A 70,277-nucleotide genomic window follows, 5' to 3' on the forward strand; every position below is an offset into this window, starting at 1 on the left:
TTCTTACATTGTGTCAAGGAAGTGAATATTTTCCCTAATTTTGGCTGTATCAACAATTGTTTGTATTGTTTTTGAATATGTACTTCTTGTAGGCAGGTTATATCAAATTTTAATTTCTCTAATTTATGAAAGATTTTCCTTCTTTTAACGACTGAGTTAAGTCCATTTATATTAATTGTAATCAATTTTTTCTCTTCCATGGTTATATTTTGTAATTAGGTTTAACAGCTCTCGTGGATCTTGGTTCACGTTGTTCTTTGGCTTCCTCCTTTCCACCTACTGCACCTTCTTCCTTTTCAGTCGTCATTTGGGAGTCCACCATGAGGATAGTTTTTGAACCGCCCCCCTGTACCCTGTTTCGTCTCCACCTGTAATGAGACCCAACATGGTGGTTGTTGAGGTAATTCCCCGTTAGGAGAATGCACACATACAGGGAGACGTATTTGAGAGAAGTGTTTTAATAATACACACACAGTACACAGAAACACTGTACAGTAAATGTAGGATTTTACTTCCAGAAAGGTTTAAGCAAAGTCCAAAATAAGCAATCCAAAGTCATTCACAAGTAAATCAGTCAGTTTTTCAATCCAGGGATAATCCAAATATCAAAGTCCAGTGTCAAAAACAGTTCAGTAACAGTCTTACATTAAATCCAGTAATATCAGTCAATTAGAAGAAATGGAGCAATGGCAATACTTTCCAACAGAAGGAAACAGAGATACTCACTCAGACACACTCTCTTCTGAGACTAACACTAAACAACCCAGGTTTCTGGCTCCATCTTATGGCTATTTGAGAAACCACACCTAATTGTAGTTTTTAGCATGCTCTTAAAGAGACAGTATTAAAATGTTTATCCTGGTTTATATATTTCTAACCCAAATACCTGTTAGGTGACTTATATTCCTAACATTCTCCCCTTTTGGGTAAGATAATATATACAACCTTACACTCTAAGTCCATAATCTTCACAGCTAGCCTTATGCTTTATAGAGCCTTGGGCCTTTGTAAAATGATCTGCTAAAGTGTTTTCTGACATACAGTATTCTGGCTTAATCATCTTACTTTGCACACATTGTCTCACATTTAAATAACTTAAATCTGTGTGTTTCGTTCTTGTTTTAACAGCAATATTTGAAGCCATCTGTATTGCTGATTGGTTATCTTCATAAATAACAATAGGATCTGTTACATTAATTCCCATATCAATTAATAATTGTTTATACAAAACTAAATCTGTACATAATAAAGACAAACATGAGAATTCAGCCTCCATTGTTGACAAACTTAGATGTTTCTGTCTAATAGATCTCCATCCAATCAATGCTTTCCCCAATAATACAGCCGTACCCGATGTAGATTTTCGTGTATTTATGTCTGTAGCGAAACTTGCATCAGCATATGCAGTCAAATTCAGTTCATCTTTTGGCTCCAGATACAATGCATAATGCATTGTTTGTTTCAGATATCTTAACACATGTTTAGCAGCTTGCCAGTGCTTTTCAGTTGGCTCAGTGTTAAAATCTCGCTAATTGATTAACACTGTATGCAATATCTGGCCTTGACCAATTACTAATATAAGATAAACTACCAATCAAGGACTGATAAATGCTCTTATCAAAAACAGGACTTTGAACGTCATTATGGCTAAACTCCTGGCTCATTGGTGTTTTAGCCAGTTTACAAAGTTCCATTTTATAACTTTTTAGTAATTGGTTAATTTTATCTGCCTGTGAGATTTTGTATCCTCCCCTAGTTCTGTCTATCTTTAAACCAAGATATTGTTTGATTTCTCCTAATTGTTTTATCTTAAATTTCTTTTCCAATAGTGAAATTATCTCAATAGCTTCTTGTTCAGTTTTGGTGATTAATGCTATATCATCAGTAAATAATAGCAACAATGAAATTACACCATTACTTTCTCTTTTAAACAAACATGGATCAGCCATGCCAGCTACAAAGCCTATCTTAGTTAATTCTTTAACTATACATTGGTTCCACTCATATCCTGATTGTTTCAAACCATAAAGACTCTTTTTCAATTTCCAGCAATCATTATTATCATCTTTGATACCTAAAGGTTTCTTTAAATATATAGTATGTTGCAATGGTGCATGCAGATATGCTGTGTCTACATCCAAATGATTTACAATGTATTTCTCTTTAGCTGCCCACACTAATGCCGCCCTTAATGTAGTAGCCTTCGGACTAGGTGTAAACATAAACACCTCCTCATAGTCATTTGCTGTCTGATTGAACCCTTGTGCTATTAACCTGGCTTTATGGGTAACAGTCCCATCTACACCTGTCTTCAGTTTATATATCCATTTACATCCTATGGCATGTTTACCTGGTGGTAACTTAACATTTCCGTATACCTCCAGTCTTTTTAATGATTCCAGTTCCTTATCCATTGCTTTCTGCCAAGCAGCCTGATCGTTAGCAGGATACAGTGTTAGTTCACTATAATTACTTGGAACTGTATTCACTTGGCATACAACACTAGCCTGATATCTATCAGGTGGTCGTGTTACATGGGTTGAACATCTTGGTATTACAGGGCTAACTGGTGGACTTTCCTGTGCCACCTGCTCCTGTTCTTCTACCTCTTCCTGTGCCTGTTCTTCTACTTCCTCCTGTTTTTCCTCTTTAATGGATATTTGTTGTTTACTGATATCATCTTTAGGGACTATTTGGGTGTCAATAATAATATCATTGCTGGATTCCTGTTCCAGTTTATCCCACCCAACATGCTCAAGAAATTTTGCATTAGCACTGCAATAAACATGAGCTGTGCCTTGATCCCAGAATCTAAATGATTGGTTGGCCTCATAACCCACAAAAAATAACTTCTTAGCTCTATGTTGCCATTTCAGTCTTACTTGTGAGGGAATATGCACCCATGCTGGAGCTCCAAATGTGTGTAGATAACTTAAATTTGGCCTGTCTGCCATGGCAACGAGTGAATGGCAATTCTCCAGTTGTTGTATTAACTACATTGTTTAAAACATGGTTACTACACATTATGGCTTCACTCCACAGTGTTTCAGGTAAACCTGAATTAGATAAGATGTGTTTCAGGTAAACCTGAATCAGATAGTGCAAGCCATGGCTTGTAATGTTTGCCCTCTTCGTTCTATAAACGAGTTATGTTGTGGTCTGTAAGGTGCAGAACGTTTATGCTCAACACCAGCCAATTTCAACATAGTTTGGAATCTTTTGTTAACAAACTCAGTCCCATTATCAGTTACTAAAGTAATTACTTTACTTTTCATTTTTCTCTCAGCAAACCTTAGCCAGTTAAAGAAATGTTGGAATGTTTCTGTTTTGTTTTTCATAAGATAGCAGAAACCATATCGTGAGTAATGATCCATAATACTCAAAATATAGCAGGCACCTCCTTAACTTGGTTTCTTAGGACCAATTATGTCAGCAAACACAACCTCTAAAGGTTCTTTGGTCTTAAACCCATTTAGTCTGTTTGCTGGAGTAACCTTACCCTTTTCTTGACTACAAGCATTACAGTGTAAATACTTGCTACAGGGTTTCAATTTTACTCCCTCTGACAATTCAACAGTTGGTTTGAGCATTTTGAAATTAATGTGCCCTAGACGTCTATGCAGTAAATGTATACATTCATCATGTGGCTTAACATTGTTATAAACTGAGTTAGCCATCTTCAACTGGTCATCATGTATCACATATAAATCATTTTTTAAAGTAGCAGTAACACTTTTACCCTCTTGCTCTATTATACAGTTATCTCCCCTAAAGGTTACTACATAACCAAGATTAACTAAAGCTCTTACTGATAATAAATTAAATTTCAGTTTAGGTACATATAACATAGTTAAATGTTCGTTTATACAAGAACAATATGCAGTATCTTCACCTGATGTGCTAATCTTCCATCCATTTGCCAATGATACATGTTGTTTACTCGTGAACATCTTTACAAACCTTTTTCTATCTTTAGTAATGCATTGCTATGCTCCACTATCAACAACCCACAAATCATGGTTTACAGTTGAATTGCTAGACATAGCTAAACTAACATTCTTCTTGGCCTTCTGGTGTTTGCCAGTATTCTGTTGTTTTCCCTTCTTACAGAATTTAGCTATATGTCCCCTAGCCCCACAAGAAAAACATCTCCTAACAGTATAGGCAGTTGAAGATAAATCCTCTTCTTGTGGTTGTTCCTTCCTCAGTTGGTTCATATCCAACCATCTTCTTGCTTCCTCTAGCAATCTTCCACTTATGTCAGTCAATGTCAGTTTATCTCTGGGCAGTACTTCCAGTGAAGATACATAATCACCATAACTTTCATCCAATGAGGAAAGAATGATGTAAACTTGATGCAGTTCTGAAAATATCAGTTCCTTTTCATGTAGCTCTTTAAAAGTTTTTTTCATGAAGTTTAAATGAGCTAACATATCTCCACCTTTCAGAAGACATGCTCTAAACAGTTTACATGTAAGATGTATGTGTGCACCTACACTGTCACGAATATAAATCCTCTTCAAATTCTCCCAACACCTAGCAGCAGACTCTTCTCCATGAATATGGACTAGCTGCTGGTTACTCAGTGTTAGTCCAATTATACAAAGAGCTTGTTCGTTGTTCTGGTTAAAGTCAGCAAGCTTCTTGGCATCATCCTCATTTTCTGGATCCCAAGCATGTACATCTGGTGGGTCTTGAACCACATTCCATAAACCTTCTCTACGCAGAAGTAGACTGCACTTCATAGACCAGGAAACATAGTTTGTTCCATCCAACTGGGTTATCAGTGATAGACTTGTTGAAGTGTCTTGTACCATCTTTACCAGGATAGTAAACCACAATTAAACAGTAAACAGCTGTCTGTATACAGTACTGTGTATTCACACTAACTCAGTTATCTGAGCCTGGTATGGTCTGGGCCCATAACCAGTGTTGAGGTAATTCCCTGTTAGGAGAATGAGCATATACAGGGAGACGTATTTGAGAGAAGTGTTTTAATAATACACACACAGTACACAGAAACACTGTACAGTAAATATAGGTTTTTACTTCTAGAAAGGTTTAAGCAAAGTCCAAAATAAGCAATCCAAAGTCATTCACAAGTAAATCAGTCAGTTTTTCAATCCAGGGATAATCCAAATATCAAAGTCCAGTGTCAAAAACAGTTCAATAACAGTCTTACATTAAATCCAGTAATATCAGTCAATTAGAAGAAATGGGGCAATGGCAATACTTTCCAACAGAAGGAAACAGAGATACTCACTCAGACACACTCTCTTCTGAGACTAAGACTAAGACAAACCAGGTTTCTGGGTCCATCTTATGGCCATTTGAGAAACCACACCTAATTGCAGTTTTTAGCATGCTCTTAAAGAGACAGTACTAAAATGTTTATCCTGGTTTATATATTTCTAACCCAAATACCTGTTAGGTGACTTATATTCCTAACAGTGGTATCATCTGTGAACTTAATGATCACAGTGGATGGGTCAGACGATACACAATCATGTGTGTGCAGTGAGTACAGGAAGGGACTGAGCACACAGCCCTGTGGGGAGCCAGTGCTAAGCTTCAGGGAGGTGGCTGTGACAGACTCAGCCCTCACTGTGGTCAGTCCCTCAGAAAGTATTTGATCCAGTCGCAGATGGAAGAGGGAAAATCCAAGTCAGTTACTGTAGCTTTTCAATAAGGATGCTCGGCAGGATAGTATTGAAGGATAGTATTCGAGAGATACAGCTGCCTCACTGCGCTGAGCAACAAGCTGGTTTCCCTTGCTCTAGTATTTAGTATGACAAAGGGTTTCCAGATCAGGACACCTGCAGGCTTTCCTTCCCTTTTAAATTCTTCAACTGTAAAAATATACTCATTACTGATTGACTGAGAAAAAGCCATTTTCAGGATGTTGAAAGATGGTGACAAGAGTTCATGTGAAAAGTTATTACTTCTGAAATCTTCCAGGGTTCATGCTTGTTGTGTCTAGTTGCCTGACCTCCTGCTGTTATCAGTATCACTTCTGGCAATGATCAGTTGAACTGGCGGAGCTCTTCTTCACAGGTGGGAAAATGCAAATAAATGAGATGAGCCTGGGATGTGATGAGGAAAAACTGGAACTGACAACCTTACTCCTTCCCCTTAGGCCAATATTTAAAAAAGAGAACTTCTTAATTAAAAACACTCCCACTGGAATCAATTAAAATACCCAAAGAAAAGTCACCTTCTACTCCATACTCTGGATGTTAATCTCCTTGGTTCGTTGTCAATTGAAGCAGAGACATAAAAATCACAGCTTTCAATCAGAGCTCATATATTATCTGTGGCATGGAGCTATCTCACTGAGCTCTAACAGCCATAATCCTACGGTTATATGACAGCATCTGGGAATTTGGAGATGGAGAACTTTGGTGAAAGAATATTTATTGCAAGCAGTGAGTAAGCAAAGCTTGTTAAAAGTACATTAAATAATGCTTGGATCTTGTCTAGCCTCCCAGTCTCAGGATGCCAAATAAAAACACAGGGAGCCCCGTGGTCTAACAAACACAGTTGTAGCAAAGCTTTATGAACCTTTTAGCTCACACCTCAAAATGAAATATGTGAATCTTCAAGGACAAACCTCTGGTCTAAGAAGAATATCAATTAATTTCTGTGGTTGTCTACCTGTTGTTTACCCAGCAATGTTGAGCAGGTGTGTGACAAAAGGGGAGGGCAATTCTTCAGCTGGGATTTGGGGAAATCATCCAGAAATTGTGCTGATAATTCAAGACAATGATGAATCTGCATACAGACAGGAGGTTATACAACTTGCCTCATGGTGTAATCAGAACAATCTGAAACTGAACACACTCAAAACCGTAGAAATGGTGGTAGACTTTAGAAAAAACCCTTCCATTCTACCATCTCTTGCAATACTAGACAACACAGTATCAACAGTAGAGACCTTCAAATTTCTAGGTTCTACTATATCACATGACCTAAAATGGACACCTAACATCAAAAACATCATCAAAAAAGCACAACAATGTTCTTTCTGCGCCAACTCAGAAAGCTCAAACTCCTCAAACAAGGAGCTGCTGATCCAGTTCTACAGAGGAATTATTGAGTCTATCGTCTGTACCTCTATAACTGTTTGGTTTGGTTCTGCAACCCAACAGGACAGACACAGACTTCAGAGGACTGCAGAAAAAAACAATTACTACCACCTGCCTTCAGTTGAGGACCTGTATACTGCACAAGTCAAAAAGAGGGCTGTGAAAATATTTACAGACCCCTCACATGCCGGACATAAACTGTTTCAACTCCTTCCCTCAAAACAATGCTATAGAGCACTGCACATCAGAACAACTAGACACAAGAACCGTTTTTTTCCCGAAAGCCATCACTCTGCTAAACAAATAATTCCCTCAACATTGTTCAACTATTTACAAAGTGTACACTACTCTTAATGTTAATCTTCTCACCACTCCTTCTCACCCATCCCCTCCCACTTGACTCTTTCCTAGTATGATTTGATTGTTGATTGTACCCTATGACTATCATTAAGGGTTGTACATTATGATTCTTGATTCTTAATGAATGTTCCTTTTCTTTATGTATACTGAGGGTATTTACACCAAGACAAATTCCTTGTGTGTCCAATCATACTTGGCCAATAAAGTATTCTATTCTATTCTATTCTAATTGGCTTCAGATGGGGAGCTCCCCAGGCAGCAATGAAGATGCCAGATTCAGCTAGTTCACTTTCTTCTGCCTCTCTGTTGAAAACAGTCCAAATGCACTTGAGCTCCTACCAGGTACAGAGAAAAATAACAGGACATGGAGAGGACATCAGATATTCTTCTTGAAATTACCAACTTAATTTGCCTGGCTCATACTTTCTTATAAAATTGGAGGCAAAGCATATGTCAGCAGAAGACATAGGAGCTGGAGACAGGGTTCCAGTAAGACTATGTATTGGATGACTGAGCACTGTCTTAATAATAACCGTAATTCTAAACAGAGACATGAGAACAACTCTGAAAAGTCCACACCCTTCAAAAGAATAAGCTGTGGTATGCACAATGAAAGAGACACTTTCATTGACAACTGCAGATCCTACCTCTAATGCCTTGCTAACCCTTACACAGAGATAGTACTATATGGCTATATTGGTATGTGAGAATGACCTTGGAAGATTGGGTGAAGGGATGCTGCTGAGGGAAGGGTTGTATAAGAGACAGCATAGCCCTGGGCTGTCAAACAGGTGGCCCGCAGGCTGGATACATCACATACTGACTACGTCCACCCCAGCTCCACGAAGGGGAAAAACATCACAGATTGTCATGTGATGGCAATGTGATGCAGCGAGTTTGACACCCATGGCATAGCCCACAGTTAAATTATGGGTGGGACAAGAAGTTCAGAAGAGACCCTCCCTAGTTTTTCAGGTTGTACAGGAGACCTGAGGGGAAGGGGAGAGAATTGCAACTTTCAAACTTGCAAGATTCTGTCAATACAGCTTGCAATAAAATAGAATTACCTCATCTGATTGTGATTCCTATCTGGTTTCTTGCGAGTATGAAAATACCCCCTCTCTGGTCTCCTTTCCAGCACAAGAAGCTAGCATGGGTTTCTTCTGAGCCTTTTGCCCCACCCACAATCTCACTGCAAGCTATGCTGTCTCTCATCTGACTCTTCCCTCAGTAGCATATCTTCACTCAGTCTCCCAAGGTCTTTCTCATGTACCATCACAATGGCAGTGTTGATTTACCAGCTCTGCCATGATGACCCAGTAGCAGCCATAGAAATGACCCATGGGAATCCAACTCTTCCAAATATAGACACCAATATTATCCTTTTTCAGGCTTCATGTGTCTTCAGAAACTGCTTGATGTACAGCTTTACCAGGACATCAATGCCTATTAAAACCATTAAATGCAAATATCAAGCGGCATCTCTTTTTTATGGTATAGATTTTACCACCATTATTGAAATTCAAGGCAATAAGACACCTTTGATAGCCGTATGAGCTGTTTAAAAAATAACTTGGACATAAAAAGATAAAATGTGAAAACAACCCACCCCAATATATTTAATAATATATTTTTAAATTACAAAAATATCTGCACAGCCTTAAGTCAGAGTCATAGCACCCTGATTGCAGCTAGATACCATAAGAGTTTAAACCCATATTCACCTACGCAGCAAGCCCGTTGATTATAATATGGCTCACTAGTGCACCCTAGAGCATGTATCTTCTGTTTTGATTTTGATTTTCTATTATTTCCACTTCTATCCAAAACTCATTCTTTTTGATAAAACAGCTCATCTAATTTGAAGTGGGATATTATTTTGTCATTTCGATTTTCAGTCATTAAGTGTGTTGGTTTATCTTATTATTGGTTGTCTGTTGTTCATGCCATTAGAAATGGAAAGTATTATGCTATTAGATGAAGCAAAGGTCACTGATCTAAGATTCCCATTAAAAACACATTAAAAATTAATTTGGGCTGCATTTACTGCCAAAAATAACAGAAACACATTCTCTAGGATTATGTGGAATAAAAGGAAAGTCAAGGGACCAGTTAGACTGCTATTTGGAGAAGAAGAAGGTAAAGATAGTGGCAACTGACAGGGCGAAAGATGAAGTATAAAAGGCCTGGCTATTCTCCTAGGCGCTGGGGCAGGTTGAGAGTGGAGTCCTTATGTATCTTGCTGCTACTGAGCCACGGAACAGGAAGTGGCCTCCCAGCTGTGCAAAGCTTGTTGGTTTTTTGGGTGGCCAAAGGGCCCGAGATGTGGGGAGAAATAAGGAGTTTGGGGAGATAAAGGGGAGGCAACTCCTTACTTTTGAAGAGCTGAAGCTTGAGCCCAAAGGGGTCAGGAGGCTAAATCATATGATGAACAGCGAAGGGAACTAGGTATGTCTATCCTAACAAAGAAAAGGATTGGGAGCGACATGATAGTTGTCTTCCAGTACTTGAAGGACAGTCATAGAGATGAGGTTCAGAGCTGGTATTCAGCAGGTTCTGACCAGTTCTGGAGAACCGGTACTGGAAATTTTGAGTAGTTCAGAGAACCTGGAAAATATCACTTCTGACTGGAGATTTTACAGCATCCTTCCTCTGCCACGCCCACCAAGCCACGCCCACAGAACCAGTAGTAAAAAAAATTGAATCCCACCACTGATGAGGTTGACTTATTCGCAAAAGCACCTGAGGGCAGGACAAGAAGTAATAGGTGGAAGCTCATCAGAGAAAGATCTAGCCTAGAAACAAAGAATTCCCTGACAGTGAGAACAGTTAATCAATGGAACAGCTTGCTTCTTGAAGTTTTTGGGTGCTCCATCACTGGAGACTTTCAAGAAAAGATTGAACAACTATTTGTCCTGGGTGGTATAAGGACTCATGCCTTGGGCAGAGGGTTAGACTAGAAGCCCTACAAAGAAGCCTCCATTTTAAAAATTCTGCAATCCCTTAATTTGGGGCAACTGGATGGAGCTGAGTGTTTACTTGCTGACACCACACAAAGTTCCCAGTAGATATTTTTTTCTTTGCACCCTAGGAGAGAAACATCTGCTGTTACCTAAAACTGAAGTCTCAACTTTCCAAGTGGGAGATGAGCATCTTTTTTAAGTATGCATATATCTTTTAAAAGTATTTGTGTATATGTGTGTATACACACACAGACACACACACACACACACAAGGAATCTTAAAGAAGGTTAGACATCATCATCGCCTGCCCCTGTGACTGTACCAATGGTGGAATTCAAAATTTTTTACTACCGGTTCTGTGGCCATGGCTTGGTGGGTGTGGTCTGGCTTGGTGGGTGTGGCTTGGTGGGCATGGCAGGGGAAGGTTATTGTAAAAACCCTATCCTCTCCCCACCCCACTAACCTGCTTTCCAGCTCTGTTCTCCTGTGCAGGGCAACAACTCGGGAGGCAGAGAATAGTTGGGGGCGGGGCCAGTCAGAGGTGGTATTTGCCATTCTCTGAACTACTCAAAATTTCCGCTACCAGTTCTCCAGAACTGGTCAGAACCTGCTGAATACCAGCTCTGGACTGTACACTCAGGAAAAATAAGATGACCTTCTTAAGTTAGAGCTAAATTGCAGAAAGAATGTAATTTCCTTTTCAGAAAAGTAACAAATGTGCATTTTCATATTTTAATTATATATCATTTTGATGAGAGTTGGGCTTAAGTGGACCCATAAGAGTCCATAAAGACCTTCTCAGCCTCCATAGTGTCATAGGTGAATAAAAACTGTGAAATATACTGCAACTTCTTTGGAGGCCTCTAGATGTCAGTTACATGCAAAGAAAGAAAGAAATAATACACCAATTATCGCTTTCCCATCTTGGTGTTCTTGAGAAATGGAGCATCCCATTCTCCACAGTGGTACACTGACCAGGAATTATGGGAATTGTAATCCACAGTTGACGATGGGGATGGGACGAATGCAACAACTTTGATCAAATTATGCAACAGTTGTTATGTAAATTCTAACATTACATAACTTCTTGTTGAATTGTCCAGAAACAGACATGTGCGATTTCTCAAGTGGTTTATTCATTCAGAGTGAACTTTAGTTGAAGCTCTGCTGCAGAATAAATTCAGACAACTGTTTCTTCCTTGAACTAATAACAGGGCCTCAGAAATCCTGAGTATCTGAATTGTCTGAAGGAATGTTTTGTTATATACTGACTATGCAGAGATACAGATTCCAAGGAAAAAAACATTTTCAAAATGCAGCAGGTATGCATGTCAGAAGCACCTGCTGGGGACACCTTAGAGCAGACATAGATAGTCCTTGATGGACAACCATTCCAGAGGTGGTATTCAGCAGGTTCTGACCAGTTCTGGAGAACCAATAGCAGAAATTTTGAGTAATTCGGACAACCGGCAAATACCACCTCTGACTGGAGAATTTATAGTACCCTTCCCCTGCCATGTCCACCAAGCCATGCCCACAGAACCGGTAGTAAAAAAAAATTGAATCCCACCACTGATTACCTTTCATTCATGACCATTTGAATTGGATCATTTGCTTACAATGGCACTGAAAAAGTGACTTAGCACTGGTCCTGGCATTTGCAATGGTCACAGCATCCCCCACAATCACATGATCAAAATTCATATGCTTGGCAATCAGCAGTTGGCAATTGGTATTTTCCACAGCTGTAGTAGCATCCCTGGATCATGCGATTGCCATTCCCATAATCGTCCCAGACAGCTTCTATCGAGCAGTCAATCAGGGAACCTGGATTCATTTAATCATTTCGTAATTCACTTAACAACTGCAGTGATTCACTAAGTAACAGTAGCAAAACAAAGTTATAAAATGGTGTGATTGACTTAATAGCCTTGTTTAGCAATGGAAATTCTGGTTCCAATTGTGATTGTAAGTCTATACTTTTTTCCTAGGTTTGTGCCAGTAGCCTCTGTGGGATAATTTATTTCCCAGACAACAGTGTATTTGAGTGATAGCATTCCCCAAAGGCAACACACCACATACACAGGTATGCTTTGAATCACATTTGCCTCTCAGATGCATATCTCCACACAGTCCTAATATAAATATAGTTGTTTTATGGCCCCATGCATTTGCTAATTGCGTATTTTATGATTGCACCAATAAAATTTCTTTTGTTAAAGTTACATCCCACTCCATTTTCTCCAGATAAAGGTAAAGTTTTCCCCTGTCCTGTCATGTCCAACTCTAGCAGATGGTGCTCGACTCAATTTCTTTGCCGAGGGAGTCAGTGTTGTCCGAAGACACTTCCATGGTCATGTGACCAGCATGACTCTAAGCCAAGGTGTACAGAGCGGTCTTACATTCCCACTGAAGTGGTACCTATTTATCTACTTACATTTACGTGCTATTGAACTACTAGGTGAGCAGGAGCTGGGGCAAGTAATGGGAACTCACCCCCCTCACACATTTGCCTGGGTCTTGAACCTGGGCTTTCAGTTTTCCAGCTGACAAGCTCAGTGTCTATAGCCAATGAGCCATTGCACCCCCTCTTCCTCTGGGAATTTGAGGCAATTGTCATCTGAAAAGCCTTGATGGGCTTTCTCCATATGAGCCATGGTGGTGCAGCTACTTCTGCTGACTGCCTGAAATTTGGCAGATCAAATCCCACCAGGCTCAGGGTTGACTCAGCCTTCCATCCTTCTGAGGTGGGTAAAATGAGGACCCAGATTGTTGGGGGCAATATGCTGACTCTGTAAACTGCTTAGAGAGGGCTGTAAAACACTATAAAGCGGTATATAAGTCTAAGTGCTATTGCTATAATCCTGCTCCACAGATAACTGGATGTGAGATTCTCTGACTGAAGTAAGAGAGAAATCGAAAAACAAGAAAGAATCCAATTAAACATGCGCAAGAGGCCATATTAGGGATTATATTGTGGTAATAAATGTGGTAAAACATTGGGGGTCTTTTTTTCTTACCGTTATCTGCTGATACCTTCCAACAACTTTCTTCAAATGACCCATTCTTTGTTGGGGAAGAGTTGGATCACAGGACCATCTGCAGTTCCTGGCCATCTGGTGAATAACGTCACTCAGATTCTGAGTTGATTTTGGCAAATCCTCTCAAGTGACAGAAGCATGTTCTTGTATGATTAGCTGGAATCAGTTTGAACCTTTAACTCCTAAAGAAGTAGATAGATCTGAGCTATCTGTTTATTAGGTCTATATCTTTCCTGGCTGTAAAGCTTCCAGAGATGTGACATATGGCTGGGTCCATGCAATGTTGTCAGTCTTTCTAAGAGAGAGAGTGATTCTGCCCACTTTGAAGGCATGCTTCAAAGGTATGTTTCCTCCTCAAGAGACCACCACTAGACACAACTGTCCTGGACAATTTTCATCCAATCTCCAAGCTTCTATTCCAGAGAAAGTTGTTGAAAAGGTGATTATTGTTGAGGTAATTCCCCGTTAGGAGAATGAGCGCATACAGGGAGATGTATCTGAGAGTAGTGTTTGAATAATACACATACAGCACACAGATACACTGTACAGTAAATGTAGGTTTTTACTTCCAGACAGTTTAAGCAAAGTTCAAGATAAGCAGTCCAAAAGTCATTCACAGGTAAATCAGTCAGTTTTCAATCCAGGGATAATTCAATAATAACAAAGTCCAGTGTCAAAAAACAGTTCAGTATCAGACTTACATTAAATCCAGAAATAGCAGTCAATTAGGAAAAATGGAGGAATGGCAACACTTTCCAACAGAAGGAAACAGAGATACACTCACACTCTCTTCTGAGACTAAGACAAACCAGGTTTCTGGCTCCATCTTATGGCCGTTTGAGAAACCACACCTAATTGCAGTTTTTAGCATGTTCTTAAAGAGACAGTATTAAAATGTCTATCCTGGTTTATATATTTCTAACCCAAATACCTGTTAGGTGACTTATATTCCTAACATTTATGCTGCAACTTCAGAAGACCCTGGAGGAAATGGATGATCTGGACCTTTTTCAGTTGTTTTTCTTCTTAAGACAGTCCAGTGTTGAGTAAATGCATGCATCTCCAGCAATACATTGCTCTGAGTCAGCTCTAAGTAGGCAAAATAGCATTAAGTCTATTTGAATTAGTGCTGAATCTAAATCTTCTACAGCCCCCCAATTACTGTAACTCCCCTTTTTGGCACTCCATTAGATTCACTGGGAATTACTTTACTGGGCCCTCAACTTGGTAAATAATGTTTGATCAGGCCCAAACCCAAGAATGACACATGACAATTTTTCAAAGCTGAGATTTTTTAAAAGAATTGTTTTGCCAGATTGAGAACTCTACTAACTGTATCTACAATACACTCTGTGAACTATTAGGAAGGAGCTGTATTTACCCTCTTTCTCCCACACATGATATCTGAGCTGAGTTGCCTCTTCCTCTTCTGGAATGCACCCTCTCCCTTCTGGGTATCCATCTCTTCACTACATGCCCTCACGTTTGATCAATATCCTAGGCTTCTCCCTAAATTGGTGGGGACTGAATGTGATATAACTCAAATTTTCCTTTGCTTTCCTTTGGGTTCTTCTCTATTCAGCTGACAAATCTTGAGGACAAGTGGAAAAAGGGGGTTCTGACAGCAAAAAACAAAACAAACCCTTTTACTTCATCCTCGTGCTTTTTAGCTGCTAAAGGCTTTGGTATTCAAAGATTATGCAACCGAAACAAATGTACTTTTTTTAAACTAAAAAAAAAGGTTGTCAGTGGAATGGTCAGAAGTTCTCAGTCAAGTTCCTAAATAGCCTTTTTCTATATCCTGTTGACGCAGCTCCTTGATAAAATACTGTGATAAGTTCTGGGAACAGAAAAGATGGACAATTTTGCACAAAATGTAGGTTAATTTGTGTTTAATATGAATATAACACCTGTATTAATGAGAATGTACATCCCATGTTGCTCTGCATTCTATTCACCATTAATAATAATATCCATATCTCATATAGACAAATTGTACAAGGCTCAAGAGGCCACTTATAGCCATGGTTGTGGAAATGCTGACGAAGCAACTGAGTGTTGAAGTGTGCTAAGCCAAGAGCAAGCTCTCTGCAAGTATTCAAGCAAAGATTCATGCTGTTAATTAAAAATTAATAATTACCCTTGATTCAACAGTCCAGAATAGATAATAAATGCTAGCAGGCTTGTGCTGGAGAATGCCTCATTACACTTAAAAGTTCAAAGCCTTGATCTGATCTCTCACTTTAGAGGTCTGAAAAATGATAGCAATGTTTACATTGGCACCCCAAGTTTGTGTCAGCAAACTGCATATGATTCCTAAGTGATGAGATGTGGGCTACACCATACCTCTAAATTAAAAATTATAGATTGTACAAAATAGCCCAGTGTTAGCAAACCTTTTCGGCACTGAAAAGGAGCACCTTTTTCGCTCCTGCGTTTCACCCTGTGGCCACGACTGCTGTTCTTCTGGGGCAGCGGGGCAGCGCGTGTGCATCGCCACCACCCTCTCTCCCCCAGTGGTGGCAGAAGCAGCACATGGGGCAACGTTAGCTCTCTGGGCAGTCAACTGCCCCATGCCTGAGCTGGCTGGCGCACTGGAACCCAAAGAGCAAGGGGAACAGAGCTGCCGGCCAGAATGGACGGGCTGGGGCTTCCCTTCCTTCCCGCCTGAGTGGCCTTCTTGCATGACCCCAGCCCTCCATCCCGTGGCACTGACGTGCGGACGTGGTCCAGAGTGCCTGGCCGGCAGCTCTACTGGGAAGATAATCTTCTGGTTTCTGGCACACATGCACAACGGCCAGCGCACACATGCTTCAGAAACTGAAAGACAAGGTGGCCGGTGCGCATGCACGCTCTGAGAACCGGAAGATCATCTTCCCAGCATGCACATGCACGCTGGGCAGCTGCTCTTCTGGTTTTTGTTGCGTATGTGCACATGAAGTCCAGCTGGCCAGTGTGCTGGAATCCGGAAGAGCAATGGGTGATGGCTGCATGCCCATAGAGATGGCTCTGTGTGCCATTCTGGCATGTGTGCCATAGGTTCGCCATCACGGAAATAGCCTAAGTCTGGGTTTGGTTGAACTTTGAGCTAAAGTGTGTCAAAACTGTTATCTTTTCTGTTATCATAGAATTTGTATCCTGTGTCATGGATACAGTGAAAGCTGATAGCTAGTCTATTCCTTCTCTTTCTTATTAAAAAAGTATTTCAGTATGCAAAAACCTAAGCCATAATGGGTACAAGAAGCCAGTATCTATCATTTGATGGCTATAGCATAAGCCTATGGTAAGGAATGAGGAAGGAGGGAAGGAAAGAAGGAAGGAAGGAAGGAAGGAAGGAAGGAAGGAAGGAAGGAAGGAAGGAAGGAAGGAAGGAAGGTCAGTTGGTCGTGTGCCTATAAAACTAAGGGGAAGGACATAATAAAACTAAATGAGTCTGATTTTATGAAGTAAAACTGATGTAATATAGAGAGAGGTTGAACTGTGAATAAAAGAGCATCCAGGTGCTGTGGCTGTATATGCAAGTAGAAATTCATAGGTTGGTGATAGTTTCACCTTATTCTCTAGTGAAAAGATGTAAGAGGGGAACTATATTTGATCCAACTAAGGGGGAAATTGTTCTGTTAAATAATGTAAAAAGATGGGTGGGCATGAGAAAAGAACAAAGTGATTGAGTCATTTGGAGACCCCAGAATAAATGAGACTGGCTGCTGAGGATCTGAGAATAGTTTGAGCATCTGCTTAGAAAAAGTTCTTTGTTTCAGTTATGAGGTTTAAGTAAAAATATAGTATTAATTCAACACATAATGAAGTACTATATAGTAATTTAAGAGCATTATTGATTTGATTATGATGAAAGATTCATAGAATGAAGTTATAAATGCTGGGAGAATGTTGGAAGAATGGAAAGCTTCCTTCAGAGATGGTACGTAACTGCAGGAATATCAAAACATGGGTGTAGTTTTCCCCTTCGTTTATTCAGTGTGCCTTGCAAATCTTTGGCAGGATTCTCATTAATCCTGTGTGAAAAGTAAAGGTGGGCTGTATTTGGGAAGGGCAACCTGGCTTTTTACTGGGCAGATGTGCAGCCAAATTTTGGTACTTCAGCAAGTTACTGAGAATATTTCGGTGTGTGTGTGTGTGTGTGTGTGTGTGTGTGTGTGTGTGAATGGCATATACTATCTGCCAATTTAGAGAAAGTACATGTGAAGTGAGTAAGTATGAATAAAGGAATGCTTTGTCCAAATATGGAGTTGGTTCAGTTGTTGAATGCAATAAGAAATGTTTATAATGGAAATACAGCATGTGTCTGAATGAAATGTTTATTAATTGGTTTAGCACTCAGCAGGATGATAAAGGCATATGATACAATGCCTTCCTGGTTGTTTAATGTATCAATGGATATATGTAAATGGGAGATCATGATGTTAGAGGTGTACCTCTTGAAGATGTGAATCTATGCACACTTCTATGATTATGTGTATTTAACTGAAAATCCAAATCTTGGCTTTTCCAAATGCTTCTCTCCTCCTTCCCCATCAGATAACATTTCTACTACCTCTTTTTTTGTACATTGGGCCAATCTTCTGCAAGCATGAGGCTCAGGCTAATAGTGTCTTGTGGTGACTTCATTTTTATTTAAATTACAATTATTCAATGGTCTTCCTTGGGTATTTTATTTCCACTCCCCCCTCTTTCTGCTAACAATTTAAGCAGAACAAATTAAAAATAGATGTGTTTACAATCTTTCTGAAATACAAAATAAATGGAATTCAGTCTTTAAACTGCATATAGAAATCCTATTATTGGCCAAGCTTCACATTTGTAATGCAGGAGAAGTCCTTTCTTTTCCACCTATTCAGAATATTCCCCTTCTATGTTGGAGAAATTTGCTAAAGGGAGAACTGCTCTTGTAGGCTTCAATACTGGGGTTGATCTTTGATATATCTTAATATCTTGATCCTGGAAATGATTTCAGAGTTAGCAATTAATACAGATCTTTCTGGACTGTTTGATATGAATATTAGATACCACCTGCAGTTTAATGGGTGCATTTTGCATCAATTGAAGCTTGTTGAAGCATAGCAATTGACCAGCAGAAAGCACATGTGATGGCTAAAGACAGGGTTGATTATTTAAATTTTAAAGAAAAATGAAAAGTGTGTGTGTGGGGGAATTCAGCTATATTTGAAAACGTTTGAAATCTTTCCAGGAAAAGGTTAACAGTTCACAAGGAATAAATAAAAAGCATAAATATTTTGCATTGATTAAACTTAATATTTATTCAGATGGAGTCTCTAAGTTTGTTTCATGGAATAAGCTAGTCAACCGAATGCTCTTTATAATAATTAATAATTGTAATCTATTTTGTCAAAACTATCTCACAAAAGGTACTTCCTGACAGCTAATTTAATCAAATCCCCTTGTCTTTCTCCTATGGGATCCCCCCACCCCCACAAACTTCCATTTAGCAGTAGTTACTTTTACTTAAAAGTACTATTTATAAGGCATCTTCTCTAAGTGATGCTCTCAGATATACTGAATTTTAACTTCCACCATTCCTAATCATACAGTCATGCTAGTTGGGAATTTCATGAAATGATTCTGGACACCTCTGGAGAGAAAGGAAAGAGAAAAACACATTAAAGTCGAACTCAGCAATTCCAAGCAGCTGCATCCTTGCAGTTTCATTGGCAACTGAGATTTGATGCAGCCTTTAAGGAGCGCTTTTGATATCACGCACTTACACACATACCCCAATGTTCATACTATTTCTGTATTTATTATCTGCAAAGTCATTTTGATTCCCCATGTAAGGAAAATTGTCCTCCTGGAGAAAGGCAAAACGGTAGTTCATTTTCTATCTCCAACCCTGACATATTGGCAACATGTAAGAAGAGTTTCTAGCGCTTGGCAAGTGATCCAGGATTTAGAATGCTTGAATGAAGCATCACAAAAGGGTAACTTTAAAGAACAAATAATACGTACATTGTAATCATTAATAATTTTAAAAGAAAAAAGGATGAGAAATCTAATAGCAAGTAAAATGAAAGACTGACCAATTTTTAATTTAAAAAAGCCAAACATTTAATTAATTACAGAATAGCATTCGCTGATGAGCTTAAGTGATCTGATTCAGTCATGAACACAGGACACTTTTTGCAATTGCATTCTAATAATATGCTCCCTCTTCCAAAAAATCCAAAGCAACAATAAAATCTAAATGTATATCATCTTATAATTAAAATTAGCTAAAATTTCATCCTGTTTTAAGTATGACAAGGTTTGTACAGTAGAATGGATAACACAGTGGATTCTTAAAAGTTTCCCACTCCCTTGGAATGCCTGTTCATAACAAATACTTCAGAAACTTCCCTGAGCTTTGACCGAGTAACTGAATACAGGTCACGCTTACCTGGTTTCACTATTAAATATAGGCTTTCCCCTGAATGCAGCTAACTGGGCTGGGCTGAAAAATCAGTGACCACTAGATGGCAGCGAAGGGCTAGGGTGGTTTTGGAGGCCTCCGCCTTTTTCTAACATCTATAGCAGCAGTCCCCAGCCTTTTTGGCACCAGAGATGGGTTTCATGGAAGACAAGTTTTCCATGGACTAGGGAGAGGAGGGGAGAATTATTTTGGTTTCACTCACACGCCCGCTGCTCACCTCCAGCTGTGTGGCCCAGCTCCTAGCAAGCCATGGCTCGGTAACTGGTTGGGACCCCCTAATCTATTGGTCATCCAGATTTTTTCAACCCAGATCTACTTAAACAGAATACCTGAATTTATTGCCGTAATCAAGAGGTTCATAGAGAGGACATCTTGACGAAAGACAAGACATAACTCTAACAGGTGGGGCAACTCTGTGTGTACAATAAAGTTAACATACTTCATCAAGTCATTTAGTCCCAAAGGTTACGTGTTGTTCTACAGTGCAAGACTGGGATGGGGCACATCTGGATTTTTAAAAACAAAACGGTCCTGTGTGCTCCTACTACAAAGTGTCTGTGGTGAAGGAGCTTCTCTAAACACACAGTGGATGCTACTGTGCTGTGACCAATCACAAGGCATGCATGTTTGTCAAGACAAGCAAAGGTAGATGCTTTCTGCCATGCCACCAGGACCCCTTCTGCGCCCTCAGCTTCCCTTTGCTTTTCTTCTTCTGCATACTTTCATTTCCAAACAGTTTGATGTTGTCAGCTCTCATTTTTAAAGAGGGCCTTGGGGGATAATGGTAGCTATGTCCAAACAGAACCTGCCCAATTTTAAACCAAAGAGTGCCTTTGACAAGAAGACAGGTAATTTTCAAAACTAGCTGTAGTGATGAAGAGGTGTGGAAAAACATCACACCTCTTCATCACTACAGCGAGTTTTGAAAATCGGTTTGAGAATCTAAATAAGACGTGTGCACTTATCAGGGGCTAAATTTAATTGAATATAATAAGACTTACTTCCTAACAGAATGTCTTGGCTGAGCTATTTTTCTGTAGTCCCACCCATTTAGAAATGTGTATCACTGGGTTGTCTGTTCTTATGTGCTTTAAAAGTGGAAGATACCGTACTGTCTTCACCCAACACAATCATATGAAATATCACATTTTATAGGCAGAAAAGGTTATTTTCTTGAAGAACCCCTGCCCTTTTCCCCATTAAAGTGATTTGAGCATGGCTTCTGTCTTGTACAGATGTTGATCACCATGTATGATGCACTCCATGTTTTGAACTTGACTCTACAATTAATTGACACCATTAACTGTTATGAATGCTTGACATAGAAGGCAGAAGGCATCTGGAAATATAAAATTTGGCACTATTGTTCAGAATGACACAAATTGCTGATATTTCTTCTTTGCTACTTTTGTTGATCAGTTGATTTGGGATTGTTCTTGAATACAAGAACATCGTCTCTCTCTCTCTCTCTCTCTCTCTCTCTCTCTTGGGTCGAGAGACTTAAAAGATCATTCTTAGATGGCCATCAAAGCAAAAACATACTTGCTCGAATTAGGCATTTATACAGAAAGGCTCATGCATTGTACGGGTGAATCCCAACCAAGTATGGATGTTCTTGCTTCTACCAGAAATATATATATTAGGCCCACCTATGGCAACAAAAACACATTAGCACATATAGCACAGCAATGAGATGTTTTGCTAGGAGAATTATTGTAATAATTTTTTTTGTATTTTGGAAAATGGGAACTTTGCCAGCTCAGGATATTTGTAATCACAGAACAATAAGTCATCCCTACAGTAATTCCCATCTCAGTAAAGTGTAAACACTTGGATCTTTGATCCTATAATAATGCATGATCTGATTGATTCTGCTGCCCTTTGTCATTCTTGGGAACCTTAAGTCATCATTTAAATGGAATAATAGTGCACATCAGAACAATGATCCACAGGATTAACTACAGATATATTTGCACAGAAAGAAGAGCACCCGACACAACCAATCACCCCATTTTTTGTGTGTGTATCCGTTGTCTTATTTTCACCTCTTCAGCAGCAAGCAAAATACCAATGGTGCATATTGGCTTGTATCACAGTGATCCACGAGGGAAGGTGTAGCGTGCTGAACATCGAGGAATTCATTCTCCCAGACAAACTGCTTCTGGAATCTTCAAGGAGTTTTCCTAAGGTTCTGATTCCTAATTTTTAATACATATATATATATATATAAATATGTATATAAATTATTATAGCCATTTGAAGCTTATAAAAATAATTTAATGTGTACAATGTGAATTAGGGAAACAATACAACATGAAAATAAACAATTAAAAAAGCATAATTATAGCAATGGCTTTGCAAAATCATATTAACTAAATGTAAAAATACTGATCAGGAGAAATTAAAAATGCAATGTAACAGAAACTGCTCCCAACAAATTAAGTACAGCTCACAATTCAGCTTTCTTTTCCGTTTTTGTTACTGTTTTGCTTTTTGTTCTAAATAAAGCAGTTTCCCAGATAAACCAGCCAGGAAACACAACAAGATGTCCTATTTTACTTCATTATAAAGCTACATCAACAGAATCTTGCAAGTCTGAAAGTATATATCTCCTGCTGTCTCTTTTACAGCCTGAGAAATTGAGAAAGGCTTTTTCCACCTACTGTACACCTGTGTGCTATGCCTTCTCTTATCTGACTGTTCCTTAGGCCAGGGGTCTCCAACCTTAGCAACTTTGCTCAGCCAGCTCTGCTGGCTGAGGAATTCTAGGAGTTGAAGTCCACAAGTCTTAAAGTTGCTAAGGTTGGAGACCCCTGCCTTAGGCAGAATTTCCTTACCCTCTCTCAAGATCTTTCTCACACAAGCACACACACTCCACAAAACAATTAATCACAAATTTCTTCTTTAAAAGTCAGCATTGTTGCAATGCTCCCTTAAGAAAATAATCTCTAAAACTGGTCTTAACACACAAGTCTTGTTTCTAATAAATACCTGCTTGAATATTCAACAAAGTGACATACAGAAATTGTCAGATAAATAAAGAAGCAAGTAGCCATTTAGATTTCTCTTCATAAAAATACACTGCTCAAAAAAATAAAGGGAACACAAAAATAAGACATCCTAGATCTGAATGAATGAAATATTCTTATTAAATACTTTGTTCATTACATAGTTGAATGTGCTGACAACAAAACCACACAAAAATTATCAATGGAAATCAAATTTAGCAACCCATGGAGGTCTGGATTTGGAGTTACACTCAAAATTAAAGTGGAAAAAAATACTACAGGCTGATCCAACTTTGAAGTAATCTCCTTAAAACAAGTCAAAATGAGGCTCAGTAGTGTGTGTGTGGCCTCCACATGCCTGTATGACCTCCCTACAACGCCTGGGCATGCTCCTGATGAGGTAGCGGATGGTCTCCTGAGGGATCTCCTCCCACACCTGGGCTAAAGCATCCCTCAACTCCTGGACAGTCTGTGGTGCAACGTGGCATTGGTGGATGGAGACATGATGTCCCAGATGTGCTCAATTGGATTCAGGTCCGGGGAACGGGCGGGCCAGTCCACAGCATTAATGCCTTTGTCTTGCAGGAACTGCTGACACACTCCAGCCACATGAGGTCTAGCATTGTCTTGCATTAGGAGGGACCCAGGGCCAACCGCACCAGCATATGGTCTCACAAGGGGTCTGAGTATCTCATCTCGGTACCTAATGGCAGTCAGGCTACCTCTGGCAAGCATACGGAGGGCTGTGCGGCCCCCTAAAGAAATGCCACCCCACACCATTACTGACCCACTGCCAAAACGGTCATGCTGGAGGATGTTGCAGGCAGCAGAACGTTATCCACAGCGTCTCCAGACTCTGTCACGTGTGTCACGTGTGCTCAGTGGGAACCTGCTTTCATCTGTGAAGAGCACAGGGCACCAGTGGTGAATTTGCCAATCTTGGTGTTCTCTGGCAAATGCCAAACGTCCTGCACAGTTGGGCTGTAAGCACAATCCCCACCTGTGGACGTCAGGCCCTCATACCACCCTCATGGAGTCTGTTTCTGACCGTCTGAGCAGCCACATGCACATTTGTGGCCCGCTGGAGGTCATTTTGCAGAGCTCTGGCAGAGCTCCTCCTGTCCCTCCTTGCACAAAGGTGGAGGTAGCGGTCCTGATGATAGGTTGTTGCCCTCCTACGGCCTCCTCCACCTCTCCTGATGTACTGGCCTGTCTCCTGATAGCGCCTCCATGCTCTGGACACTACACTGACAGACACAGCAAACCTTCTTGCCACAGCTCGCATTGATGTGCCATCCTGGATGAGCTGCACTACCTGAGCCACTTGTGTGGGTTGTAGACTCCGTCTCATGCTACCACTAGAGTGAAAACACCACCAGCATTCAAAAGTGACCAAACCATCAGCCAGAAAGCATAGGAACTAAAAAGTGGTCTGTGGTCACCACCTGCAGAACCACTCCTTTATTGGGGATGTCTTGCTAACTGCCTATGCTTTCCACCTGTTGTCTATTCCATTTGCACAACAGCATGTGAAATTGATTGTCAATCAGTGTTGCTACCTAAGTGGACAGTTTGATTTCACAAAAGTGTGATTGACTTGGAGTTACATTGTGTTGTTTAAGTGTTCCCTTTATTTTTTTGAGCAGTGTATATATGTAAGTTCATTTGCCACTAAATCTCTCTCAAAATTTCACGGATAGCCAACACAACTATTCCGCTCAGGTTCAGAATGGTGATTTTTCTTCTCATGGGGATTCCAGATTAGTTACCTAGACCAGGGGAAAATTCCACTATTTCCCCCCTGAAATCAATAAAGTCATAACAAGTACCAACAAGAAATATGTCTTTTCCATGTGACAAAGGGCCAATTTATTTGAAAATCTATTAGAATTAACCCTCCCCAAAAAAGCCAAATGAAAATCAGCTGAATTACTTAGAGATAATTAAACAGGGCTAATGTGTGTGGATGACTAATATGGTATCAAAAAGATACAGAAAACATTTAATGCTTTGTTCCCCTCTAGTGGCTGTCTGGATTTTTGCAGCCCAGGTAACCTTATAACTGTGAACAGCAGTATCACTACGGAGGTTCCCATTTCAGCTTCAGGTCCCTAAAATTGCTTATGCTGCTTCCCTATTTCACTCTGATTACACAAGAAAGATAAAATACATTGAAACCCCAAATGCAAACACTTTAAACTTTGCTTTATAAATATTCACCTGTGAGGCCTAATTAGACTTCAAGCGAAGAAATGTAAAGACGGTGTTACTTTCCTTGGATTCAAAAAACGAGTCGTAATCCTAAAGATAAAGAAAGGATTTTTTTTAAAAAAGTATACTTTTAAAATGTTCATCCTTCAACACATAAACATGTTTGTGTGTGTATGTGTGCCCTCAGATGTATTTGATTAATTCCCAGAATCCTTTGCCAGCATAAGTTAAGTCAGTGGGTTTTTTTACCCTGGCAACTTTAAGATGTATGGATTTCAACTCCCAGAATTCCCTCAGCCAGCCATACTGACTATGGAACTCTGGGAGTTGAAGTCCATGTCTTCTAGTTGCCAAGGTTCAGAAGCAATGAGCCAAGAATTATAGGAGTTAAGTCTAGTACATCATGAAAGTGGTGCATATAGTCAAAAATTGCAGTGTGATCAAGCAGTTAATAATGTCCCCCTGGAGATAGAACTGGTGCCCATTTTTCTGAAGTTCTAGAAAGCCCTTAAAAATTGGCTCTGAACCCAGGTATTGGGTTCATGTATTAATATATTTGCAGGGGGCCTGCTGTATTTAGACATTTTACTTCTTATGTGTATTTGTTTTTGTTGTCTTCTGGATTTTGTAGGCCACCCGGAATCTAACAGAGTGGTCAATTATAACATATTTAATAAATTAAATTTTGAAGATAATTCTATTTTGTTCATCCATCTAAAGTATCTGGTAGAAATACAATAGAATAAGTTGCAGCATTCCTCACAAGAAACTGTATTGCTTTCCTTGTGATATGAAAACACAGGATAAACAATACATTTAATATTTACTTTCCTTTCTAGTACCACTGCCCCACAGATCAGTACAGATCAAAGGACTATAAATGGCTGCTTAATCTGCTCATCTATTCCACTGCCAGACTGGATATAGAAATGTAAATAATTAACCACTCAAATCCACTTATAACAAGGTAATTATATGTAGATTCATTGCTCATACATTCCTTGTTTTGCCATTTCACTCAAATACTCTGACTTCAGAGACACCCTGAAGCCAGGCCAACACCTTTGAAACAAGTTAGACAACTTCTTCTGGTTTCATGTTTGATGTGGAAAGCAGAGTTCATGATTTCTGGTTGTAAAGTCTAACTCGTCAGGCCAAACATGACAAACCAGCCCTACTGTGAAGCTCTGCTCAGTCACCTGGGGGTCATTTACTCCCATTCAGCCAAGGCTAGGATGGGATCTCCTGATTTGAAATAACAAAACACAAAGCAAAATCTTAAAAGAGGTTTTTAACATGAACGGGGAAGCACCAAAAGCAGGTTTACCAAAGCCTGTGTTATCATGCAGTTTTGATTTATTTTAAAAGGAATCTAATATTGTCCTGCTCATTGCCCTGAAATCATGATCTGTCAATTTTAGAATCTTATATATCTGTTTACTAGCTCTATACCTGTGTTTTGCTACAAAACTATGTGATCAGGCTTAGTTTTTGGGGAGAAAAACAAGGGAGGGGGGGAATTGTGCCTCTGCCTACCAGCATCCATCTGTAACATCCTGTCAGTGTGTGAGAGAATTGAGGGCTGTTTGGAAACTGAAACAGTATTTACTGTGTGAGCAAGGAGCCTGGGTGTGTCTTAGCTCAACTGTTCTATACTAAAGTTGGTTGCTGCTGTGAAAATAAAACTAAAGCTGAAACTCCTCTCCTCTGCTTGTGTTTTGCATTTGGAACAGATTTCTTTTCAGGTGGGGTGGGGGGAGTAGAATTCCTTAGCATCAGAGCGTGTTAATAGTAATATAAGAAATACTAATTCTCTGATGGTCATTTCGAAAAATCCTTTCTTAGTGAGCACCTAGAAGCCAAGAAGAACATATGTGCCAAATTTCAAGTTTGTAGGTTTTACGGTTCTGAAGATTTTGTGATGATGCGTGAGTGGTATTTCACTTACATATATAGATAGATTACTTATTAAACATATTTGTAACCTACCCACTATCCTGAGGATCTCACACTTCAGATTACACATGCACAAACAAAAAGGGATCTATTTCAAGTGGGGGAGGGGGGTAATACATGGGATGTATTTCTGCAATTTTAATTTACCCATAGCAGGATATATAGCTAATTACTTTTTTAAAGCAATGCTTTACTTCTATTATTATGCCACGTCAACTGGAAGAAAAAACTTTCCTTGACATCCCATTCAAATTCATATGACCCTAACCCTAATCCTAACCCTAGCCATATTGGCATTCCACAGGAAAAAATACTCTTCATACCAGATGCAAAGCCAATATTTTGCATATATTTTATCCGATTATAGTTACTGATTTACATTTTTCACTAACTCATATTGATAGCCAATTGCTCTTGGCTAAGTATATGATGTAACTTCCATCTATCATGGTTTATAAAATACAGTTTATGGCTTCGCATATATGAATTCACTATTTATAGGTAATCCAAGGTATCATTTACATAGCCATGGGTTTGTGTGATGTGTGAACCCAGTCAAAATTAGTTCACTACAGCACATTGCTTTTTTCCTCCAAATGAAATAAGTCTAAAATGGCTCTCCCTGCACGAAAACAACAAGCATCCCAATTTGTTTGTCCATAAGCTATTGTCCATAAGCTCTATTGTGAAAACTATCACAGATTTGTTTTCAGACAAGCTTCTGAAAGTGAACCTCAAGTTTCAAAATGAAAGTTATTCTCCTCCAGTAAGGCTCATCAGGATGAGTACAGCCCAGAGGTGGTATTCAGCAGATTCTGACCAGTTCTGGAGAACCGGTAGTGGAAATTTTGAGTAGTTTGGAGAACCAGCAAATACCACCTCTGACTGGAGATTTTACACTATCCTTCCCCTGCCACGGCCAGAGAATCAGTAGTAAAAAAATTTGAATCCCACCACTGGCTACAGCCCACTAAATAGTCAGTTTCTCTCAGCCAACCAAGCTCACGGGGCTGTTCTTGAATGGGGACAATAGGAGAAGGAAAGACTAATATGTATGTTTGCCACTTTGAATTATTTATAATCATACAATGACGGGATAAAAATCTAATAAATAAATAAATTATTCTGCCAGTTTCCCATTCTGTCCCATGTTACAGGAAGTGTATAAATTTAATAAATAAAACAAAAATAAATAATCCAAATTAATTGGAGCGATAAGGTTGAAGAAGCACACTTATGCTAAGTTTCTTCTGAATGTCCAGCTTCGTTCTTTAGCTCTTGTCCTCAGGCTTCCCCTACTATAATTCAAGATGTAATACTGTATTTACTCCTTCTCACATAAATTAAAGCACTGTCTTAATCATTTAACCACACCCCTTAAAATCTGGTATTATTATAAAGAATCTAATGCATTAATAACATATAATTAAAATAGTTTGTGTATGTTGTTGTTTTTAAAAGGCTTCTTCTTGTACTTTAAAAAAAATAATATCCTGAAATGAAGCAGATTAACTTCTCTTATCACTCCATTTTAACAGGAAAAACTTGCACTTAGTGTCTGCTAGAAAAAAAGTTGGATTATAATTCAGTATTATTTGATAGTGATCTCTCCCTCTCCCTATCTCTCTCTCTCTCTCACACACACACACACACATACATACACACACACACACACACACACACAATTCTCTTTCAAGGCCAGAATATTGTACCTAATTCTGACAAAGACTGAGAAAAGTGTTTAATATTAAAGTGAACTAAATATTTAATACAACATTTAATACATGTAATAAAAGTTATTAAATCCAGAAGAAAAGAGATAATTCATTCAGATTCTCAGCCAGCATTATAATTCATACCTGAACCTCTTGCACTTTACTTCTACCATGCAAAAAAATCCCAAAACTGAAATCAAACTTGTTCAAGGCCATGTTCTGAACACATCTAGAGGCTGAATAACAGTGGTAATCTAGTCCTCACATTACATTAAACTAAATGCAAGAAAAATCATTTGATGGCTTAACTGGTATAAACAAAGCCAAGGACTTAAATCCTTTCGCAGGCTTTATGTTTCTTTTCAGTTTTTATATTATGAATAAGTTCCACTTCCCACATTTTATTTCTGCAACATCCACATTCCACATTTACAATGTCATCCTTCAAGCAAGAATAGTGGAGCCTCTTTGAAGTGATTGGCCCTATTTCTCTTAAGTACTCTAACAAAATATAGCACCAAAAATAGCACCATATGAATATCTACTATTGTACATACAAAGGGATCTGATGTGAAGGAGAATACAAAAGGAAGTAAAGAGATGACAGAGGAACAGAGGAAACTCATAGGAGTATATAAAATCAGTTTTTATGTAGGTACCGAAAAATTAAAAAATAAATAAATCCCAGGGTCCCTTTAATTCTATCAACAGCTAAAATGCCAAATAAAATATTTTAAGAGATACACACAGTCCCTACATCAGTGGTCGCTAATCAGTGGACCACAGACCACTCGTGGTCCGCAAGAAATTTTTGGTGGTCCGCAGAAAAATGTCACCCCCAGACCAGCCCCCCAAAGCAATTAATCCAGGCTGCTGGGAACACAAGGCTGTGCCGCCCACATGGCCCGCGGAAACCCTCCCCGCGCACTCACTCCTTACTTGGCAAACTTGCCTGCTAAGTTGCTATTTTTCCTTTTTCCCCCCGACCATCAGCTGTTTGGCTGTGCCGGTAGATATTTCTAGCTAATCTTTAGATCCTTGGCTCTGCTAGCAGAGCCGAACCTCCCTTAGGACTGAAGGTTCTATTAGTCAGTTGCAGACTCAGACAGCCAATGGCAGAAACACAGATCTCTAAGTGAATCTGTGATTCTGTGAGCAACTCAATCTGCCTGTCTGCTTTGCCTGATTTTGGGTAAAGTTGCTCTTTTTTAAATAAAAAATTCAATATTTACATACATGGTGTGTTGTGAATTAATTTTGTGAGTTTGTTTGCTAGAAAATTTTATGAGTTTGCTTGCAAGCAAGTTTTATGTGACAGACTCAGGTAGCCAATGACAGAAAAATCTGAATCTGTGATTCTGTAAGCAACTCAATCTGCCTTCCTGCAGGAATCCGCGATCATGCGCGGTTCCTGCTGCGCTCACCGCCGAAGTGCCTCCGATCCAGCTGGATCTGGAGGATATGGTTGCCCCATAGAGGCAACCAAAGATACAGGAGATCTGGGTAGGGGCTTGGGTGTATCACAAACCCCCTCCTCAGCCGGCTAACCTCCTTTTTCCCAAGGCGGTGGAGCGGCGGTCAGCAATGGATGCCACAAAGTAGCCTGCAGCCAGGTAAGATTGTGCAGGAGGAAGTCAGGGAAAGTGAAAGTTTTTGGCTGAACCGGGACAACAAGGAACCTTTAAACATCCTGGAAATTTAATCGCTTGAATGCTACATTGTTTCCCAAGAAGACTGTAAAAGCGGTGGAAGAAAGTTGAAAGGGAAAGTTATTTTCTCTCACTCTCCCTCCCCACGGAAATTGCAGATGGAAATCTGAAAAACCTGCTTGGGCACAGAAGGTAACTAAACTTGAAATTTAAAGCCAAGGGGATAAAAGATTTCTGAACATTGGAATTAAAAACTAAATTTTTTTTGCTATAAGTGGGGGGGAAGAGGTACTTATTTTAAGAACTTATTTTAAGATTGTACTGAAGGAGACTGCTTGGAGTTTATAAGACCAGAAATAAATGGCAATAAGACTTCTAAAAATTACTTTGGAAATGTGTAATTGAATTCTACCCCAGGAAGAGAAAATATAAAAAGAAGAAAGTGCAAAATGAAACAGTTTGTTCTGATTTGGATTGCTTTGTGACTTTGGGATTTTGGGGAACTATTTCTTGAAAGATTAAAAACATTTGGGTTGTTCTTTTTTTAAAAAAAGGCATTATCTGTTGAAGAATTGCAAATGGAATTTCAAAAGCTAAAAGAAGAGGAACAAGAAGGCAAGGGCTCTTCTGGATCTATTTTTCATTTTTTAGAAATGGCGATTTCTACCTACCAAGAAATACAACAAGAAGGCTGGGATGAAGAAGAAGAAGCCATTTTTAATGGACAAATAATCTTAGTTGAGGAAGAAAAGAGAAAGGGGGGAAAGAAAATGGAGAACTCAGAACTTAAAAAAGCAACCAAGAAAGGGAAAAATAAGATGAAAAATCGATACAATGTCAGAAAGCAACAGAAAAGAGAAATACAACAGAGAGGGAAGATTAAGAGAGTGGAGTTTGAGAGATGGGGGGGCAAAAAGGCTAGAATTGATAAGAAAGGAAGGGAAAAAGGAAAGAGAAGTCATAAAGGTTTAAAACAAGATGTTAAAAAACAGGTTTTTTTCAGAGACAAAGGGTAAAATATAATTTTAAAAAATGATTCTGCGAAAGTACATAAGACTGTATTGTAGATATTAGTATTTGAAATCGAGTTAGAAAACTGAAATATTATATGAGTTAATAATGATTAAAGGGAATGTAAAAAAATGTTTAAGATTTAACAATAGAGTTTGACTTCCTATGGAATATTGTTTTTACTATATTATAAACTTAATTCTCCTTTTTTGTTTTATTATTCTAAAATGTAGTACTTAGAATGTACTAAGCAGAATCAGTATGCAAAGTATGTATTATTTTAAGTGTTAAATTTAGGGGAAAGATAAAAAGTTGTCATATTTCAACCAGTGATTACAGGTGAAATATTGTATTAGAAAGAAAAAATAAATAGATAATTGAAAGAGAACGGACAAAAGATGCAAGTATAATTATTTAAACTGAGATGAAATAAATAAAATAGAATTAAGAGAGTGAACAGAAGAGAAAAAATATATAGAAAATATACAGTGTTAAATAAGATATGAAATAGTATATTAAGTGAGCATGAATTTGATTTATGTCTGTACAAAAAGATGTAACGCGGGGTAAGCTGCTTTCCAAAAGAAGTTTTATGTATTTATGTTTTGTGTTTTGTTTGTCTATGTCTGAATTAATAAAACGCTAGAAGAATGTTGGAAGAGAATAACAAAATTGTAAATAAGACAGATGGATACAATGAATATATACAATCTAAGGCAAAAGAAATATAACTGAATAGAAGGAAAGGGAGAAATAAAGAGAAATTGGGAAAAGATATGAAGTTGAAAAGATAAGATAAATATACATATTAAATTGTGCTTGTATGAAAATGTGATAATTTGGAATTATCCTGTCTTCAAATAAGATGTTTTATTTGTTTTTCAGAAAAGATGTCATGTTATTATATTCTACGTTTTGTTTGTTTGTGTATTGTTTTTAAAAATTAATAAAATTTGTTTAAAAAAAAATCTGCCTGCCTGCTTTACCTGCTTTTGGGTAAAAGTTGCTCCTTTTTTATTAAAAAAAAATCACTATTTACATAAATATTTATAATATTTATATACAAGCCATGCCCACAAATTAGGCCTTGCCCAAGAACCAGTTGTTAAGAAATGTGAATCCCATCCCTGCCTCTGTGTGTTTGTGTGTGTGTGTATGAGAGAGAGAGAGAGGGAGAGGTTAGATCAGATCTCTTCCCCCCCCAACGTTAGCAAGCTACTGTCAGTCAAAATTCATATTAGTGGTCCTCGGGATTTAAAATTATGAGTTTGGTGGTCCATGGGGGTGGTCCCTGCCCTAGATTGCCCTGAGTAATCATTTAAAAAATAGGAATGGCTTAATTAAAAATACAGTTTAAAAAATACAAATTTTAAAAAAATAAGATCTGGGAGAAGAGAAAAAAAGGGAAAAAAGCAAAATCGAGGGTACAGTTAATAAAGACTAAAAAAAAAGAATTGCTTGCAACTTTCTTCGGTACAGCCTCAAATATAAAATAGAATGACTTTATAAATAAATTAAATCATAATGTACAATACTTCTGAAATCAATAAAAGAATGTCGTCCATTTTTTTTCTTTTGGGGACTTGTCCAGGTGAGAATAAAATGGAAGGCCTCTGGAAGGGGGTCAAATTATTTTCCAAAACACCAGAGACCAGGACAAGAAACAATGGTTGGAAACTAATCAAAGAGAGAAGCAACCTGGAATTAAGGAGAAAGTTCCTAACAGTGAGCACAATTAACCAGTGGAACAGCTTGCCTCCAGAAATAGTAGGTGCTCCATCACTGGGGTTTTTTAAGAAGAGTCTAGAGTCTAGACAGTCACTTATCTGAAATGGTATAGGTTCTCCTGTTTGAGCAAGGGGCTGAACGAGAGACCTCCAGGGTCCCTTCCAGCTCATTCTATTCTAAGGAGGTGCTGGAAGTTAAAACCCACCCCTCTCCTAGAAAAATGAAATATTTTAGGATATACTAAAAAGGCAGAATATTTCTCCTAAAAGAAAAGTAGAAACTCAGAGAGGCAGAAACTCACCCCCACCCCAAGCACCTTTGTTAATGGGCCATTAAGGCCTGGGCCAGTCTATTCTACGTAACAAAGATCTACCTCCTCCAGGCAGAGTCATTCAATTGCCCTTAATTGCATCACCCAGCAAACTTATTGCTGATTCAACCAATTTAGCACACAGATAACCTACAAAGCTAGCTCTGACAGCAACCAAACAGGATACTCTTCCTGTGCCCCAGGAAGTTCAAAGCCAGAGAAGGTATAAAACCCAGGGACTCTTAGCATCCCTTCCCTTTTTCTTCTCCCAAGAGCTCCAAGGCATGTAATCCTGTCCACCATTAAACCATCTTTCCGAACAGCCTCCATGTTCCCATTGTCTTTTCCCTCAACTTGGAACTGAACCCAGGGTATTTCTTCCAACAGAGGCAAATAGGAAGCAAAGAAATTGCATGTGGCTAGTTAGCCCACCCATCCATGCCCCAGTGAATGAACTTCTTCTCCATATCAAAACTGATGGCAGCTACTTATCTAAGGAGGTACTTTGGTTGGCTCCTGGCCAGGGAACTGTTGGAATCTAGCAAGAGAACAGGGGTCTCCAAACTTGGCAACTTTAAGACTTGTGGACTTCAACTCCCAGAATTCTCCAGCCAACTATCTATTCCAGACAACCTTTCTTCACAGTCCCTGCATACTACTGTGGAAAGGGAACTTCACCAGGGCAGGGGTGACATCCAAGTAGGAAAAATGCGAGGGGAACATCAGGCTAGCCATAAAAGCAAACTTGCATAGGAAAAGAGATTTGATAAAAGGTATTGAAAGAAGCCCCCTACGCAAAAGCCAGGTAATTAAAGCTAGGACCAAAATCCCTTACAGACAATAGGCCATGCCAAATCAGCAAAACAAATAAGACAAAAGACCGATAGCAGACAGGAGATTGCCACTAAACAAATATGGGAAATGAAACTAATATCCAATCAAACCACCCCGCAGAGTTTACCCTCTGACGGAAATGGAGACAACCCCCCCCTGACAGGACTTAAGCGCTCACACACGAAGGACAGGTATAAAAATCAGGAGTTTATTACACAATGTGGGCTAGCTCCAGGAACGCAGACTTCTTGCTATCTCTTGCCTTCCTGAAAAATTAAAGCAAACTTGCTTTCAAATAGCTGTCTCTGTCTGTGTCCTTACTCTGAAAGCACTCCCAGCAGGAAAAAGAACCCTTGGAAGAAAGGCATTTGCAGCCTTTCAACAATTGGCGACCACGAAGGTTTTCCAGCCAACCCTGCCACCGGACCGGCCCGCAGATCCAAACCCAGCCGGCATGGACCTTCTTTGTCCAGGGAAAACATCCACGGACCCTGCCCGGAAGGCAAAAGGGTAGTAAAAGGGAGTCAGTCATTGAGCTTTTTCTGCTCAACAGCTACTTGAAAGTAGGTGAGTACCACTTCAAATTTATAATCTTACTAGGAGGGAGTGGAAGCGTGAATGTACCAGGTGTGTGATTGTGGGTTTTCTCTGCTGAAACTGTGGGACATCACCTCCTCTGTGATTGCCAGCCGCACCCCAGCCAGCTGCTAGCTCCAACAAGCCGTGAACGGCTGGATTTGGGAACGCAAGGGTAATCACAGAGTGTGAGTTCCCTGAAGGACGTAAGAAAAACCGAGTGGGCTGAGAAAGGAACTGTTGTTGGGAAATAAATAGAAAGCAGAATAAATAGTCCCAGTGCATCCTGCAAGTAAAGCCCTGTGCATTTAGAAGGGGCCCGTACGCTGCTGGCAAACAAAATTGGAAACAGTTTGCCTTACAAAGCAGAGCAGGTCCTTCCGGATCCCCACCTTAAGGGAGATCTGAAAACTGACCGGCAGTGTGTAGGAAGGGGCCCGACACGTGCTGCTAGGGGGCAGACGGTCCTCCAAGATCCCGTTTTTTAGGGGGTCTTAAAACTGGCTGGCAGAGTTTCCCTAAGAGAAAGGGGCCCGCACTCGTGTAGGGAAACCGGAGTCCTTTCCAGACCTTTTTGTCTGAAAACTGACAGGCAGGAGCCCGGCTAAACCAAAGTAATCCCACATCAGGTAGGGAATATGGGAAGTTGTAGCTCGAGGGCAATGGAAGAGACCCCTTGGATAAATTACTTGAATAGAAAGGAAGTGAAAAGAGTTTGTAAAGTGAGCTAGCAAAAAGTGGGCTTTATTGCAAGATGACATGGGTAGACAAATTTGGCCTGATAGTGGTACTTAGATTATAAAACCCTGAAAGCACTTAGAACATGCATTAAGCCCAGCCAAATACCCTATTGGTACTGCTAGGCTGAAATTGTTAGGACCAAAGACCTGACTGAGAAAAATAAAAAAAAGAAAGAAAGAAAAGCCTGAAACCCATTTCAGGGAAGGGAATACTGAGGCACAGATTATGCCCCCCCCACTTTAAGCAAGCCAGTGCCAGGCAGAAATAGGGGACAACTAGAGTATGTTTTTACCCACACTCTTCTCTGCCTCTGACCTAGTCATCTGGAAAAAGGATACCCCAGCTTTCAGGGCTGATCCTCAAACAGTTATTAAAACCCTGAAATCTATCATAGACAGCTATAATCCATCCTGGGGTGACATGACTCAGCTGTTACAAATCTTTCTAATGAAAGACGAACTATTAAAACTGTTTGAAAAAAAAAAAAAAACCAGTCCAAATAGCCAAACCACCAACTATCCCTGGTCAGGCAGCCCCACTCCCACATCGCAGGGCCAATACATCGCCCTGACTGGGATTATAATGATACCAATCAATGGGACAAATACACTAGAAGCTCTAGAGGAAATAAGAAAAAACCTTTTAAACTAGTCTGAATTTCAAAAGAAACAACACAAAGGGAAAAGGAAAACCCTGATGCCTTTTGGGTCCACTTGTCAGAAGCAGCTACTGCATATGCCCACCTAGACCTTAGCTGCCCGAAGGACCAAAGGATTTTAGCTTCAGCCTTGGTGGATCAGTCCACCTTAGATATTAAAGAACATTTCCACCGCTTCATCCCTAACTGCCCAACCCCTTAGACATAGCAAAGTTGCGCAGGATCGCTAACTTTGTCTATGATCAAAGAGACAAGCTGAAAGAGGAAGAGAAAGATAGAAAGAGATGAGTATAAAGACAGGAAGACTTAAAAATGTTTGCTGTAATGAAACATGATGCCAGACAAATGCCAGGTAAAACCCCTATAATTCAAAGAAATGCTAGTATTGTGATAAAGCAGGATGGTCGCAAGGCAAATGTCAGCATTGCTATAGGTGCAGACAGGAAGGTCATTTCAGCAAGCAATGTAGGCAACACCCCCTCCCTGCATCCGGTATCACCCCACCTAGGAACATGAGGCCAGCCAATAATCCAGCCCATTACACTGAGCAACAAACACTGAGCAACAGTCATCAGACACCACCCAGTGCTCCCTTTCCTCCAATCAACAATAATAGACATCAATGGGAGCAAAGGAGAGAACAAGACTTACCCCTTCTTGACTAGAGCATGATAATGAAAGCACTGAATTCATGGCTACCTTTAACAGGCTGGCTATCCCCCCCCCAAAAAAAAAAATGGCCCAGAAGGGGAACCCATTGTAACCATTCTTATAGGAGGAAAGAAATACAATTGCTTAGTTGATACCGGAGCCACCTCTTTTATTAATTACTGAACCACCATATAGAGCTTCAGTGGCTGAAAGGGCCTCAGGATAACATAATGGGAGTGGGGGAGGAAAATAATCCCTGTAGAATTTACCCACAACATACCAGTAGAATTAGGACCTTTCACAGTAGACCATGCATTTACTATTTGCCCCCAGTCCCCACTGTCTCTACTAGGAAGGGATCTCCTATGTAAAATGGGAGCTACCATAACATGTGGAAAACAGGGGCTGCAATTGGAAATCCCAGGAAAAGGCACACACAAGACAATCATGCTGATAACCAGCAACACAGGACTCCATGAAGATTTAAAAAGCCTGCCACCCTCCTTATGTGGCTGGGATACATCAGAAGTGGGACTACTTAAAGGAGACACACCCCTCCTGGCCACAAGTGCTCCCAATTGCCCTCTTTTATTTCAGAACCAGACCAAGACAAGATATAGGTATTTCCCCCCTTTTTTTTGAGATCCTTTTTGCTCACCTCCCCCCCATACCCTACTAGGATCCTCATTCTCAGCCTAGATCCTCATTCCCTTTGCTTAGATAGGGGGATAGGGTTCTCTCTTATCTTACAGCCCTGCAAAAGAGACTACAAACCCTCTGGATCCAGAGTGCACTGACACAGACCTTACCCCTGGAAGAAGCCCTGCATCCATATGAGCCAGGAGATTGGGTGTGGATCAAGTTCTTCACCAGAACCTCCCCTCTACAACCCAGGTGGAAAGGACCCTACCAAGTTTTACTGACTACACACACAGCCATAAATGTTTGCAGAATGAGACTTTTGGCTATGCAAAGCCAGCAGTCATAGACCATAGCCAAACTCCACCACAATCAATCCCACCCATCAAACTCAAGAAAGATCGGGACACAGATCAATGGACGCTTGCAGCACTCTTCAACACTGTTGAACCACACCACTGTGAGGAACCAAATGCAAAGGTTGCATTAAACAAAACTGGACTCTCAGGTGCTGAGTTATAAACTATTTTTTTTATTTTTTTGTTCTCACCTTCTCCATTTTTCCCGCCTCTTTAAAATCTTTTTTCATCGTGTTTTTTTTTTAACAGAAAGGACTTTACTCATAATTTTTGATACTTGACCTTTTACATTTTTTTACATTGCTATTAAAAAAAAAAAAGAGAGGGGGGGAAGAAGGGAAGAAAAGGAATCTAACAATGGGGAAAACGAAATGCAATATATTCTATGTATTATTATTTTCTGTAATAATTGTAACAATTGTAACATTTGTAACACAAGAAACTGCGCTCCTGGAACCAAAGCTTATGCCAGAGAAAGGAAAACATATGGGAATGTTTAGCAAGAGAACTTTTGCTTAGCAGGAGGGAAATCATAATGTCATTGGGTGCAGCACACCTAGGGTCACAGAATACACCAGTTTTAGCAACACAGAACTAAAATGCAACTATACAGAAACCATATCATTTTCATATAGTTATCTGAAGCTCCCACCAGGATGGTTTTTTCTTTGTGGCTTAAAAGCCTACGCATACCTTCCTGCAAATGCCACAAATGGCCCCTGCACCTTGGGAAGGTTAACCATGCTTATGCCATCCATACAGAGACCACACAGGAGAGCCTTCCAAACCCTAAACTCAGACTGTGATTCCAAAGTCTCCCTTCCCACAAAAACAGAATACATCTCATTGGCGATATCCTTGGTAGGGGTACCTGGATTGGCAGTGCAAAATTCTAAAAATTTGAATAGACTAGCATGTACCCTGGCAAAAAAGCTTGAATTCGACCTCCCATGCCCTGGATGCCCTTAACAGAGAACTGAGGGAGGTCAGAGAAGCCACTCTGGAGAATAGGGCAGCAATAGACTTCCTTCTCTTGAAGCGTAACTATGGCTGCGAAACGTTCAAAGGGATGTGTTGCCTCAATCTGGACAAAACCTCAGAACTCGTAGGGAGGGACATCCACCACCTGAAAGAGCTATCTCAGAATATTGGTCAGGAGCAATCATTTCTGGACTTTTCATGGCTCTTCTCATGGATGCCAGATTTCCATTGGCTCAAAATCCTTATAACAACCACAGTCACCATTTGTGTCTTTGGAGCCCTCATGTGTTGCCCCTGTCGATGCATACCACCCTGCCTTAGCTGCCTAAAGGCCTGTAAGAGAAAATTAAAGGGGAGACAGGCAGCTATGATAATGATCCAGATTGATCACAAATAACAAGTATACCCAGACATTCAATTAGAGACCACTCCTTAAAAAAAAAAAAAAAAAAATGAAGGATTGTGGAAAGGGAACTTCACCAGGGCAGGGGTGACATCCAAGTAGGAAAAATGCGAGGGGAACATCAGGCTAGCCATAAAAGCAAACTTGCATAGGAAAAGAGATTTGATAAAAGGTATTGAAAGAAGCCCCCTAGGCAAAAGCCAGGTAATTAAAGCTAGGACCAAAATCCCTTACAGACAATAGGCCATGCCAAATCAGCAAAACAAATAAGACAAAAGACCGATAGCAGACAGGAGATTGCCACTAAACAAATATGGGAAATGAAACTAATAATCCAATCAAACCACCCCGCAGAGTTTACCCTCTGACGGAAATGGAGACAACCCCCTGACAGGACTTAGCGCTCACACACGAAGGACAGGTATAAAAATCAGGAGTTTATTACACAATGTGGGCTAGCTCCAGGAACGCAGACTTCTTGCTATCTCTTCCCTTCCTGAAAAATTAAAGCAAACTTGCTTTCAAATAGCTGTCTCTGTCTGTGTCCTTACTCTGAAAGCACTCCCAGCAGGAAAAAAGAACCCTTGGAAGAAAGGCATTTGCAGCCTTTCAACACTACAATTAACATATTTGAATTCACTTGCCTATAGCAATTAGTAGATGCTAGCTGTATTTATAACTGTACAAATGATCAAATGATCTGTTCCCTTTATAGAAAATAGGAAACGGTGAGACAAATCATTTGGCAAATTGTCAGTGTCAAGCACCCTTAGATAATTAACGTGCAAGGGACAATTAAGGCCTGTGAGTTTTTAAAAAAGGACTCTTCTGAGCACTGCTTGCAAGTGTTGACTTTTTCACTAAAAAAAAAAAAAGCTGTCTAGAATGTCGTAGGTTTTTAAAGGACAATTGCCTGGTTTTTAACCAATTTCCTGTTTCACTCTATCTACCAACAACCTTATGCTCTGAATAGAAGCTTTCCTTGTTGGAAGTGTAAAGAAATCAGAAGGTCTGGCCTTCACTGCTCATATGTAAAATACCTTGAGCTAAATAAAATCTTTTATTCTGTCGCAACTCATGCAGTTAAGCTGTCTTTTATTCAAAACAGTTAGCAATATTTTCCCTCCACAGAAGACATATTTTAAGTTTAACCTTGTAGGAATTTATTTAAGTACACTTTGAATCTTTCTTTGAAAAAATTCCTCATGCATATGATAAGCACCTGCCGTCTTAGGTTTTCCATGTTTATTTCTACAATATATTGTCTACCTTTCTACACAAAGGATGGGCTGTCTTTCTCTGGCAGAAGGCTACACATGGTTTTTTAAAAATTGGGGTAAAAGGTAAAAACACAGTTGGTTAAATATATAAACAAAGGCAGGCCCAGGTGAGAAAAATGAACAGAAAAAATTAAAAATATCCTACAACCAAAAACAGTTAAATATGAATCACTGCAGCAGACTTTTCCCTTTCTTAACAGACACCCTAGTGCTTTTCAGTAATTAGACAAGTCGTTCCAGGGGCATAAGTGGGGGACTCTGCAGACTTTGGGGAGATGGGCTCCAGAAAGCATCCAGCCATCAGAGCAGTGGGATTTGAAACCTTTGACCCAGTTAATCCTTTTCTTCTCTCAAATAATGTCATTACCTCCATATCACTATCCCCACAAAACCCAGAGAATTTTACACAAGCGACTCAGCAGCAGCAGTTTCAAACCGGATCCTCAACTCACAAACAAACAATTTAAAAAATTGATCCATTACCTCCAGGATATGTTCAAATTACCTCAGGCTAAGATCCATTGCCTCAGACCAGAGCTGTCAAACTCCTGGCCTGTGGACTAGATGTGTCACGCACTGGCCACACCGACGCCCGGTTTAGAGAAGGGGGGAAAAGTCCTAATACATCATGTGACGCTGCTGTGAAGACGTGAGTTTGATACCCTTGCCTTAGACCAGTGGCCCCCGGCCTTTCTTGTGCCACGGCCCGGTACCGGCATCACAAAATGATCCGCGGCCTGGTACCAGCATCAGCACACATGACAAGGCAAGGCGAGCGAGAGACCGGCCAGCCAGCCGTCCCCCACTTCTCCCCATCACCTTCAACTGCTCCTTTGTACCTTTGTCGATGGGCTTCGCCGGGACAGCTTCGGGACGGTCGCTCGGCTCGCCTTGCCTTGGGTGCTGAAAGAATCCTCGCACCTTAGTTTCATTCGGCCCTCCCCTTTGATGAAACTAAGGCGAGGATTCCTTCAGGACCCAAACGCCGCTTTCCAACCGGAAAAGCTCACCCGGAAGCACTTCGTCAAACAAGATGGCAGCACCCAGCAAACCGCGGCCCGGCAGGAAATGTTCCATGGACTGCACCGGTCCGCGGCCGGTGGTTGGGGACCCCTGCCTTAGACCATTGCTTGCCACTCCTATTGTACAAAATTCAAGGCAGCTCTTAAGGAGCAAAGCAAGTAAGGCAGAATAAAAGGTGAATCAAGATGCAACTAGCAAAATGCTAAATACAAGGAAACCAATGGGGGGGTGGCACTAATCCACCTGACCACTAGATGGCAGCAAGCAGTTCGCATTTACTGTATCACTTTGGTTTTTAAATCAACTATCTAAATGGACAATTGTAAGAGAAAGAAATGATGGAGGACCCACTTCTACCCTTAAGCTATTGCCTGAGTGGTTAATAGGAGTTTTATTACTACAAACAATTTTCCTCCTAAGGCAAACAAAGATAACTATTGTTTCAGAACAAGTGAAAGAATGGGCAGCTGTTGTTTAATCTTTCCTGCAAATTATCTTTGACTGTTCTTATGTACATCCCACTAACTATCTGAGGCTTCTACCTCTGGGAGCTCTTTCTGCCAACCCCATCTTATTCTGAACAAGGGCATGCATTGTGTATTGTTATGATTGTAAAACACCACCTGCAGCCTATTCAGTTGGCAATCCGCCTCCTATGTAGGATCAGGAGTTTTCCACTGAACTCTGTGTGCAGCTGTAACAAATACACCAAATTAAACTACTCCCACCAAAGCAAATCTTGACAAGTATTTACATGCCCATGTTTTTTTTTCCTTTCCTGAAAGACAATCATTTGTAAATAAATAACTTGGTTTTCTGATACCTCTACTTCCTCCAGGGTCAGTATGCTTCAGAAGTAATGCATTTGCAACTGCATTATTTATTTTATTATTTTATTGGCTGCCCATCTTATCACATTATTGCTACTAGTTTAGTTATTATAAGGGTCCTGTGAGGCCCTGAACCAAATCTGAGGCTGTGGGGTTCTTGTATTAATCCTAAAAAGACTATTGTTTCTATTAGAAAACCAGGCCAATCATTGTCCATTTAAAGAAATAATTCCAGGAATATAAAGAATATAAATATAAAGAATATGTCTTTCTTTAAAAACAAATATTTCAACTTTACGGCACTAAAAATTAAGCAAGAGTTCAAAAACGTATTTTAGTAAAAAAAAATACAATAGTTTTGTCAACATTCACACATGAGGTAATATTGTGTCATTGGTAGCCAGCTGCTGATAGTTATATACAGTATTTATCAGAAAGTAGCATCCTCAGGATTTCTGCTCAAACACTAGGAAAATCTCCAAAGAGAGCTGTTTCATTTTCTCCAGAACGCTTGAGAACATACAGAAAAAGAAACATTAACAGAGAAAAATTTAACATTTTTACAGAAAGCTATTGGGACATTTTTCAAACTAAGTTTCATTATTTATAAAGCACTGTGGTTAAAGGACTGCTTTATTTGGAAAATGTAGCCCTTGGTTTCTGTTCAGAAAGACCAAAAAATACTTTTATATTTCCTCTGACCTATTTGTCACAAAACCAAAGCTGTCATTTTTATTCTTCAATTTTCAAAGCTCAGATTTTTAATGCAGAATAGCCAAGCTCTTGTAAATGGATTAAAGCAGATTATTATGAATTCAGATATGCCAGAATTGTTATGCAAAAACAGGATTGTTATGCATAGTACATAGCTACTGACAGATATATCCAGATGTTGGCTCAGTCCAAATTTCATCTTTTTTATTGCACATCCAACCATGTCTGAATATCCATATCCATACTCATAACATAGATTCACTGAATCAACAGTACTGTTTGGTTAATAATCCAGTGAGGTGTTATTGGCAACTGTTGCACTCACATTAGCAGGCATGATATTCCCCTCTGAAAAAAAAATCTGAAAAGTAGCCGGGGTGCAGGGGTTGCCTAAACACCTGCCGCGGTCCACGCAGCGCCCCGGTGGGAATTAAATTGGCAATGCCCCCTTGAAGCTTTAGCAGAGTAAAGTAATCAAAAGTGATTTTTCAAGGTGAGTCTGCATGATAGTTTTATTGTTTGACAAAAAAATAATAATAAAAAGCACCATGAGAATGCTCTCGGGCAAAGGATTTCACATTTAAAAAATAAAACAAACAAAAACAACAAACAAACCCTGCTTAACAGACAGAAAAACAGCCACAATGCTTCACCTCTAATTGGACTTTCTCTTTGTTCCCCATTCCTTTGATCAGCATTGCTTCTCTATGCTTCTTTCTAGCTAGTTGAGAGCTGATAGCATAACTTTGAGTCTGGCCTGTCTTTTGGCTACAGTTGTCTTCCTCTTCAGTTCCAGATTGGCCCTCTTTGCTTTTAAATCCAAAACAGCTGGAGGGGACCATGTTGCAGAAATGTGGAGTAGTTGCAACCATCATTTTAATGAAGCATTCTTCTATGAAAGGTGCCATAACATTTTGCTGGTTTTTTAAGGTGCCACAAACTTAGGTGCCACACATGTTAAAGTGGGAAGCTCAGGCAGTGCAATATGCCTTATCTTTTATGATGGTGGGTTGGGGGCTGCAACTATTATTTGACCTTTAAAGTCACAGAAGAGGAAGTAATATCAACATTAAGTCTTGTTGGCCAAATCTTCGCTACAGGTATCCCACACAGCTACACAAAGAGCAGTGAAATCCAACTTCCTAAAGAGAAACCGCCTTCCCTCTGCCTTACAAGCCTGATCCTGGAGCCTTTTCCTTCCGACCTCGCCCTCCTCCCCAAATCTAATCATCCCCCCCACACACCACCGACAGGACCCTGGAGGCACCGGATCCTAATTATCAATGGCGGGAAGGGAGTAAAAAAAGAAAGGGAAAAAAATTCAGAATTGTTAATCAAGGGAGCTCCGGTTCCAGTCGCCACTCCAAACTCTCTTTTTCTTTTTTCCCTCCACGTGACTTTCCACAGGGGAATTTTCTGGTAAATGAACATTGTTTTCGCTCTCCAGAGGGAGCTGCAGCCGTCTGGCTCTTTCCATACCTTCGCATCCCCGGTAAACCTCTCCCCCACTCCCCATGCCACCCCTGTCTTCTTCCCTTCTCCAGCCTTCCCCTGCCTCACAAGGTAAGTAGCCAAGCCACTGTTCGGCTCGTCTGCTTGCCAAGCCAGCCAGCCAGCCTGCCTGCCGCAGGGATGATTTGCCACCGTGGAAATCGGCTACCTCTCCAGCTCGACTCCCTCCCAACAATTTGGCCATGCATTTTATTTTTATTTTTTCTTTCTTTCTTTCTTTTTTTGCATGCCTTGAGAAACACAACTTCCTTCTCCCACCCACCCAAAAGAAGATGATGATGATGACAGCGGGAGGCAGGAGTCACTCTCTCCCTTGCAAGCCCCCCAGCGTCCGGGGCTGGTGAAAAAAGCAAGAGCCGTTCTCTCTCTCTCTCTCTCTTACCGGAATACAGTCAAGCCCTTTCTAGTACGCGCGATCTGCTGCCGTCACTTTGCACCTTGCAAATGCAAAAACCACAGAGGGCTCTGGGATTTTTTGTTTGTTTGTTTTTTGTTTTTGCAAAGAGCAGCGCAAGCAAAGAAGAGCAGCCAGCCAGAAACCTGCTACCGGTAGTCCAAACTAGCAGTGCTGCTGTTCAGAAAAGAAAAAAAATCGGAATTCCAATTTTAGTCGGAAGAATATCATGTATGCATTAGTCACAAAAGTGCAACCCCTACACACACATGAATACACACAGTAACACTACTATTAACACTATTTCATTATGCTATGCTTTTAATGATTTTTTTCAGCGCTAAGTAGGCATTCTATTAATGGATAATTTATAATAGTTCTTTTAAATGTTCATGATAGGCCCTTTCATCCTTAAAACCCTTAAACTTATTTATCTACCTTGCCCATAAATATGAAATGGTTTCCTAACAAATTAATGGAGCTTTTTTCCATTATTTGGGTAACTCCTTCACATTGCAATTCAGCCGCCTTTCAGTCTGAAGTGGAAAGAGCATTTATTTATTCCAATATAAACAATAGGACTCAACTGCTAAAAATATTAACAGGTATACATAAGGGCTTTTAAGTGCTAATTCATCAACCTGCAAACAGGTTTTGGGTGAGCCCATGCAAGAGCAATGGCACTTCAAGACCATATCTTTGGAAAAATAATGTTAGGAATTCAACATAAAAGTGAAGGAACAACATATTTTTCTTATCTGCAAAAGATGAAATATTACTGTTTGCAATGTGTTTATTCCCAACCAAAGAATGAATTGATTCAAACCACTAGATTATGCTATTTAATTTAGGTGGTACACTGGGCAAAAGCAATCTCTTCAAATCAACTTACTAGATCTTATTACATAGTCCAACCAGGAGGTAGAAAGAGACAAGAGGGCAAGAAAGACAGAGCCTAAACTTGTATACCTGGTGATTTCAGATCACATAAGGTTCTTAATCATACCTGTGTTCCCCCCAAAATAAAAAGACGCATTAGAGCTTATTTTTCAGTTAGGTCTTATTTTGGGGGGAGATATGGTACTAAATGCGTCCATCTGGCTAACGATCTTAACTGGGGCTTATTTTTGGGGTACAGCTTATATTACAAGCATCCTGAAAAAATTAGATTACGAATTCATGAGATAGCATGTTTCCCCGAAAATAAGACCCAATTGGAAAATAAGCCCTAGAATAATTTTTTCAGGATGCTTGCAACAACATATCCATTCTTCTGGCAGAAGTAATCATTTTCTTCCCTGGCAGTCTACTATTTAACGCAGGGGTGGGCAACTATGGCCCTTTTATGAATTATGGACTTCAACTCCCAGAATTCCTGAGCAAGCCATGCTAGCTCAGGAATTTTGGGAGTTGAAGTCCACAAGTCATAAAGGGGCCATAGTTGCCCACCTCTGATTTAACATAAAAGAGTCAGAAAGAGAAGGAGAGAGAGGGGCGGAAATATGTAAAAAAGAAAAGGCAATTGGCCAAGAAAGCAACTGAGAACCCTATCCCCATATGATTCCCCCTCTTCTAATTTCAGCTTCATGTAGCTTTAGTCTACGGCCTCCCAAAAGTTAAAGAGAAAATTAGGCCCTAACAGAAGAAAAGAGTTTGACCTCCCATGCTTAAGTAATTCTGCCATGAATCCTGTCTTTGTGCTTCTAGTTTCATGGGCTAAAGGGATGCTTGCAGCTTTTACTTTAATAATTAGGAGAAAGCCAAAATCTCAAATAAAATCTTTATTGTGGTCACTGACCAGCATAGACAGAACCAGCAAACTTTCTCCCATCATTACTGGAAAGAAGAGACAAAAACAGACATCCTTTCATAATTCCTTGGGAGATGTTACTTGAGCAGCCTGGCTCATGCGTAATCAATCAGACAGTGGCAACCAACCTATTTCCAACCTATCTGAATCACTGTTCTAACTTATGAAGAGTTAGAACTGGGTAAAATCAAACAGAAAATTCCCTAATAAGATGAAACCTGACCCAGCAAAAATTTTATACTGATCTACTGGTGAACACATTACTTTTCATAATGAATCTGATGAAGACATATGATTGGGAATTGCCCTGTCTTTATTTTATGGAGAGTAGATGTTTGACATATTATGTGAGCAAGAAACAATGGGAATGTATATATTCGGGTACAATCAAAATTTCTTAGAGATGTCTCTTTTAAAGAAACAGACATGCTTCTCTTTCCTGTTGGTTTCCACCAAGCAAGGGCTTTTTAAATTTCATGTAAGACTAGAAATATGTCAGAGACAGAAAATCCATCACTAAATGTTTCATTATTCCATAATTCCTTAGCATAATCCAAATTCCTTCAGAGCACATGGGAGGGGATTTAATCACCACAATGCCATCCATATTCATGTTATCTGGACATTGTCCAATACATTTCTTGTTTTTCTTCTGTAACAAAATGGAGAAACCACAAACTTTTGAAAGTTACTTACTCCACAGTACTCATCATTGCTGAAGATCTGGGGAGGCAATGGGTTGCCTTGTGCAGGCAGTTTGTCTTGAGGAATATTTTTATACATCCACCGCCTTTGCTCCTCTGACATGGTGATATCCACTTGTTCAAAGTCAATCTTGTTGGCTTCCAGAAATCGCACAATGTCTTGTTGCCTCTTCTTTATCTGGAAAAAAGGCAGAACTAAGAGATGGTCACTTGTTGCCCAGGCCAACTGTGCAAGTAAATCATGGCAAAGTTTCTATTGTATACAAACAAATCTATAACAGGTTTTCAGTCAGCAATAATGTAGATATTGTCTTTTCTTGATCAGAAAAATTTTAATTTACCCATCTGAACAAGTTCCATCATCTTCACCAACCATTCCTCCATTGTGCATAGTACAAAATTTTTGTATCTTTTTACATACAATAATCTCATTGAAGTTATTATGCATAGAAATGAAATTTTTTGCAACTGTCCATACATTTAAAAATGAAAATCCTCTGGTCTCAATTGTATATTAATAAACCTAATAGACACTGAAGCCATTTCTCCAGCACATAATTTACTTAGTGGGACTAAATAGATAGTGGGACTATCCAGTGGACTAAACAACAACGCCTATTATGAAAGCTTTACTAAGGACCTCCAAAAGAAGGGGGAGGGGTTCAGCAGCACTTTGCTATAGCAACCGCTTCAATATGAACATCTCAGGAGAGGGTGTTGATTTCCCAGGGCAGATGTTCAAAGGTACTACAGAGGCTAGTTGGGAAGATGTATTACAATATGCTCTACAGTTTGCTTTTAAAAAGCAACTAATGAGACTAATTTGCTCACTGAAGGACAGTGTGTGCAGCTGACACACATAATCCAGAGAAATTGTTCATGTTTGAAACAAGGATCCCACCAAAAAGCTCAATGTCTGGAGCAAGGGTCTCCAATCTTGGCAAATTTAAGACTTGTGGACTTCAACTCCCAGAATTCCTAAGCTAACATGACTGAAGGGGGAATTCTGGGAGTTGAAGTCCACAAGTCTTAAAGCTATCAAGGTTGAAGACCCTGGTCTGGAGGACATAACTCAATTCTAGGTGGTCAAACTGATCACACCATTCCTGCTTCTTCAGGAAGAGGAAGGAGGATCTTCTGTGGCTATTTTAACCCTTCATACTACTTTAGCTTCCTTGCCCTTGGCTTGACAAAAAGCACTTTTCTTTTTACAATTCATAAAGAATATGCTTTCAGATGACCGACAGGAAGGAACAATGCTGTTGAAGTGAACATCAGTTCCAGTCAACAAGAGTTAGGAACAATGAAGTCTAATAACATCTGGAAGGCCACATTTCATTGGCTCTGCTGCCCCATCCACTGAAATGGATAGTAAGACACAAAGTGATGATTAAGAGATTCATAAAAAACAATTTAAAAATATGCCATATAGACTCATGGATAAGCCGAAAATTTTAGGTTTGACTTATCTGTGACTTTATAGGGTACACCTTCAATCCAAAGAGTTTTACATGCAAATTAAGTAAATATGCTAAAGTAGCACATTTTATTAATTTCTGAGTAAACAAAGCAAAAAATAAATAAACATAAGACTCCTTATTTATGTAAAGAAACATATTATTTTTTCATTACTAGCAACTAATTATTGGTAAACATTAGTTTGTAATGCTACAGGTGTTTAGATCCAGCTCAACTGTCTCAAAAATACAGTAAAGAAGAAAATGCCTTTCTCAATTCTCAGTATTTTATCAGACTGTATCCAGACTGTGTTGTTTGCTTATTTCAAATTATTCATTTTATTAAACATTCTACTTTTTCAAGATAACATATTATAGCAAAACAAATGGAATTTTTCCATGACTAACTTTGCGATTCTACCCAATGAACTTTGTGCAATCCAGAAAATTTGCAGAGAGGAAAACTTTTTGTTGTATATGTTTCATTTCATTGTACTAACAAGTGAAAAAAAAAGAGATCATATTATTTTACACATATTCCAAAATTGTCAGAATAATGGGAGGTGGAATCCTGCATATGGTTTCCCCTATACTAAGACAAAACAATCCTTCAAAACAGATGCTTTAGAAAAGATTGGAATGCATACAAAGCACATCATATTGAACCAATCAAACCATCGTATCTTTTCAGTGAGAACAAATAACCAGTGGAACAGCTTGCCTTCAGATGTTGTGGGTGCTTCATCACTGGACAGCCACCTGTCTGAAATGGTATAGGGCTGTGACGGCAAACCTATGGCACATATGCCACAAGTGCCATGCACAGCCATTTGTGCTGGCATGCGAGCTGCAGGCAAACTTACCTCACTGCACATGCATGCACCTCACAGCTATTTTTTTTGGTTGGTTTGAGGCCTTTTTCGGCCTCCCAGAGGCTTGGAAAAAGCCTCTGCAAGGCTTTTCAGGCTGAATTATAGGCCCGTTTTGTCACTTCCTGTAATACCAGAAGTGACAAAACGGGCCTATAATTCGGCCTGAAAAGCCTTGGAGAGGCTTTTTCCAAGGTTCTAGGAAGCCAAAAAGGCCTCAAACAAGCTGAAAAACCAGCTATGAGGCGCAGAGCAGATAAGAGGGTGGAGTGGGGGGAATTGCGCATGCATGCGCAGGTGTGGGGAGCGGGGCACACATTGCATTCTGGGTGCTGGCACGTGAGTGCGTATGTACTGGCAATTTTTGGCACAGGAGCCCCAAAAGGTTAGCTACCCCTGCTATAAAGGGTGTCTTGCTTGAGCAGGGGATTGGACTAGAAGACTTCCAAAGTCCCTTCCAACTCTATTCTGATTGATTGACTGTTCTTTTGGCCCAGCTGTTCGATTAATCCTGACTATTTCCACAGGCACATACATTCCCAGGCACTTTGTTTACTGTATCCCAATACAAAGCAAAATAGCTATAAATGCACATGGAGGCAGAGACTGCCAGGAGCAACCTCTGAAAAACCACCCAAGGCTGAAAGGAGGAACAGCTGCTTTAAGTGCTTTAAAAGAAGGGCACCCTCTAATGTTCTAAATCATCCTTTCAAATAATTTGCAGGTCTCTGTAGATTAATGGTGCCGAGTAACTGAGAAAAGTGGGGGATGCAAAAGAACTAAAAAGAAAAGGTGGGCATTAATCTGTCAAAACCAGGTGATGGTGCACTTACCACAAGGCAACCTCACTGTATTGTACATTTCATAAAACCATTCTAAACGCTAGCAGTTTATGGACAGCTTAGGAATACTTTGTTGATGACAAGGTAACAAGTTGTAACCTGATTGACAAACAGTTCTGGGGATATTTAATAGAGGGTTAGAGAACTGAATACACAAAAGAAGGCAGTATAAAGATCAAATAGTACATATTCTAACTCAGGGGTCTTCAAACTTGACAGCTTTTAGACTTGTGGACTTCAACTCCCAGAATTCTTTCTCCAGTCATGTTAGCTCAAGAATTCTGGGAGTTGAACTCCACAAGTCTTAAACTTGCCAAGTTTGAAGACCCTTGTTCCAACCACATGTAGCACTATGCAAACATAGTTTGTTTTAATTATTATTTTTTCCATAAGTCACAATGACTGAGGCTATATATAAGATAAAACCCTAAATCATGATTTGTAAATCACACTATAAAATTTGCAAAATGTGTGAAGCTGGAACTAAAGAAATCATATTTTGCTGTTCAGTATTCTATGAATCTAGAAAATAAGCTGAATAAGGCAGCCAAGCCTTGAGACTTGCAAACTTAGCTAGCCTGTTTGCACAAATTTTATTTTTATATATGCTTAACGGTATAATTTTTTTTACCTTAAAACCCTCAGTTCAAGATTTCTGATATGTAAGATTGAAAGACGGTATTTACTTTTGCTTTAAAACTGCACACCTGACTGCATGCTCTATAGATTAATGGACTGCATGCACAGCATACTTTAGTAAAATTTATGGAGCTACTGAAAACAACTATTTTCTGTTGGCATCTTGCATTTTTGTTTAAAAAGAACAATTAGCTCAGCAAACGGTAGAAGGCATAGAACAGAATTTCTGCATGCTGCTCTTTTCTTTAAAACAGCTAAATCTGGAGCGAGATCAGCAGATGGATGACAAGAGTTGGATAAACAAACACCAATATTATTTAAAATGACTCAAAATGTAAATCAGCCAGTCAGGGATTGAGAAAATAAGACCAAAAACATGACAGCTGTTGCTCAACAGAGGTGTCTTGAATTCTGGCTTAGAATTTTGAAATATTCTTTGATTAAGCCAAGCGTATCTGAATTACAGGAAAAGGATTAAGAATGGTTTTGTGGAACAGCATATTTATGCTGTGTGATCAGAAACCAGGAAAAAATATTCAAAATATATAATTTTTCTATACTGAATATTTTGTAAACCACACAATCTGATCAAATCTCCGTATCATATTTCAACAAACTGAGAGCCAGTCTAGTATTAGTTAAGATGCTGGGTTGGGAACCAAGAGATTGAATTCTATGCCTCTATTAGGCATAAAAGCCAGCTAGGTGACTGACTGACAGACTCTCTCTTTCAGCCCAACCCACCTCAGAGAGTTGTTGTTGCGGGGGGGAAATATGAGGTAGGATTATTAGGTAGGTTTTCTAGGGCCCTTAAAAATATTTCTCTTCTAAACATATATATGACCCGATTGTTTCTGATGTTACAAATTGTACTATATCTGTTCTCATCTTCTCAATGAATGGCAGTATGTAATGAAATCATCTACATATAGAGAAAAACCTTAAGTGATTAGAAACCAGAATAAAGTCTTCACACAAGATGTACCTATATATTACTCACACAAGATATATCTATATATCACTAAAACTCTTGTTGTCAAGACCTTTAATTGGGTGAAATGGTGCATCCCAGGGCAATAATTTTTGAACCAAGGTACTTCAAATGGGTTTACAGAATGTCTTCCAAATCTGGGGGCCACGACTTCTGAGGGATTAAATTTGGGGAGATTGTGGCTGCCTCTGTGCTGCTGGTTGCTATTGTGCTGCAGCTGTGGTTGTGTAATCTTCATTTTCAACATTCTGTGACAGTTTCCCTCATTTTCTCCACCAACCAGGGGAGGGGTGGGGAGAGGAAGATTTCTAATTCGCGTGATCTCTCTTTCCCTCTCTCTGTATGTATTTGTTTCTGTCTGTGTGTGTGTGTGTGTGTGTGTGTGTGTGTGTGTGTGTGTGTATGTATATAGGGGATAGATTGCCTAATTTTATACAAAAATGTCTCATCCTACATATTGTTCATTCTGAAGACTGCGCTACATTCAATATAATAAGGTAGCAATTGAAATCAAGGATGAAAGACTTGAGATTAAAGTCCTGCATTTTGCTAGTAGTATCAGAGTCTTTTACTCCTAAACATATTGAATTTCTTAAGTTACTGGTACTTTCTATCATTCATTAAAAATGAATTTCTGCTGTAATTCTCAATTCACTTATGTGGAAGAAAGATCCCTGATAATGTAGAGAGTATTTCTAAATTTAAAAAAAAAATCCCAAAGGGCAACCATATTAATCCACAGAAGGAAAACATATATTTTGTAGCCTATTACATATTTTAAAATATGGTAGAAGCATTCATAGACCTAGAGTCCATTCTATCAGATGTGCAAAAATAAGCTATAATAAAGGGCTTTCAAATTAATTTAAAAGCCTTGGTTTTACTCAGTAAACATAGCACCTCACCTTTGTTATAAAATGCAAAGGAAATTCTACAAGCCTGACATGTTCATATATTATCCATAACAACATTGTACTGGAGAAATAATAAAGAAATGGAGATTAAGGGGAATGGAGCCCTTCTGTTAAGTGAAGAGAACTCTCAATTCAGTAATTTCAAATGTTTGTTGAGGAAGTATAGCTTATTTTTTATACAGTACAAATGATCACAATATTTTATCAAGTTAATTCTGAGAATTGTTTCACTTCTATCTTGAGGAATATACAGTGTTACCTCACTAGTCATTGTTAATTGGTTCCAGAAGGCATGACGAGTATGGAACAATTTTTTACTATTAGGAATAATATACAGGTAGTCCTCGACTTACAACAGTTCACTTAGTGACTGTTCAAAGTTACAATGGCACTAAAAGAAGTAACTTATGACCATTTTTCACTTATGACCACTGCAGCATCTCCATGATCACGTGATCTACATTAGGATGCTTGACAACTGACCCATATTTATGAGTTGCCCTGTCCAAGGGACACGTGATTTTGTAACCCTTTTGTAACCTTCTGACTAGCAAAGTCAATGGGGAAACCAGATTTACTTAACAACCGTGTTACTAACTGAACAACTACAGTGAATCACCTAACAAGTGTGGCAAGAAGGTGTAAAATGGGACAAAACTCACTTTACAATTTTCTCACTTAGCAACATAAAGTTTGGGCTCAATTGTGGTTGTACGTTGAGGACTACCTGTAGTGAATCACAAGGCAGCCATCATCAATAAGTTCTAGCTTGTGCATTGAGTATCAAACAAATGATGAGTACTGGGACAACATTTTCATATCAAAATGCACTGAGTTCCAAATTCGACGACTTGCGAAGTAGTTGAATATTAAGGTACCACTGTATTTGGATAGGTAGTGGGGAAGAGACTTTTGTTGTATTCCATAGCACGTATACTTTGGGATCCTTCAAGTTTCTACTTTTTAACAGCAATGCACTGTCATCAAGAGCATGAAGTGTCTTCTACCTGCATGCCATACCGGCTGGCTCTCTCTTTGCTATCTGAATCAAATGAGGGTTTAACAAATAGGTGAATGTTGAAAGGGCAATAAACTTCAGTCCAACTCTGCCATTGAAATTTAAGCAAGCAACCTGCTCACTTGCTTTTGTGGCCAGTTCCAAACTCTTTTACTTAACTTTCAAACACTGGGACAGTTTGGGTGCCAAATATATGAATATTTTCCCAGACTGGCTTACACTTTAAGTTCCAAAGAGGAGGCTCTTCTCAAAATCTCTTGCATTTAATAACAAATAAGGTGATATGACATTGCCTTTATGAAAAACTGTCCCCATAGCAGTAATTGAGGTCAGCTTCAGTCTCATTTTGTTCCAGATGAAAACCGACTTATTAATTGGCAAGTTGAATCTAATCTAATCTGTATTTGATTCTCCTTGGATATCTTTTTATTACTATATTGATTACATGTTGGAATAATAGCCATTATTGATGTGTTAACAAAGAAAGTTCTTGCTTATGTTACATATTTACCAAGTCCCTTTTGTACAGGGCCAGTGGTGCATGCAAAACACAATTTGTCCAGGTACAGATTTTGCATGTTCTTCATATAATTGCTGGTTTGGCATACTTGCTCCTCAATAATACAAATAATACAAAATTATTTATACATGGTACAAAACACAATGGCTAGGTTCATACAACATGATGCTAAGTTAAAATTAAGCAAACTGCATAATGTATGAATCTAGCTTTTCCTGGGAAGGGGGAAAATAGCAGAGTTAGATGGGGTTAACTCAGATGTCAATATTATAATAATAGCCTTCCCCCTCCTGCTTACCAAATTGAAAGACCCTGTAGTAAAGGAAATTGCAAGCAAGAAATGACTTTTTTTGCAACAGGAGTATTAAGAAAGAGTATATAAAAGACAGAAAATTCAAATCTACTCTTCATTATTTTGTGACAGCTTTGCTTCCATTGATGGAGTACTTTATGTGCACAGTATTCCATCATTTGTGCTTTAGCTAAAGGGAAGAGCAGAATGGTGTAGTCTGATACTATGCATGATGTAATAGGCAATGGTCTATATCAAGGTTCCCCAATCCCCCAGGCGCTGGCCCACTACTGGGCCACAACCTGTTTGGAACCAGACCACAACCAGACCGCAACCTGTTTGGAACCAGCAGTGGGCAAGCATACATGCAAAGATCCATTTGTGAAAGTGGACACATGCCTCGCCGCTTGTACAAATGCACAAAATATGCATGCTCACGTGGGCACCTGCCACTCACATGGAACCCTCCCCTCTCCCTGCCAGTCCAGCAAGCTGGAAAGGTTGGGAACTGCTGGTCTACATTATGGTTGTTGCACTATTACTACTGCAGAATTGCCAATAGCACTTCTCAGACCTATTGATTATTGAGAAAGGAACAGTAGTGGTGAAAGTGCTTATGGCCACACCACTTTTCAGTGTACCGACTAGAAAAAAATCTAGCACAGTGATGGCAAACCTATGGCACGTGTGTCACAGGTGCCACGCGGAGCCATTTTTGCAGGCACACGAGCCCCAGCCAAACTTACCTGCACTGCACATGTGTGCACCTCCCAGCTGATTTCCAGCCTGTTTGAGGCTGTTTTCGCCTTCTCAGAGGCTCGAGGGAAGCCTCTGCAGCCTTGGGAGGCCGAAAAATGGGCCTTCTGGAAATACCGGAAGTGCCGAAACGGATCCTTTTTCAGACTCCCGAGGCTGCAGAAGCTTCCCTCGAGCCTCCGCGAGGGCGAAAACGGACTCCCCCGAGTTCCAGAGGTTTTCCTTGAGCCTCTGGGAAGGCAAAAACAGCCTCAAACGGGCCAAAAATCAGCTTGGAGGCACACGCATGTGCAGGTAAGGGGGCGCATGTGCAGGGGGGCAGGGCACATTGCATTGTGGGTGCCAGAACATGCACTTTCAGTACACAACAGAAAGGTTCACCATCAGTGCCCTAGCATTAAGTTTGTTAGATATCCACGTCCTTTTGCTTTGAGCAAGAAAATTATTTGCTTATTTTAGTTCAAGCATTCAGTTACAGATATAGCACCCAGGAAATGAGTAATAAACTTTAAGGGAAGGAAGGATTTCCTGAATTTCCCAAGGCAAATAGGCAGAGAGCCAAATATAAATAGTGCAACTTGTTGTATGCCTGCTCAAATATAAGCTCTGCTAAGCCTAGTGAATAGAAAATCCCAGGTTTTTTATTTGAGACAAGGATGGCTTTCTTGGTTATTTTAATCATTGTTTTTAAATATGTGGCACAGATTAAACATTTTGATGATGTATTACTATAAACCACTTGCTAAAAATAGACCGACAGTTCTACTACGATAGAGGCTTTTATTGTGAATGTTCAGTGACTGCTCATTATACAGGTTCTAAAAAAATCTAATAATTACTCAGCAGGCTCCTGAGATGGATAAATACTCATTATTGGCTGATGCAGCTATCTAGCATGATACATACTTGTGCCAAACCACACTGTACTTCAGCATTTATTACATGAATGGACAGAACGCAAATTATCACTCACAGCTATCAGATCTATCAGAAACTTCAGAGTCCAGAGAGACAGCATAAGTGTGTTTTACAGAAGGCAAAGTTCAATATCCCAAACACTGAAGGAAAAGCAGTTATGGGTGTAGAAAATCTCCTTCAATGACTCAATAAAAAGACCATTCAGGTCCATATTTATGCTTACTTTGACAAGAATATATAATTCAAACAGAGTTCTCTAGATAGCAAAGTTAGTTACAGCAGCAGAAAGTCCAGGGATTATAAACTACTTGTACAATATGTCTAAGAGCCTTTTCGAACTTGGTGTTTTTCAAACTGCACAACACCTGCAGGAAGGTCAGAGATGGCTATCTCTGTTATTACAGTAAACTTCAAAGGGTTAATGGGGATTCCCTTTGTTCACATTATCATATAGAGACACCAATCCTACATTCTTTGAGGACGATCCTTACAGTGCCAAAATATAACTGTGTCTGTGCAAAAGGGAAATATCTAAAGACTAAAAGTATCTTGAGAGAAACAGGACTGAGAACAAAACATATAAGAGGGGAACACTCCCCCCCCCCAAATTTTTTAAATGGTGGATATGCCAACCACATCCAGCTGAAATTTTTATGCACATTTACAGAGGAAGCTTAATTACTTAAACAGCACATGCTACAAAGCTAAAATGTTTATTTTTGAAGAGTTGTGGGTGTTGGTTTAGCACTGCTTTCTAATCATTTTAGTGTAAATCCTCCCACCTTCCTTCAATGGATTAGAATTTATTATCAAGATCTTAGCAAGGCTTAAATTTGACTTGCATCTTGAAATACAACTTTTTGAGTTTTTGTGTGAATTGAAGAATGCTATTGAAGCAGCAATTTTATGGTGAATTTAATGTGTTTACAAACTCAACTATGTCCATATAATTACAAGCTTTGTTATGAGTTCAGATGAGCTCTGGCATGCTGATGGTGAGTGGATTGTTTATCGTTGGATCCTGGAAGATATGTGTGGTAGGTTTTGTGTTATAATCCTGTATATTGCCCAGAGTCACTTATATGAGGTGGACAGGCATATAAATCATATAAATGCATACGGGCTTCTGATGCACCTAGCAGTCCCATTTCTACATATGGGCTCCTTTTTCAAAAAATACTGTGTTATTCATTATGGTCATTAATTATTAACTATTAATTACTTCATTTTAAAACGGGGGTCATGCCAATTTTTCAGAAAGGGTGACAAGAATGGTAATGCTTTTGAGGTATACTTATTTTCTTTCACCCTTTCAGATGACCAAATTAAAAGATTGAGCCAGAGGCCAGTAAACATTGTTAGTAAATTACAACATGTATATTCCAGCCCGCCCAAACCCAGAGATTCTGCAACCGAGAGGCTGCCGATAGGACAGCTCGCTTCGCCTCTCTCTTTCCCGAGAAAAAAAAATGCTGTTATTAGCCACGAAAAACAACTACGCCGCTTTCCAGTGTTACGGACTTTGCTGCCCACGGCAGAAATCTCTCTCTCGGCTCTGCCGGTTCTCTACTGAAAGATTTCGCGCGCGTTTTGCTTTCTGTCGGGGTCGCGATTTCGATAGCCTCGGCGCATAGAAGCTTCCCCCGGGGTGGTGGTAAGGGTCTGTTGAAGGAATACCCTTCTTTCCCTAACACAGCGTCCCGAGTGCGATGGACAACTCTCCTACCATCGTCCAGCCACATGGCTCGTGAGGGGCTAAGGCGTGATGGGAGTTGTAGTCCGGCCCAAATGTTTGTGGACACCAAGAGGCAGGGCAGGGCGATGAATGAATTCAGTGGCTCCCTCGCCTGACCGTTGGGACTTCCACGCTCCCCAGCCTCCCTTTTCCACTCACCGCCACGGAACCAGAGGAAGACGCGACGAAAACCCGAATGACCATCTTCCCTTCTTTCCTCCCTCCCTACATGCGCTTCGAGGCAGCTCCCTCTGCCAAAGTCTAGAAGCTGCGAGCCTCCCGCGCCTCCGTGTCGCGCTGCTTCGCCTAGACTAGAGTCTGCCTAGCCAGCGCCTAGCCTGCCTCGCTCCTATAAGCCCTTCCGCCCTACGAGCCCGCGACTGCAGGGCGCGCCGCAGATAAGCAAGGGCTGCGAGTGACTCCGAGATGCGGCAGGAATCCGAAGATGAGGGGGGGAGGGTGCAGGGTGCAGAGATGTCTGGGAAATGTAGTTTTACGGGCCCTGGCATAAACCGAAGCTGTTCACCTTCCCTTTCTCTTCCTTTTGAGGCAAGGGTGATATGCAATTAAATAAGAGACGGCACATACCATCACTTTGTTATTGGAGAAAAATAGCAAAATCATCTCAATGACAAACCAGTGGAATAAAGAGTATATCAGTTGAACTGAGAACTGCCAAAACATATGGACTACTCTACCTGACTAGGGTAAAGCTATAGACGCAATTTACATAGACTTCTACAAAGCCTTTGATTCAGTGGTACATGATAAACTACTGTTAAAACCAAACTCTTATGGCATTTCCAGATCCCTCCATAAATGGATTACTGCGTTCCTGTCAAACAGGCAACAAATAGTAAAAATAGGGAGCGCTATATCAAACCTTGCTCCAGTTAACAGCGGTGTCCCCCAAGGTAGCGTTCTAGGACTCACACTCTTTATACTCTATATAAATGACCTTATAAGCAACTGTGTCCTTTTTGCGGATGACGTAAAACTATTCAACACCACCAACAATGCTACTGTCCTTCAAAGTGACCTTGATTATGTGTCTGAATGGTCAAATAATTGGCAACTCCAAATCTCGACTAACAAATGCTCTGTCCTACACATTGGTAAAAAAAAAATCAGTACACCAAATACAAACTAGGCGGATATGATCTCATTGATGATCCTCACTCTGTCAAGGATCTAGGAGTACTCATATCTAATGACCTAAGTGCCAGAGCTCACTGTAACAGCATTGGCCAAAAGGCATTAAGTGTTGTAAATCTAATCTTACGAAGCTTCTCCTCTGGAAATATCGGATCGCTAACTAGACACAAAACTTTTGCTAGACAATACTCGAATACAGCTCTTCAGTCTGGAATCTGCACTGTATATGGGACATTAATACAATTAAATGAATCCAGAAGTATTTCACGAGAAGAGTACTACACTCCTCTGCTCGCAACAGAATACCCCATATTACCAGGCTTGAGATTTGGGGCTTGGACAACCTTGAACTACGTCGCCTACATAGCACACAAAATTATCTGCTACAATGTCCTACCAGTCAATGACTACTTCAGCTTCAACCACAACAATACAAGAGCACACAACAGATACAAACTCAATGTAAACTGCTTCAAACTCGATTGCAGAAAGTACAACTTCAGCAACAGAGTGATCAATGCCTAGAATGCACTACCTGACTCTGTTGCTACATCCTCTAAACCCCCACTCCTTTAACCTCAAACTATCCACTGTTGACCTCACCCCATTCCTAAGAGGTCTGTAAGGTCATGCATAAGTGCACCATTGTGCCTACCATCCCTGTCCTATTGTCCCCATTTATTCGTACCTATTTCCTGTATTCTTACTCATGTTTATACCTATTATCTTGTAAGCGATTGACAAATTAAATAAAAATAAATAAAATGAACTGAGAACAGTAGAATAAAGAGTTATTCAGCTATTTCACTGAGCTTCTTAACAGATGTTTAAAGAATAGTGGATAGTTTAAGGAAAGATGATATGCAAAGAAGGGATTGGGGGGGAAACCAATGCAAAGACAAAAGCCATTGAGTGCTTGTGCATTTTCTGTAAATACTTACAACCTAACATCATGTGAAGGATGCAATTTCCCTATTTTAAAACCTCACCTAGAAGAACCCAAAGCAAGAGAGAGTTCATTTATTTGCACCCCACCATTATTTTTTCTATAAATAACTCAAGGTAGTGACATATATGATACACCTTCCTCCTCCTATTTTCCACATAACTAATACCTTGTGAGGTGATTTGAGCTGAGACAGAGTGACTGGCCCAGCTGGCTTTCATGGTTAAGGCAGGATTAGTTGATGGATTAATAGGTGTTAGTTGTGGCTGTACAAGAACTAAGAAAGTTTGCTTTGGAAGTGGAAATTCTTGATCTTTAACATAGATATACCCTTGATTCACATTACAAGCTAGACTAATCCATCCCTTTGGCTATAATTTGTATTTGGCTCCTAATTCAGGTTAAGGTGATAATGTTTCCATTAGTGGTTCTTTCCTTTCACACTTATCAGATCCTTCCTCTTGATCTTTTGCTTTTGAGTTAAAGGTGGTGGTTGCCTTTTTATTTATTTTCTCCATTCCTTTGGAGCTATTTTAATTTAGATTTAGGGATTTGTGCCTTTGTTTTTCTTTGTTCCTTGGAGTTGGAAGCCCAAGACCTGACAGTAAAAAGTTTCAGGCCCTGCAAGTTTTTGTGGCAAGGGCTTAGAACATGAAAATATCTTGATTGCGTCTGTGTCCCTCTTTAATCCATCAGTCCTGCCAATCTTCTGGTTCCACTTGTCTGCTAATCTAGGGCTTATAATTTTATATATGTATGTTTTCAAAATATGCAGCACAAGTTATATTTTATCTAGTTTAATATTTGTATTTTATATCAATATTTCTTTTTATTCATTATTCCTTCAACTGAACTTGGACGTTTAGAATATATTTGTGCTTTGTCATACTCACTGTGGACTTCCCCTATACATGTTGAATGCAACTGGTGATGAAAAAAAGTTTGCTCAGCCCAAGTTCAGATCCTGTCTGAGGAACTTGAGAAACTACCAACTTTTTGTACCTCCATACTCTACTCTAGGATTCTGTTCAGAACATTGCACAGAGACTAGCAATAGCTCAGAGCATTCCCCTCACCATTCCAAAGAGCAGTCACATTTTCTTTCTGCCAGATAGGAGTTTGTATCGTCTAGCAGCCACTAATTTGCCTTCTCTGGAAACCTGTTTTCACAATGGTTTAAGTACCGTCATCACATGAAATGCAAAATAGATTATTAATAGATGCACTAGTTCATTATACTTTTAAATTATTTGCCTATTGAAAACAGGGCACAAAAGTAGCACTAGAACAATGGCTAAAGAATTACTGTTTTCTTCATTTAACAATAAATGTAGCATAGTTATGCAGCAATAACGGTTATAAGACTACATAAATCCTAGAGAAACAACTGCTGGGAGTGGGGGAACCCTATCACCTTAGCAAAATGGATAGGGATGGGAGCCTAGCAGATGTTTTCTACTACCCACTTGGAAAAGTATTTTTAACATATCAATAGAATCTGCTGAAAGATCATTCAGGTACACTGTATACTGCCGTTGCAGAAGGATTTATTCATTTATTTATTAATCAATTTTATACGCTGGCCATCTCACTATTTACGTGACTCGGAGCCATTTGTAAGTAAAAACTGTAAGAGTGGTTATGTAACACAGGCACTTGGGAAGAAATCTAGTGGGGCTTCAAGCAAACAGCATCTTTGAATAAATGTAGCTTTACATTTGGCATCCCTGTCCAAGTAGCGTAAAAGGCAATCAGGCAGCGAATCCGATTATCTCTTTCCAAACACTTGAAGAAATAGAGAAATAGAGAAAAAGAACTGAACTCTATGAACATGCTAATTATCTATGAATATGCTATTTGTCTGAATCTATTTTCTTTGACATCAAAAAGAGGCAGCTCACCTAATCTGTTTCCAAATTGTGTGTGTTTATTTCACAAACCAAATGCATATAGGAATAGCCAGATCTTTTAGCACTTTTGTGAAAGTCCAACATGGTCCAGTAATCTAAATGCTCTTCCACAGACCAAGTGAGGAGACAAAGAAGATCCAGTACCTCTCCATTATTTTATATTTAAATATTAGACTTACCATCTTTGTAGGCATTTAAAATTATCTCTCTTCTACCCTGTTCACTAAATATTTCTCAAAGTGACAGTTTCTTTGCAAATGTTAACCACAAAAGTACTTACTAAAATAAAACAACCTGGCAATTTTGTTGAACTCCAACGAGATCTATAAACATCCAGTTATGGAACAGAACTAAACTTATTTTTGTAAGGATCCATCCCATTCCAAGAATTAGAAAGAATCAGGGATTTCAATGTTCATCCAAAATTGTTTTCTTGAATAAAGTCACTAGAAATGTCCAGTGTTTCTATGCCATAAAGCTTCCTACATACATTATATACAACTTGAATGAAAGATAACGGTATTCAGTATTAGTACTCAAAGACAATTCCCCTTTCCACCAAATCTTGGGGTAATACAGGTTTTCCTGCTGTAAGCAAAGTCAGTTTTCATCCTCCTTTTTCCTTTCTAGGAAAGATTATTGTAAGAGACTACTCTCCTCCCCCTGGCCTAGTTAAGCCAAGTGAGTCATTTCCATCTATCACAATGCTTTCTTAGGGAAATTCTAGCTTCTAAAATTAGGGTGGTCAGGTTGCCAACTCCCCATTGTTGAATGAGCTAAGACGCCTCCATCCAAAATTAAGAGGATTCCTGACAAGTATCTTAAGGGAAAATCAGACAATAATACATCAATTCTATATTTCCTCCAACAGGTGTTTTCAAAGTTATTTAATTACCAGAATGCAGCAGAATGATCCAGAATGTGCAGCTATCATGTGAGAGATGAGAGGGAATCTAGCTCCCCCATCCCATCAAGTTTTCATAGGAAACCTCATACATGCTCACGATCATATGCTGCTTAGAAGTAAACTGTGAAGAGTGTAAAAACAGAAAATACACATCCAAGTATGTGAGAAAAAGAAAAATGTGATTTTGGATAGGAAAAAAGTAACATAGGAACTTGGATATATGTCTGTAGGGCGAGCAATGAAAAAGATTTCTTTTTTGAATTTACTATTGAACTATAATCCTACCCAAATTCTTACTTCTGTAATTTATAATCTATCCACTTTGTTTCTACCATACAATTAAAAAAAAAACTGCTCGAAAGGAAACTGGTTAGTTCGAGCAACCTGATACACATACCACACATGCACACTCCTCACAAGCTTCCAGTTATTCTTGGTTTGAAAGACTTTATGTAAAAGCTAATAAAATGAGACAGAGCTTTTGGCTATCAGTTCTGGATTACAGGCAGCAGAATGTCGATCAAATATAATGATTAACTGTGATGTTAGGTTTGCAAAATAAACTGTTGTGGACACTTATTATAAACAGTGGGTCACTAGCAGAATGTAACATACATAAGTCCAAGGAAATAACATCCTTCTTTTAAAAAAAAATAAGTTATTGGTTAGAAAACGTAGAAGAGATTTTCTCATGAAAGTACAACATCCTCTATGATTTTTCATTTTTCCTTAAAAAAACATAATTCTACTGTAATATGCTATTCTTCTACAGACGCAATCTTTCAAAATCTGCAGTTCTATAGAAACCAACTGTTAGAACAGGGGTTCCCTGACCATTTGGCCACAGGCTGGTACCATTTCATGACCTATTAGGAATCAGGTGCACAGCTGACTTCCACGAAACTGGTTCCTGGTGCCAAAAAGGTTGGGGGCCGCTGGGTTAGAAGATCTAAAACTTGTCAATTCTAGGTTTATATTAAATATTTATAAATATATATAATTATATTTAGTTTCTTAATTGTATTTAAGATCAGGGCTGGAAGAATTGTCTAGCCAAGACCCTCAGAAAGATGGATAGATGGATTGGTGAGATCTTTTAGATAGAAATGCAGTCCATCAATGGTGTGAGAAAACCCAAACTAACTTTGGGTCCTCTAGACCAGTGATGGCTAACCTTTTCAGCCCCAAGAACTGAAAGGGCACATGCCTCTGTACAAATAAGTGCATGAGCAAACCACCAAAATGCAATGTGCGTGTATCCCTGCACCAGTGCCCCCATGCACATGCATCCCCGTGCATGTGCTCTGCCCCACGCATACGCATGCATCCTCTCCTACTGTGCATACATGGCAGAGATCCAAAGACCAGCTGGCCAGAGGAAGGCGCACACACATGCGCGGCAGAGCTGAGCTGGAGCAACAGCTTGTGTGCCTGCAGAGAGGGCTCTGCGTGCCACCTCTAGCACACATGCCATAGGTTCACCATCATGGCTTTGGACATGTACAATGCTGGATATATACACTTGTGCCTTATCCTAATCTCCTCCTGGTTTGCCTAATACAATGCAAGTGAAACAAGAAAACAGTCATAATTACATATGACAGTTGGCAGTATCATGACAGCAACATGTAGGTCACCGTCCTTTATTGATGGATTTGCACTCCTTTCTGAAAGAAATCTGTTAGGAATGTAAGTCACCTAACAGTTATTTGGGTTGGGAATATATAAACCAAGATGGACATTTTAATACTGTATCTTTAAGAAAATGAAAAAATTGTAATTGGGTGTGGTTTCTCAAACTGCCATAAGATGGAGCCAGAAACCTGGGTTGTTTAGTCTTGGTCTTAGTCTCAGAAGAGAGTGTGAGTGAGTCTGTTTCCTTCTGTTGGAGAATATTGCCGTTCCTTCTAATTGACTGATATTCCTGGATTTGATGCAAGTCTGATTAATGAACTGTTTTTGACACTGGACTTTGTTATTGGATTATCCCTGGACTGAAAACTGACTGATCTTACCTGTGAATGACTTTGGACTGCTTATTTTGAACTTTGCTTAAAAGTTTCTGGAAGTAAAAACCTACATTTACTGTACAGTGTATCTGTATGCTGTGTGTGTATTATTCAAACACTTCTCTCACTACATCTCCCTGTATGCGCTCATTCTCCTAACGGGGAATTACCTCAACAAAACCAATGTCTAATAAGCCTAGCCTTGTGATGTGAAGAGTATCATGAAGCTGTAAGTAGCACTGCTCTTGCTGCACTTGGGTAAACTCTTGGTTTATTGTATATGAACACTTTTAAAGATAAATCATTAAATCTGTAAGACACAGAGCCTGATAGATTTTTTTCAGGAGTCCTGAAAATGAAGATGTGTACTTTAGTTCGAGATTCAAAGCGTAATAATACATATTTGACAACAAAAGAAGAATGAACAGGAAACAGGTAGTCCTTGACATACGACCATTCATTTAGTGACTGTTTGAAGTTACAATGGCACTGGAAAAAAGTGACTACATGACTGGTTTTCATACTTACGAAAGTTAAATATCCCCATGGTCATGTGTTCAAAATTCAGGTGCTTGAAACCGGCCTATATTTATGACAGTTGCATTGTTATGTGTGATCACTATTTTAACCTTGGTTTTCAACAAGCAAAGTCAAGGGGAAGCCAGATTTGATTAATGACCTCATGAATCACGCTGTCAGGGCTCTGATAGTTACCCCCCATTTAAATCATGAGTCTCTAGCCGGATTTTCAAAGCTTGAAGATTTATTAGGACCTGCCATGCCGGTACTGCCTGAGTGTAGCCAACTCTGAGACACATCATTCATTGTCACCCTTCATCCTGGTTTTCCCCCACCCCCTGGGTGTATCGTAATTCATATTCTCCAATGGGACGCATCCATACCCAAGAGTCATCAATCATATTCTCCAGTTAGAATTTTGCAGGGCAGAAACTTGGTTGCCTGGAAGCTATCTATGAAAACATTTATGGAATGCAGTTTCGGTTTTGCAAGCTTCTACACTACTCCCCCCTCCCTTTCTGTTGGCAACACTAAAAAAACCAGAGAAATATTTTATGAGTTGACACACGTAGCAACTGATTCACTTAACAACTGTGGCAAAAAAAAAAGTCACAAAATAAGCTGCAACTCATTTAGCATCTTCCTTTCTTAGCAAGGTCTTTTTGGGCTCCATTGTGATTGTAAGTCAAGGATTACCTGTATTTGTTGTCTATTGTTTGAAAAGCTGGCATTCAAATTGCAATATTTTCCTACGAGTTCAAAACATACTGATCTAGGATCCCTTCAACAGACTGCCCACAGTGTTTCCTCCTGCATCCCCATGATCAAATTTCTGAGGGCATGGGAAACTGAGCTGATTAACTTTCAGCTCAATCTTCTAGCAGGGCAATTTTATAAATTTTGTTCAGCTGGGAACAACTGGTCCCCTATTAGAAACCTGCTTCCTGGGATTTGCTCCTTCTATCTGATATTTCTATGTAAAGTTTCTAGCTCCCCCACCTCCCGATACAGAGGAATGTTAAGAGGTGTGGCTATGCTCCTCCTCTCCCCATTTTCCTCTTGCTTGCTGCACAAAAAAATGTATCAGGGAAACAGAGAATATCAATTTTCTTAATTTCCTCTTTCGCCTTCTTTTATACTCCTCCTCCTCCTATTGAAATTTCAGCTGCAAAGACACTTAGGAAATCCTGCAAAACATCAAAAACAACAGGAATCACTTGTTGAGATGGGTGGCCATATAGATAGAATAAAGTACGTAAATAAATAATTTGGGACAAAACTGGCAACTGGAAGTGTCATTCCCCCCGCCTTAAAATCAGTATTACACAGCTAGTAATCTACAAGACACTGGTATGTATCCGTGTGTTGTTTATTGCTGTAGAAAGCAGAATTTTATCACAATTGTCTGAAGCAGAGTTGAAGCTCCACTCAGAGGATTCATAGACAACTGCAAGGCTATTAGAATTTTTCACAAAGCAGCAAATGTAACACTAATCGCAGTCATGACCCTGATGGTGGGACAAGTAACAGGAGCTCACTGTGGCGCGAGGGACTCGAACCGCTGAACTTTCTGATAGACAAGCTCAGCGTCTTAGCCATTGAGCCACTTATAAGAAGAGTTAGTCCTCTCTTATTACCAAAAGATACAAAAGTCTCCCTGGAAGTTTTCAGGTCAATTAAAACCTTTGTGACAATTTTAAAAATTCTACAATACATTTTTGGGGTAAGATACTATGCTCCAATTTTCTTTGAAGAAAAATGTGGTATGATAATAATGTTAAATAAATTGGAAGAGTGATTTCCCAATCCCATGCAGTTATTTAACTGACAGATTTAGACAGAAATGAGAGAGGCATTAATGGGAGCAACCTATTACTTTGATGTATTTATTATTGCGAATCTATAGCAAAAACCAACTTGGGTTGAAAGAGGAGATAGGGAAAATGCAACTTAATTAAAATTAATTCAGGAGACATTGAGTTACTTGGTAGTCCTCAACTTATGACAGTTCATATAATGATGGTTCAAAATTATGACGGCCTCTGAAAAAGTGCTTATGACCTATCCTTGAAGTTACAACTGTTGTACCATTCCCATAGTCACTTGATCACAATTTGGACATTTGGCAACTGGCTCACATTTACAGTAGCGACAGCTGCAGTCACATGATTGCAGTATACTACCTTCCCAATCAGTTTCAGGTAAGCAAAGCCAACTGTGGAAGTGAATTGCTTAACAACCATATGATTGGCTTAATGACATGATTCACTTAACAACCATGGTAAAAATGGTTGCAAAATTGGGCCTGGTCATGTGATGACTTGCTTAATGACCACATTGCTTAACAACCAAAATTCTAGTTCCAACTCTGGTTTTAAATTGAGGAGCACCTGTATCTAGGCATTAGAATGTTCTGTCCCCTTGAGACTGAATATGATTATAAATCATGTTTGGTGGGAATAAACAATTAAGTGAAAACTCAAATACATTAATATGGGTTAGGAACTTGGATAAGTTTACCAAATGCAAGAGCTCACCATGCAAGTTCTGCCTCTTTTCTACACATGTTGTAATGTTCTGTTCTGTTAGGGACAGAGCTTATCATGTGACACTTATTTTCTAATGAAAATTGATGGATTCTGTGGATATCAATGGATAAATCTTCATTTACTGATCAAAACGTAAAAAGTAGAAGTAATGGCAGGAAGCATTCTAGTAGTGTTGTCAGAACAAAGAGGATCATTATGAAAATTAATGTATCAAAGTTAAGATAGTTTTGATCTGACAGGGAAAATGAAGTGAACAATTGCAAATTATACATGGCAAAAATAGAGCAAGTACTGTAGGTGGATGTTTACTAATGATAGGAAGATGGATTGAGAAATTTTAAAACCTGTAAGAGTGGGTAAAAGAATGGCAAGTAGTATTTAGCCAGTGGTAAAAAACAAACAAAAATGGCTATGCATAAGACTGCTTCTATATATTTATAGTTTGCAATATGGAAATGAAAATTGGATATGTCAAAAGAAACGTAAAAATAGAATGCAGTAACAATGACGTACGTAAAAACATATGTGATATAATAAGAAATATGTTCAAAAAAGGAGGGTAGATGAACATGGGCTGAACCCAAAATAAAGTAATCAGCAGCACAGATAGTTCTTGCTTAAATGCCTTTGGTTTAGCAACTGTTTGAAGGCATTGAAAAGGGGATTTAAGATGCAGCTGTCACAGTGTCCCGTGATTGCAACTTAGGCACTTGGCAGCCACTTTGCAGTTGTGATGTTGCAATGTCCTGTGATCGTGTTAATACCATTTGCAAGCTTTGCTGCCAGCTTCTGACAAGCAAAGTCAGCGGGGAGGCCAGTAAGTCACAAATGGTGTCATTTATCTGTAAGACATGCATCACCTACTGATGGCACCTAGAATTGCCAGAACTCGACATGATCATGTGACATCATGCCTTACAACTGCATCACTTAGTTGCAGAGCTCCTGGCCCTAATTACTGTTAAAAAGCGAGAATACATTGCATGAAAAAAGTACATTGAAGGATTTGTTCACAGAGAGAGAATATTAATAATTTTAAAAAAATATATGAAAGAAGGATAAATGTGAGTGGCAGGGAAAGACAGAGTTTGTTATTCTAGGACAGTGTTGAGGAGATACTTTTAAAAAAGAAAATACAGGTAGTCCTTGAATGGAATGCCCATTCTATTCGTAACCAGAGGATTCATGGGAGTGAATCTTGTACCTTGAATGAGATCACTCCTTCCTTTCGCCCACACATTCGCTAATTGAATGTGAGGCTCGTTAAAGCACAAGGTATTTCAGGGTGGGGAAGGCCATGGAGGGATGGAATAGGCCACCTGCCTAAGACCACCCAACCCCCCTCCGACCCTCTGAAATACCTCATACTCCCCAAACTGCAGTCTCCTCTGCAGCCTTGTGCGCCCCTCTGTAGTTTCATGTGGCAGGCTGAAATGGAGCCTCTGGCGGCCGGATCCGGCCCTCCAATGCTCCATTCGGCCCTCCACGGGCCTCCCTGGCCCATTGCAGGTCGAAATGGAGCCTCTGGGGCCCAGTCCCTGGAAGCTCCATTTCTGCCTGCAACGGGCCGGAGTGACCCGTGGAGGACTGAACGGGGCTTCTGAGGGGTGGATCCTCCCCTCAGTAACTTATTTAGGCCGGCAATGGGACAGACAAGGCCTCTGGATTTCTGAAGAGGACTTCTAAAGGGTGGATCCTCCCCTCAGAAGCTCCATTTTGGCCTGCAAAGGGCAGGGGAG

At 39.6% G+C, this 70,277-nt stretch overlaps 1 protein-coding gene and 1 long non-coding RNA gene across 2 annotated transcripts; one reads left to right on the top strand and one right to left on the bottom strand.

The window, feature by feature from the left end:
- Positions 1-19,520: 19,520 nt before the first annotated feature.
- Positions 19,521-20,993, top strand: LOC148127775 (uncharacterized). The gene is made up of 2 exons (XR_015739855.1): positions 19,521-20,765; positions 20,847-20,993. It is a non-coding gene; the product is annotated as an uncharacterized LOC148127775 (long non-coding RNA).
- On the bottom strand, positions 20,944-58,979 carry SH3BGRL2 (SH3 domain binding glutamate rich protein like 2). The gene is made up of 4 exons (XM_026695117.2): positions 58,703-58,979; positions 47,585-47,770; positions 25,124-25,204; positions 20,944-22,093 (listed from the first exon to the last, which is right to left on the bottom strand). Exons 1-3 carry the CDS (start codon positions 58,745-58,747, stop codon positions 25,133-25,135), a joined length of 303 nt encoding a protein of 100 aa, XP_026550902.1. The 5' UTR covers positions 58,748-58,979; the 3' UTR covers positions 20,944-22,093; positions 25,124-25,132.
- Between the last annotated feature and the right edge of the window lie 11,298 nt (positions 58,980-70,277).

The sequence above is a fragment of the Pseudonaja textilis genome, chromosome 1 (genome assembly GCF_049901715.1).
Source record: "Pseudonaja textilis isolate UNSWEBS1 chromosome 1, rPseTex1.2, whole genome shotgun sequence".
Lineage (NCBI taxonomy): Eukaryota > Metazoa > Chordata > Lepidosauria > Squamata > Elapidae > Pseudonaja > Pseudonaja textilis.

Bases quoted from the DNA above. Each gene is read 5' to 3' on its own strand.
- SH3BGRL2 (XM_026695117.2), bottom strand. From the start codon at position 58,747: ATGGTCATTCGGGTTTTCGTCGCGTCTTCCTCTGGTTCCGTGGCG. The intron at 47,771-58,702 runs GTGAGTGGAAAA...CCTTTTTTCCAG, and splicing joins CTTCCTCTGGTTCCGTGGCG to ATAAAGAAGAGGCAACAAGA. The intron at 25,205-47,584 runs GTAAGTAACTTT...CTTTATCTTTAG, and splicing joins GCAATGATGAGTACTGTGGA to GATTACGACTCGTTTTTTGA.